At 52.2% G+C, this 54441-nt stretch overlaps 1 protein-coding gene across 3 annotated transcripts; it reads right to left on the bottom strand.

Annotated features, from left to right (window-relative positions):
- Positions 1-7185: 7185 nt before the first annotated feature.
- On the bottom strand, positions 7186-29990 carry SEMA4A (semaphorin 4A). 3 transcript variants are annotated; one of them, XM_058660424.1, is made up of 15 exons: positions 29958-29990; positions 26343-26525; positions 24631-24791; positions 23838-23900; positions 23500-23598; positions 23245-23350; positions 22335-22451; positions 21738-21862; positions 21449-21621; positions 19680-19830; positions 10516-10696; positions 9520-9638; positions 9234-9391; positions 8921-9021; positions 7186-8587 (listed from the first exon to the last, which is right to left on the bottom strand). In XM_058660424.1, exons 2-15 carry the CDS (start codon positions 26494-26496, stop codon positions 7992-7994), a joined length of 2304 nt encoding a protein of 767 aa, XP_058516407.1. In that variant the 5' UTR covers positions 26497-26525; positions 29958-29990; the 3' UTR covers positions 7186-7991. The 3 variants fall into 3 exon arrangements, with proteins under 3 accessions (XP_058516407.1, XP_058516406.1, XP_004589088.2); XM_058660423.1 differs by lacking the exon at positions 29958-29990 and adding an exon at positions 27276-27326; XM_004589031.2 differs by lacking the exon at positions 29958-29990 and adding an exon at positions 26945-27039.
- Positions 29991-54441: the final 24451 nt, after the last annotated feature.

Raw genomic sequence — 54441 nt, 5'->3', positions numbered from 1 at the left:
CACAGAGGCAAGCCCACAAGTCCCCTACAGAATCTGCCCCTATATCTGCTTCTCTTGTGTTCTGGTGGGTGCTGTGGCCCAGCCTGGCATGGCCCATCCCTACCTTGATAACTCACATGTTGGTATTGCAGCCTTATCCAGCGAGGCATGTACCCCAACCCCAGATTTAGCATGTGACAGTGGGCAGCAAGTGATGCTACTTAGCCCAGCCCAGGTCTCCCACGTGGGCAGGTGACTTATCCTGATCCAGACACATCCTCAGGTTTCGTCCCCTCTAAACCACCCCATCTCAGGGCTGTTGGCTATCTGCGAGTGCAGTGTCCTTGTCTGTGGAAGCACCCAGAAGTCATTCCTCCCCTGAGCTGAGCTGAGATGGGCTCACTCCAGTATGTCCCCAGATACCCTTCCTTGGTCAATCTGCAGTCTCCCCTGCCTGATGGGTGGGCTGGTGTGTCCTGGCCCGATCCAGTGCCCCCTACATCCCCTAAATATCTCTGAAAAAAAAAAAAAAAGAATAAGCAACTATGCTGCCACAATGGTATAGTTAACAGAGTTGGCATTAACCAGGCCCAAACAGAATGCCAGCCAGATACTGGCTGCTTTTCTTCCAGCAGCGTAGCACTTGCCCAGGTACCAGGCAACCTAGACAGTCGCCTACAGAGCCCAATCATTTCCCACCACCTCTATACCACCACCCCAGTCTCAGCTTCCATCATATCTCACCTGGAGTCTCCCAGCAGCTTTCTCACTGACCTTCCAGCTTTCCACTTTTGCTTCTTCTACTCCCAAGTCCCAAAGCAAAGTGTTATTTTATAAACTGTGAATCAGATCCTGGCCGGCTAGTGTTAGCTCCTCCAATGGGTGGCCCCCCAGGCATGTGCTCCCACCCCTGCCCCAGGGCCTCAGCATGGCTATGGTTTATATCTGGAAGCACTTTTTCCCAAGGGATCCATAAGACTGATGCTCATTTGCTTTGTTGTTTCCCTGTTCAGTTCAGATGTCCCCACAACTTTACAAGTGAGACCTGCCCCTGACCCCTATTTGAAGATTTATTTATTTTGATTGGAGAGGGAGATTTACAGGGAGGAGGAGTGAAGGAGAGAGAGAGAGAGAGAAAGATCTGCTAGCTCACTCTCCAAAATAGCCACAAGAGCCAGAGCTGAGCTGATCTGAAGTGAGGAACCTCTTCTGGGTCTCCCACATGGGTTCAGGGTCCCAAGGCTTTGAGTATTCTCGACTGCTTTCCCAGGCCACAAGCAGGGAGCTGGATGGGAAGTGGAGCAGCCAGGACATGAACCAGCATCTGTATGGGATATCTATGTTGCAAGGTGGGGGATTATCCTGTTGAGCCACTGCACTGGCTTCTAACATTTTTTTTTTTTTCCCAAAAAACAAAATGACCAGGGTCCAGCACTGTAGCATAGCAGGAAGTTGCTGCTTGTGACATTGGTATCCCATAGGGTCAAGGGTTCAAGGCCCAGCTGCCCTATTGTGAATAGTTAGATGGGCTAATTGGCAGTTAGATCAGGGCTGTGTCAGTGTTGCAAGGAATTTGATGCAAAAGATGACAAGAAACCTTGTTTCTTGTCTCACATGAAAGAAGAATTTTCATGCGGACAACTTTAGTGTGCAAAGCAAGATTTATTTAAGAGAATGAAAGAGAAGTCTCCTACCATAGCGACAGGAGGAGCCTCCAAGGGAGGGAAGATCCCAGGAAATGGTGGAAGTGGTGTTTTTTGTGCACCATCTCAGGGAGGGGGACAAAGGGTAGAGAGGAAAACAGCTCATTTGCAACAAGCAACAATGTAGCACCTAGTCCAGAACCAAAGGACATCAGAAGGGTGGGACTGGTGGCTCCTGATGGTTGTCGTGGTTACAGGAGGAGTGCAGAGCTTGCTTCGAACCTGGTATGTCACCCTGACCTCAGACTGGAACCGGAAAGGACAGCAGAAATCTGGCACGCCCCTGAGGCAGCAGCATCACTGCTGGACCACAAGCCACTCTATTCCTCACCAAATAAGGATCGTAGCGACACACGCTTCAGCTTCTGTGTCAAGAGGGGCTAAAACACCCCCTGGCACGTTTCTTTCCTCGCTTTTCTGTCCCTTTGTAGCTCCCTTTTCCACATCTGTCTTTCCGCTACACAGGGAAGAAAGGGCTGTGAACGGAGTTTCTTTGAATAAAGGCCAACCATATTCTTTTCTATACTCGGCTGATATGTTCCTTCATGGGTGGTCGGCGAATCTAACAGCTTCCTCCTCCCATTCTGATGATAAGCTGAAAGTCCAGGTACCATCTCTGACAGCAACCTAGAGATAGGATTAAAATGGGCTATGTCTCCTTGCTTTCCTTAAGACAACAATTCTAAGAGGTAAAAATTGATATGTTGTTTCTGTCATTTTTTTATTTGAAAGGCACAATTACACAGAGAGATCTTCCATCCACTGGTTTACTCCTCAAATGGCCTCAGTGGCTGGAGCTAGGCTGGTTGGAAGCCAGGAGCCAGGGGCCAGGAGCTCCCTCTGGGTCTCCCATGTGAGTGCAGTACTTGGGTTATCTTCTGTTAACGCAAGTACTATCTGTCCTGTCTGTTTGCTTACAACCTAGCTGCCTGATAATGGTCTGAGAGGGCAGCAAAAGGAGACTCAACTCCTCAAGTCTCTGCACCCACAAGGGAGAAGAGAATGCAAAGAAGCTCCTGGCTCCTGACTTTGGACCAGCCCAGCCTAGCCACTGCAGCCATTTGGAAAGTGAACCAGTAGATGGAAGATCTCTTTCTAATCTATTCTCTCTCTCTCTCTCTCTCTCTCTCTCTCTCTCTCTCTCTCTCTCTCTCTCTCTCTCTTTCAAATAGAAATAGATAAATCATAGCAATGCTTTGGCTCAACATACTAATCTTCCACCAGCAGTGCGAGTATCCCATATGAGCGTTGATTCATGCCCCAGCTGGTCCATTTCCTTCCCAGTTCCCTGCTATGGCCTGGGAAAGCAGCACAGGATGGCACAAGTCCTCGGGACTCTGCACCTGCATAGGAGACCTGGAAGATGGTCCTAGCTCTTGACTTCGGATTGGCTCAGTTTGGGCTGTTGTGGCCATTTGGGAAATTAGACAGTGGATGAAGATCTTAAGAAAAACAAAGAAACAAACCAAAAAAGCTGGGCTCAGCACTGTGGCTTAGTGGCTAAATCCTCGCCTAGCACACGCCAGGATCCTATATGGGTGACAGTTCATGTCCCATCAGCTTCACTTCCCATCTAACTCTCTGCTTGTGGCCTGAGAAAGCCGTAGAGAACAGTCCAAAGCCTTGGGGCCCTGTACTCAAATGTGAGATCTGGAGGGAAGCTCCTGGCTCCTGGTTTCAAATCAACTCACCTCCAGCCATTGCAGCCACTTTGGGGAGTGAATTCGCAAATGGAAGATCTTTCTCTCTGTCTCTCCTTTACTCATCCTCTCTGTAAATCTGCCTTTCCAATAAATATTTTAAAACTATGAAAAAAAATGAATCTTTTAAAAAATATTTATTTTTATTACAAAGTCAGATATACAGAGAGGAGGAGAGTCAGAAAGGAAGATCTTCCATCCGATGATTTACTCCCTAAGCGGCTGCAACGGATGAGCTGAGCCAACCCGAAGCCAGGATCCAGGAACTTCTTCCAGGTTTCTCACATGGGTGCAGGGTTCCAAGGGTTTGGTCCATCCTCAACTGATTCCATCTGTTGATTCATTCCCCAAGGGGCCACAATGGCCAGAACTGAGCTAATCTGAAGCCAGGAGCCTCCTCCGGGTCTCCCACACAGACGCAGGGTCCGAAGTCTGTGGGCCATCCTCTACTGCCTCCCAGGCCACGAGCAGGGAGCTGGATGGGAAGCAGGGCTGCCAGGATTAGAACCAGCGCCCACATGGGATCCTGGCATGTTCAAGGCCAGGACTTTAGCTGCTAGGCCACCGTGCCGGGCCCTAAAATTTTTTTTGAAAGGCATTTAATCCACCCAGCCTTCCACATGGTTTAGCTTAGTAGCACAGCACAGTATCAAGTAGTGGATGTGTCCTGGTGATCCTGTCTCGGGCTCATGGTCCTTACCCAGCCTCATGGCAGGAGACTGTGTTGCCAAAAGATCAAAGTAAAAGCAGAGTATCATGTCATCATAAAGTCAGAAAACCACAGCACTGTAAATGAGTGCATCCATCCTAAGTCAGGGACCTCAAGTGTCCAGGGAAAATAGCATCCTTGACCTGAAGAGATGTGTGGACACCCAAGCTCACTACAGCGTCTTTCACAGCAGCCTGGGGCGAAAGAAGTATCAGTGGATGAATGGGTACAGAAAACGTGGGCTCCAAACACAATGGAATACTTTTGTCCCTTAAATAAAAGAAGGGATATATTCTCCCAACCATATGGACCTGGAAGTCATTAATGCTGAGTGGAATAAGTGGTCACATACACACACACACACACACACACACACACACACAAATGCTGGAGGATGCCTCTTCTATGGGATGTCTAGAGTAGCCATAGTCATAGAAATGGGAAAAATAGTTGTTGCCAGGGTTCCAGGAGAGAAAGAAGGGGGAGTTGATATTTGATGGGTTTAGAGTTTACATTTGGCAAGTTGAGAAAGTTTGGGAGCTCTGTTATTCAATGATGTAAATGTAGGTAACAATACAAAACCATACACTTAACAACAATATGAATTTCAGGGCCAGTATGATGGCTAAGTTGACTAACCCTCTGTCTGCAAGCACCAGCATCCCATATAGGTGCTGATTCATGTCCCGGCTGCTCTACTTCCCATCCAGTCCCCTGCTTATGGCGTGGGAAATCAATCAAAGACAGCCCACGTGGGAGACCTAAAAGAAGCTCCTGGCTCCTGGGCTTTGGATTGGCTCAGATGTGGCTGCTTGGGAAATAAACCAGCAGATGGAAGAGTTTCCTGTCTCCTTCTCTCTGTGAATCTTCTTTCCAATTAAAATAAAAAAACATATTTAAAAAAATTACTTGAATTTCATAACATTTTTGTTTTTATAAGTAAACAAATCACAGGGGCAGCTTCAGTCACACCTGGGACACCTGCTGCCTGCATCAGAGTGTCTGGGTTTGAGTCTCAACCATGCTCTGGAGTTCATTTTACTCACACACACACACACACACACACACTCTCTCTCTCTCTCTCTCTCTCTCTCTCTCTCTCTCTCTCTCTCTCTCTCGCACTCTCTCTAGGAGGCAACAAGTGATGGAGCTGACTGGCTGGGTTCCTGCTGTGCGGTGGGAAAATCCCCCTCCTGGCTTAACGCTGACGCAGCCCCAGCTGTTCCAAGTATGAGTAGTGTACCAAAATATGAGAGATCTCTCGCTGTCCTCTCTCTGTCTCTTGGAACACCTGTATCCCTGTGCCCTGGTTTTAGTCCCAGATCCCTATGCTTCCAGTCCAGCTTCCTGCTGTACCTGCAAGGTGGTGGATGGCGGCTCAGGTTCTTGGGCCCCTGCCACCATGTAGGAGACCTAGATGGAAGTTCCTGCCTCCTGTCTCTGGCCTGGCCGAGCCCTGATGGCAGGCATTCTGGGGAATAAACCAGAGGCTGGACAAGCTTTCTCCCTCTCTTTCATTCTGTATTTCAAATAAATAAATAAATTAGTATTTTTAATTGTAAAACAGGGTTCCAGCACAGTAGCCTAGTGGCTAAAGTCCTTGCCTTGCACATGCTGGAATCCCATATATGCGCTGGTCTGTGTCCTGGCTGCTCCACTTCCCTTGCAGCTGCCTGCTTGTGACCTGGGAAGGCAGTTGAGGACGGCCCAAAGCCTTGGGACCCTGCACTCATGGGAGACCTGGAGGAAGCTCCTGGTTCTTCGCTTCAGATTGACTCAGCTCTGGCCATTGCAACTCTTTGGGGGGTGAACTGGTGGATGGAAGATCTTTCTGTCTCTCTTTATCTGTGTAAATCTGCCTAACAAAAATAAATAGATCTTCAAATAATAATAATGGGGTTGGCTGATGGCACAGTAGCCTAAGCCTCTGGCTGTATCACCAGCATTCCATATGGGCACAAGTTCAAGCTGCGGCTGCTCTACCTCTGTTCCAGCTCCCTGCTTAAGGACTGAGAAAGCAGTGAAGGATGGCTCAGGTCCTTGCGCCCCAGCACCCACACAGGAGACCCAGAAGTGGTCCCTGGCTTCATATCAGCTTAACTGTAGCCATTGCAGCCATTTGGGGGAAACTAGCAGCTGAAGCTCTTTCTCTGTAACTCTGCCTTTCAAATAGATTAAAAAAAAAGAGGACACTGAAGGCACATGGAGGTCTTGCTGATGTTTGGTGCTAGCAGGAAACAGATCCAGTGGGGGTGGCCTGGAAGGAGGAAGTTGTACATTCTTTCTTCTTTTCCTTCCATTCTCTCTTTGCTTTTTAGTTGTAACCACAGTAGCAAAGTTCACTGAGGAGCACACGACTGACAGACCAGAAACAGAGCCTTGTTTGTTTTTCCTACAAAGAACTGCCTGAGGGGCTGCTGTTGTGGCTTAGTGCGTAAAGCTGCCTCCTGCAGCACAGGCATGCCACGTAGGCACTGTTTTTGAGTCCCACTGTTTTTGAGTGGCTTCTCCACTTCCCATCCAGCTCCCTGGTTATGACCTGGGAAAGCAGCAGAGGATGGCTCAAGGCCTTGGGCCCCTGCACTCCCGTGGGAGACCTGGAAGACGCTCCTGGCTCCTGGCTTTGGACCAAGGAAGGGAGTATGTCATCACCTGATCTTGGCTGTAGGAGGGCCTCCACTCCACAGCAGCAGGGAGAGAAGGTGGTGTGGAGGTGTGCGCACAGGGAGCGCAGTGCTGTTTGTCACAACTCTGGAAGGACGTGCGGGTGGCCGTGTGGTCCTTCCATAAATTAATCCACCGGGAGTTGATGGCTGCTGTGCCAGTGAGGAAGGCGGCTGAACGGGAGTCACGAGAAGTGCGGGAAAGCCGGGGACAGCAAGTGTGGGGGTGTCAGCGACAGATGAGGTGTCAGCTGCCTGGCAGACACAGCTGAGACAGACCAGCACGGCCTCACTCGCGATGCCTGCCTGCAGCAGAGGGAGGGCTGTGTGGCTGCCTGTCAGTGGGCAGTGGGCAGGGCACAGGAGAAGCCCCAGAACCCCAGCCCTCCTTCCTACCGGCATTGGCATTCCCGGGGTGCCAGCAATCCTGGCACCCAAGCAGTTCTCATGGCACTCCCTTGTGAGCTTTTGTCTTTTTAATAAAAAATAGACTGTCTGTGACGAGCGTTTTTCTGACTCTCAAAACAAATGCAAAGGGAAGAGGAAAGAGGTTAAGGGGTCACCACAGTAAAAGCATAAACAAGGCTCAGATTACCCCCTGCCATGGCAGCCCCAGGGGTTGGGAGGTGGGAGGAAAGAATCACAACCGGCCCCAAGTGAAGCAAGAAGGAAGGTGGTCAGACTTCAGAAAATACTTCCTGGGATCAGCAGTGCATGGTTGGTGAATGTGGGGCAGGTGGGGCAGCTTCCCACAAAGCCCTGGAGACCCCTGAGGGAGGGCGGATTGGTGTGCCAATTACAGAGCAGCATGGGGGGACTCACGGTGGTGATGTTTGTCTTCTCTGGATTTTGCGACCCTGGGGTCTTTTGGGGTCTCCTGGAGCAGGATGTCTGTAGAGGGTCCCTGGAATGGCTGAGACTGAAGGATTTCCCCCAGTACCTAGTCCTCCAGGCATCATGCAGGTGCAGGTCTGGGGAACCCTCCCTTGAGAGCCCCGTGTGCTTGGTAGAAAGGAGTCCCAGTGGGGAGGCAGGCTGGGTGCACAGTCTTCCATCCCCTCCCTGCCCCTGCTGGGTGCTACTGGTGACACAGATGGCAGGGAAGCCCCTCCCATAACAGGAAGGTGCTCTTTCATGCTACCTCCCACCTTCCAAGGGGTTGATGTGCTCCAGGACCACCCCACCCTCGGCCCCGCCCCCCATGGACAGGGCCAGGCGCCTGCCCTGTGCTCAGCATTTACGCCACCTCGGGGCCCAGGTGGTTGTTATCAGCGTCCACATTACGGGCAGAGGTCCTTGCTTCCTTGTGGGGCTGCAGGTGTTGCTCCCTGCTGCTCAGTGGGTCCTTCTTCCTGGTGGGCAGTGTCTCACAACCTTGTACTTTGCCCCGTGCCCGAAGAGCCCCCAATGGGGAGGCAAGGAGGACGATGAGAGCTCCAGAAAGCACCAATGCCAGGAGGACGGTGACAGCGAGGAAATGGGGCCAGTAGGACCGTTGGTCAGCCAGCGCAGCTCCGCCATTGACCCTGGTCAGCGGGACCTTCACACGCTCCCGGGGAATGCCGGTCAGTTCAGGGTCCAGGGCCAGGGGCTGGTCCTGGCTGTCCACCCAGTAAGAGACTACAGGATAGGAGAAGCCGTTCTCAGTGGCCACACACTGGTAGAGGCCCCCAATGCCATCCCGGGGCATCAGCAAGAGGGAACCGTTGTAGACCGTGGTCGAGGTCTCCTGGATGGTTGCTGGCCTGTGACTCCAGTGGTAAGAAGCCAGCGCTGACAGGTGCGGGCAGGGCAGTTCCAGGATGGAGTTGGGGACAGCCAGAACTTCTTTGACTGCAAAGAAGGGAATGGGCCTCAGGACTGAGGGAGGAGGGCAGGAGGAAGCCAGGAGGGTGTCGCCAGCCTCCCATTGGCCCCCAGGTCTCATTTTCTGTTCCATCTCACCCCTTCTCCCACTCCAGCCTGGACCCCAGACTAGCCTCCATCCCATCTCTCCCTAACTCAGCCTTGATCCTCAAAGCCAGCTGGGCCCGCAGCTCCCTCCAGCCAAGCCCCAAATCCAGCCCAACCCTGGAGCTGCAGTTTCAGGGTCGGCAGGTGCTGGAGAAGACTCTGGCAGAGCCCTCACCTCCCACTTCCCCCACCTGCCTGGGGTCCCACACTCACTGATTTGCGGGCGGCTCTGAGGCCGGTAGCTCCTGCCCCTCGTGCCATTGGCGCAGGCCCACCCTGGGTTCCCTCGCTCCATGTCCTGCTTCCAGGAGCTCCTGAGATGGCAGGAAAGGCAAACATATTCCTTGAAACAAAGTGGGCAGAGGAAGGAAGGAGAGGAAGTACAGGGGGCAGAGGTGGAGGGTGGGGGTGACCAGGAATAGAGAAGATAGGACGGACACCCAGCACTCTATCCCCCGAGAAACCCAGCTGGGCAGAAAGGGACCTGATTGGCCCATCTTCAGCTGCCACCAGAACTGGCACTCACAGGTTGGGGGCGGACAGGAAGCGGCAGACTTGAGTCTGAGGGTCCCAGGCACAGTGTGGATCCCGGGCCAGGATACAGTCCACACAGCTCTCATAGACACTGCAGTTAGCACGAGGTATCCTCCAGACACCTGCTGAGGAACCCACAAACACTGCACCCTGGAAGACAGAAGGAGGGCATCAGGGAGCTTGAGCCATACCTCTTCAAGCTCCAGCATGCTCCCTTGACCCCTGGGTCCCCAAGCAACCTCAGCAGAAGGTCACCCGGTGGTCAGCTCCCTTCTCACCTGGGAGGCGTCCAGGTGCAGGTTGCGAACAGGCTCCTGGCCAGGCAGCAGCTGGATTTCTTCCACCAGATGTGCACCATTGTCTTCACTCACCACTGCCTTATGCAGGGCTCCCGAGGCTGCAGGAGACAGACAAAGGTTGAAGGTGTCTCCCACTGCCCTCTGGGCACACCTCCTTCCTGACCACTCCCAGCTTCCCCAGCTGGCAGCAGAACCACTCCTGGGCCTCCTGTCCCTTAAGGTAATGTGGATGCCCACCAGCTGCCTCTAGCCCCTCCCTGAGCATGGAGACTCTTGTCTGGTTCTTCCTCTGCTGAGTACCCCTGCACGCATGTCTGACACTGCGGCCAGCACCAGGGCCGCACATGATGGGGCTTCTCCCTGAAAGCTCAGGTCACCTTCTCCTGCTCCACCCCCTAGAAACTTGAGACACTGCCCACTGCCCATACCCTCTTTTTTTCAGCTTCAGCGGGCTGTTCCACCTATGCCTTGGCCCTCAGCCTCCTGCTGCCACCATGCCAAAACCTCACTTGCTCCCGTGTGTGCCCCTACTACCTGGGCCAGCTCTTCCCATCTCCCTGTAGACTGGATCCTCTCAGTCATTCTGACCTACAAAAGGGGGCCTCTGACTAGAGCCCACCCTTCCTCAGGTCTCTGCCACTTTGTCCCTCTCTTCCCCTTGCCCACTTCCAGCTGTCCCTCAACCAGTCACTCATCACCCCTCTAACACAGCTTTCTGCAATACCAGCAGTCCTTACCGAGGCCACCAGGGTCCTCCCTGTCCATCCCCCAACCAGACAAAGCTCAGAAAGGGCAGGTGCCAGGCCGTTTAGGTTTCTCCTAGGTATTTTCAGAGCCGAGCAGGGCTCCAGGAGTGCAGCTCAGTAATCAGGCATTAAGGGAAGGAATGAATGAGTTCATCATAGAGGATTCCCTCCTCCCATCTGGGAGCAGCTCTCATTTCACAGGGCTGTCCTGGGAACCTTCCTCACTCACCAGTGCCCAGGTACATGACCAGATGTTCACGCCCCTCCAGGCCCTGGGCCGTCTCCACCGCCAGCTGTGTGTATTCCACACCAGACTTTACCAGCACAGGCGTCCCCACCACCTGCTCGTCCATCAGGAAATGGTCCTTCATGAAGGTCAAGGCTTTATCAGATGGGGGGCCCATGGAGCACTGAGGAGGGAAACCAAGTTGGCAGATCAGGTGGGCTGCCCTACCTGAATCAGCCATCATCCCAGCTGAGTGACGGGTCTGCAAGCTAGGGAGTGGGCAAGTGACCAAGCCCCTCTCAGGCTTGTGACGAGGGTGAAACGCACCAGGACACATAGAAGGAGGTAAGCATGTAAAGGGCAGGGTGTCCCTTGAGGGCTTTGAACAGTAGTACACCCTCTTCCTTTGGATACCTGGCAATCGGCAGGAGACAGTGTGCGGGCAACACCCATCCTTTACCCTACAGTCACAGGCATGCACAGCCCCGGCCCTGACACACAGTGGTTGCTCTACATATGTCAGCTGAATTGATGACTCAGTAAAGGCTGTCACGGAAAAAGGAGGTGTCGCCAGGAACGCTGCACCTACACCCTTCCAGCTTTGCTGCGTGACACTGGAGGGTCCCTTCACTCCAAGCCTCCTTTTTCTCACCCACCAAGTGAGGGGGCTGCACCGGCTGTTCTTGTTTGGCCCTGCCAACCAGAGTGAACTGTGGCTCTGGGACACCCGTGGCCTTGCTCCTCGGTCCCAATACCTGGCCTCTGCAACCCCAGGAGCACTCTGGCACCTGTTGGAGCTGGGACCCGAGCAAGGTGGCTCTAGTTCTCTGGCCTTTGGCTTCCTTCTCTGGAAAGGGAGGTTCTGTGCCAAAGTGAACATGTGCACCTAATCTCACATCCTCTCCAAAGAAGAAAAAAGCAGAAAGCTACAGGGATGGGGTGACCAGGAGAGAAGGCAAACGCCAACCATGTTTTAGCGCACAGAACAGGAACAGCCTGCCCGTGTGGGCTGTATGAGGCCTGCAAAATCATTTGTCTGGCCCTGCCAAGGGAACCGCAGGCAGGATTCAAAATGCAATCCATCTGCGACAGACTCATTTTGGAGGGATCATGAAGGATGGTTTAAGCAGCCACAGGGCCCTTAACAGATGTAGGTGAATGAACAAATGGTAGAGATTTAGCAGAAACAGGGAGAGAGGCAAGAAACCTCCTGAGGCAGCCACAGATCAGCTGATTCACAAGGAAGAATTCCTAACGTTTGAATTAGTGGCTGGCGCGGCCACCCCGGAGGGAGGCTCAGTCGGAGGGGGAGGCTAAATGAGGAGCATTACTGGAAAGTCAAGGCAAGAAGGAGGCAAAACTTGGGCCCAGTGTGATGGCTCAATTGGCTAATCCTCCCCTTGCAGGTGCTAAGATCCCAGATGTTTCTTCCTCTGGACAAGGGGACACAAAAGGGCCTCTGGATGAGGTGGGATGAACATAGGAAAGCAAATGACAGGTGACACTCTCCCCACACACACCCCTTCCCTTTTGTTGCACCCAGACACTGGGAGCTGAACCAGCACCCTCCAAGCCAGGATCCAGGGGAATCCACCCCAGGAGCCCAACCTGCCAGGCTCTACTCCCAGGCCAAGAACTTCCAGTTTCCATGTCACTTACAGGAGTAGACAGTTGGACTACCAGACATGCAGATAAGGACCATGAACTTGAAAGAGAACTTAAAAAAAATACTAATTTAAAATAAGGGTGGGGAGGAGCCAAGTAGGGGGATTGGGAGGACTTTGGAATCGGGGAGAAGAAAGCTACTGTTGTCACTCAGTCCTGAGCAGATGACAGTACCTTCATGACACAGGAACAATGTGCGGGGTGAGCACGAGGCGCAGTGGCTGAGCAGCTGGGCAAGAGACCCACATCCCATGTCACAGGGCCTGGGTTCGAGTCCCAGCTCTGCTCCTGATTCCAGCTTCCTGCTAATGGGCATCTTGGAAGGCAGTGGGTGATGGATCAAGTTATTTGGGTTCCTGCCACTCATGTGGGAGCCCAAGATGGAGCTCCTGGCTTCTGGCTGCAGTCTGGTCTAGTTGTGACCATTGCAGGCATTTGTGAGCTCTGTCGATCTCTTTCTCTGTATGTCTCAAACTAAATAAAAAGGAGCGGCCAAGCCCGACGCAATAGTGTAGTGGTTACAGTCCTCGCCTTAAATGCACGCCAGGATCCCATATGGGTGCCGGTTCTAATCCTGGCAGCCCTGCTTCCCATCCAGCTCCCTGCCTGTGGCCTGGGAATGCAGTCGGGGACGGCCCAAAGCATTGGGCCCTGCACAAGCGGCCACAGAAGAAGACCAGAAGAAGCGTGGGAGACCCAGAAGAAGCTCCTGGCTCCTGGCTTTGAATCAGCGCAGCACCGGCCGTTGTGGTCACCTGGGGAGTGAACCATCGGACAGAAGATCTTCCTCTCTGTCTCTCTTCCTCTCTGTATATCTGGCTTTCCAATAAAATAAATAAATAAATAAAATCTTAAAAAAAAAAAAAGAGGGGCCCGGCAGCATGGTCTAGTGGCTAAAGTGCTCGCCTTGAATGCCCCGGTATCCCATATGGGCACCAGTTCTAATCCTGGCAGCCCCGCTTCCCATCCAGCTCCCTGCTTGTGGCCTGGGAAAGCAGTCGAGGATGGCCCAAAGCTTTGGGACTCTGCATCTGTAGGAGACCAGAAGAAGCTCCTGGCTCCTGGCTTCAGATTGGCTCAGTTCTAGCTGTTGTGGCCGCTTGTGGAGTGAATCATCGGATGGAAGATCTTCCTCTCTGTCTCTCCTCCCCTCTGTATATCTGACTTTCCAATAAGAATAAGCAAATCTTTAAAAAAAAAAAAAAAGAGGGAGAAAGAAAAGAGCACGTGACCATATTGAAGCCTACTTAGCCCCAGATTAACTCTGAATCTGATCAACTCTCAAGATCCAAACCGTGAACAATGTACAGCAAACAAGTCAGCTGCACCGCGGAAATGCAGTCATCGGCAGATGGGGAGAACTCTGTATATGGCAACTGAAAGAGATCCCAGCAGGAGGGGTGTCCAGCAGGTCAAGCTGCTGGCACCCCAGGTTCGGAGTGACAGTTTGAGTCCCAAATGCTGTTTCTGCGTGTGTGTGTGTGTGTTTCAAATGCTCTGTTTCTGATTCAGTACCTGGAAAGACAACAGAACACGGTCCAAGTACTTAGGCCTCTGCCACCCATATAGGAGGCCCAGATGAATCTCCTGGCTCCTGGCTTCAGCTTGGCCCAATGATTGAGGAAGCAAACTCACAGATGAGACAGCTCAGGAAGGAGAACAGAACAAATTGGACAACAACCCCAGTCCAAAGATGACAGCAAATATCAGGGTGAATGGAGATAATAAGGTGGACTCTGTCAGCCAAATGGACATTGAAACTGCTTTCTCATCCTTGGATCAGCGAGATCAATATTTCAAAACTATCACAACCACTTGGGCAGAATTCTAGGAGCGTATGTCACATTAAGACCTCGGTCGATACTGGGTGACCGTTTCCTGTCCCCAGGTACTGAGGCAGTTGGGAGGCTGGGTGTGGCTTCTTCGTTTGTCTTCCCCTTCCTCCAGATACAGGAAAAAGTAATGGAAAACTTGAAAGCAATGATCATACCCACTTTCCATGACTTTCTATCCTTCCCACCCTGATTAAGTATGTAAACTTCACCTAAAAAAGTTTTTTTGCTCTCTTTCTAACTGCTTTGGAAAGAAAGAGAGAGAGGAAGAAAGAAACAGAGAGAGGGAGAGAGGGAGAGAGAGAGAGAGAGAAAGAAGAAAAAAGAGACTTGAACAATTCACAATTTGTAAGACAGTATTTTGATTTTGACTCAAATACACAAACTATAGTTTTTAAAACTCTGATGATCCCACATCTGGTGTAATGGCTCAACAGGCTAATTTCCACCTTCAAGCTTCAGCATCGCATATGGATGCTGGTTCGTGCCCCAACTGCTCCACTTCCCAACCAGCTCCCTGCTTATAACCTGGGAAGACAGTCAAGGATGGCCCAAAGCCTTAGGACTTTGCACCTGCATGGGAGACCCAGAAGAGGCTCCTGGCTTCAGATCGGTGCAGCTCCACCTGTTGTGGCCACTTGGGGAATGAATCAGTGGACAGAAGATATTCCTCTCTGTCTTTCCTCCTCTCTGTATATCTGACTTTCCAATTAAAAAACAAACAAATAAATAAATAAAGCAAGCAAGCTTAAAAAAAGACAGAGTAACACAGAGGTGGGATGGGGCAGACAGGCAGATAGACTCTTCATCAGGAGTAGAGCTGGGACTTGAATTGGCACCCATGTGGGACGCTTGGTGTCACAGGCATCTGTAAAACTCACTATGTCACATGCCAGCCCTACTCCACTTCTGATCCAGCTACCTGCCAAGGCTTGGGTCCCTGCCATTCATGTGTGAGACCCAGGCCTGGTACCAGTTGTTGTGGACATGTGGGAAATAAATCAGCAGATTCAACAGATTAGAGATTCTGTCTTTCCCTCCCTCTCTCTGTCACTCTGTGTTTCAAATAACTAAATAAATAAATGCTTTTTTTAACCTAGGAAATGAATATTTTAGCAAAAAATGGAAATCTGACAGAGGGGACTAGACAATAAAATTGAGACACTTACGGAAAATAGAACAAGAATGAAAATCAAAACTTGAAAATTCGAGAAGGTTTCAGAAAGTGACATGATCAGGCCCGGCGGCGTGGCCTAGCGGCTAAAGTCTTCACCTTGAATGCCCCGGGATCCCATATGGGCGCCGGTTCTAATCCCGGCAGCTCCACTTCCCATCCAGCTCCCTGCTTGTGGCCTGGGAAAGCAGTTGAGGATGGCCCAAAGATTTGGAACCCTGTACCCGCGTGGGAGACCTGAAAGAGGTTCCTGGTTCCTGGCTTTGGATCGGCACAGCACCGGCCGTTGCGGCTCACTTGGGGAGTGAACCATTGGACTGAAGATCTTCCTCTCTGTCTCACCTCCTCTCTGTATATCTGACTTTGTAATAAAAATAAATATATCTTTTAAAAAAAAGAAAGAAAAGAAAGTGACATGATCTAGGGCCTGGCATTATAGGACAGCAGGCTAAGCTACGACTTTGCCATTCCATCTCTGAGCTGGTATCAGCCTCAGCTGCTCTGCTTCTGATCCAGCTCCTTGCTTGTGCCTGGAAAGCAGCTGAGTATAGCCCAAGTGCTTAGTCCACTGCACCTACACAGGAGACCCAAATGGAGTTCTAGTTCCTGGCTTTGGCCTGGTTCCATCTAGCCATTACAGCTGTTTTGAGAGGGAGCCAGCAAATGGCAGATCTCTTTCTCTCTGTTTCTCCCTATCTTCCTGTCACTCTATCTTTGCAAGAAATAAAACAAATATTTTAAAAGGAACGAAAAGAAAGTTAGGGCCCGGCGGCATGGCCTAGTGGCTAAAGTCCTCGCCTTGAATGCCCCGGGATCCCATATGGGCGCCAGTTCTAATCCTGGCAGCTCCACTTCCCATCCTAGCTCCCTGCTTGTGGCCTGGGAAAGCAATCGAGGACGGCCCAATGTCGTGGGACCCTGTACCCGCGTGGGAGACCTGGAAGAGGTTCCTGGTTCCCGGCTTCGGATCAGTGCGCATCGGCCCGTTGCGGCTCACTTGGGGAGTGAATCATTGGACGGAAGATCTTCCTCTCTGTCTCTTCTCCTCTCTGTATATCTGACTTTGTAATAAAATAAATAAATCTTTGAAAGAAAGAAAGAAAGAAAGAAAGAAAGAAAGAAAGAAAGAAAGAAAGAAAGAAAGAAAGAAAGAAAGAAAGAAAGAAAGTTAGTTAAAGGACCAGTGGGGGGTGGGCCTTCAGTTCTTTGGAAGTCAACTACAAGCTCCTGGAGGGAAGGAACCTAGTGTGTTCTACCATCTGTTGTGGTTCCTAGAACAGCCCAGTGAATAAGTAATGAAAAGGAAATTAGAGGGACTGGCACTGTGATGCAGTGACTTAACCTGCCACCTACAGTTCCGGCATCCCATTGGACACCAGTTCAACTCCTGACTCTTCTAATTTCGATCTATCTCCCTGATGATGGCCCAAGAAAGCAGTGGAAGATGGCCCAAGTGTGTGGGCCCCTGCACCCGCGCAGAAGAAGCTCCTGGCTTTAACCTGGCCCAGCCCCACTCACTGCAGCCATTTGGGAAGTGAACCAGTGGACAGAAGACTCCCCACCCCCACCTTTCTCTGTCTCTGTAACTCTGACTTTGAAATAAATAAATCTAAAAAAAAGAAGAAGAAGAAGAAAGAAATGAAAGCGTTCGGGAAAACATGTTAGACTGAAAGAACCAAAAAGAATAATCTTTCCATTGATAGATGCCCAGCACACTAAACGAAGAATTCCACCAAAGCACGACACCAGGAAACCTCAGAACACAAGGGCAAAGAAAGGCATGAAAAGACTTAGCATCAAAGGGTCAGGATCAAAACAGCTATGGGCCTCTCAACAGCAGTCAGAGAAACTAGAAGCTCATGGATCAAGCTCTTAAATATCGGAAGGAAAATTATTTCTGTTTTAGAAGCATCTGTAACCAGCAATCAAATGGGAAGTTTGAATAACGACCCTTTCAGAGGTTCGAGGTTTTCTGTTTTTATCTGCCCCATATTCTTCTCCAGGAATCTCTCAGGATTCCCCTCCACTAAAACAAGACAAGCTTTTAAGAAAGAGGAAGCTATGGCATAGTAAGAGACACAAGCTGTGTCACAGGGACTAGCTGGAGGGAATTCCCAGGCCGATGAGCAACAGGGATTCCAGAGGGAGGCTGAGCTCCAGAGGTGGGAGGCACCAGCCCCGACTGGAGCTGAGGCCAGAGGCAGAGCTAACGTGTCTGCCTGCAGAAGATCCTCAGAGGAATCAGGACCAATTTGAGGCTGAATTAAAGATAAGTACTTAGAAAACAAAACAAGCAAAATAATAATAATAATAATAATAAGCAACATATCTACTAACCTCAGGGAAAACAAAAATTATGCAAACAAAAAGGGAAAAGCAATCATAGTTTCATTATCTATCTCAGTTGCAAATAATAAAAGTTCTCATAAAAATTGATCCAGGGCCTGGCGTGGTAGCCTAGTGGCTAAAGTCCTCACCTTGCGTGCATTAGGATCCCATATGGATGCCAGTTCTAATCCCAGCAGCCCCACTTCCTATCCAGCTCCTTGCTTATGGCCTGGGAATGCAGTCAAGGACGACCCAAAGCCTTGGGACCCTGCACCTGCCTGGGAGACCCAGAAGAGGCTCTTGGCTCCTGGCTTCAGATTGGCTCAGCTCCAGACATTGTGGCCACTTGGGGAGTAAGTCATCTGATGGAAGATCTTTGTGTCTCCTCCTTTCTGTATATCTGCCTTTCCAATAAAAATAAATAAATCTTAAAAAAAAAAAAAAAGATTGATCTAAGGCCCACACTGTGGTATATAGTACATAAAGCTTCTGCAATGTCAGCATCCCAAATGGAGTCCCAGGAGCTCCATTTCTGATCCAACTCTCTGCTAATACAACTGAGAAGGCAACAGAGGATGGGTCAAGTGCTTGGACCCCCGCAGCCATATCAGAGACTCAGATGTTGTATTAAGCTCCTGACTTCAGCCTGGCTTTTTTTTTTTTTTAAGATTTATTTAATTTTTTTAAATTGGAAAGTCAGATATACAGAGAGAAGGAGAGACAAAGAGAAAGCTCTTCCGTCCGATGATTCACTCCTCAAGTGGCTACAATGGCTGGAGCTGAGCCAATCTAAAGCCAGGAGCCAGGAGCTTCCTCTGGGTCTCCCACGTGGGTGCTGGGTCCCAAAGCTTTGTGCCATCCTCGACTGCTTTCCCAGGCCACAAGCAGGGAGCTGGATGGGAAGCGGGGCTGCCGGGATTAGAACCAGAACCCATATGGGATCCTGGCGTGTTCAAGGCGAGGGCTTTAACCACTACGCTATTGCGCCGGGCCCCAGCCTGGCTTTTACAGCCACTTGGGGAAATGAGTCACAAGAGTACTGCGTCAAGCTTCCCTCTACCTCTCAATTAAAAATAAATAAATATGACTCAAAACTCATAGAAATGTATTGTGGGCCCGGTGTGATGGTTCAATGGCTAAATTCTCACCTTGCAAGCTCTGGGATCCCATATGGGTGCTGGTTCATGTCCCGGCAGCCTCGCTTCCCATCCAGCTCCCTGCTTGTGACCTGGGAAAGCAGTCAAGCATGGCCCATAGCCTTGGGACCCTGCACCTGTGTGGGAGACCCAGAAGCAGCTCTGGTTCCTGGCTTCAGATTGGCTCAGCTTTGGCTCTTGTGGCCATTTGGGGGGGAGTGAACCAGCAGATGGAAGATCTTTCTCTGTCTCTCCTTCTCTCTGTAAACCTGATCTGATCTGCCATTTCAATAAAAATAAATAAATCTTAAAAATATTCATATAAATGCATTATGAAGAAAGTATTCACGGATTTCATGTACCCAAATAATCTTATCTCCTTTTTGTGCTTATTTAGATTTATCTTTTTGAAAGGTACAGGAGAGAGAGAAAGCTCTTCTCTGTATCTGTCCACTCCCCCAAAGCACACAACAGCCAGGGCTGGGCCAGGCTACAGCAAGGAGCCTGGAGCTCCATCTGGGTCTCTCACAAAGGTGGTAGGGGACAAAGCATTTGAGTCCTCATCTGGTCCCTTCAAGAATGCACTGGCAGGAAGCTGGATTGGAAGCACAGGAGTCAGGACTCAAACCTGCACTCCAATAGGGGATGCAGGCATCACCGGCAGCGGCTTAACCCACTGCACTCTAAAGTCCATCTCATTTCCCAAGAACGTTCTGAAGTATCCTCATCTATCACTCTAATAAAGGTTAATATAAATACAGATGAAGCTTCAGCGCTCGGCCCATCTCCACATAACTTTAACCCCTCAGCAACAAGCACCATTACTTGGTGTGCACTGCCCCTTGTGGGGGAGGTGGTCCCGCACCTGCTCTGGGAGCCAGTACTGTTCACCTGTGAAACAGGGGCAGCTGGAACAGGTGCCTGTGTGAACAGATGATTTGGCACAGACTGTGTCGTGAGGGGCCTTGTACAAATGCCCTCCTGAGTGTGCAGCTACGTGGATGTGGGACTCAGCACGGGAGTGGTACTCACACTGCCTGGCCGGGGGGTGATGGTTGGGCCCCGGTACGTAGTCCAGCGTGAAGTTTCCTTGTTCAGCTCCTTGTACTTTCCCTTGAAGACTTGCTCAAAGTCCCTGAGCGAGAAGGCACAGACTGCGGAACTTCTGGTGCCGCCGACCTGCCTGGAGACAGTCACCAGGGTCATGGGCTGAGGGAATCCTCCTCATCCCTTCAAGTCCTGCCCTCCCCCTGCAGAAAAGCTCTGGAGAGCAGTGGCATGGAGGCTGCTTATTTTTCCCCTTGCTAGGTGCACCAAAAAAAGCCATGGTGTCCCCTGACTCCGGCCCAGGGCCTGACTCAAGACCCAGCTTGGGACCTGAAGTGTGACTGATTCTGTAATGAGAATTCACTGGGGCACAGGCCCCAGGTGTCACTCTGCCTATCCTGCCTGGCTGAGGTATCCCCACAGGAGGGGCAGTGTGCCTGTCATAAGGCTGGCTCCACTATGCTGCCATTCTCCCTGGGGTCCCCCAGGCCTCCAGAGCTCAGAGAACTCACCAATGCTACCATAGGACTGGTACACCCCAGTCCTGGTCTTACCTCTCCCTCTCTTTACCCTGATTGTGCTACACAGTGGGTGTTTAGTTCTGGGTTCTGTGGATATCTGACCCCATGTGCATCAGATACAATGGGCCCAACATGGCCAGCAAGTTCCTATCACAGCATGGGGACAGACCATGACTGTAGCCCCTTGGGCCAATCAGGTTACTCCTCTCAGACTAGCAAACCCCGATCGTATTTTCATCTTAGGACACTGATGGCATTTCCACTCCTTGCCCTGGCCGTTAGGAAGCTCGGAGTTCACCTAGTGACTGTCACACAGGAATAACAACTCTTGGGAAAAGCTCTTATCCCTGATTTCTTATATTCTCCCTTTATTCCCAATGCCTCCTCTGCCTTACGGATTTTGAAGCTGGCCTTTGAATAAAAGCTTCCCTGTTTTTTCAGAACTAGCCAGGACATAAACCAGTCAGAACCTCACAAAGCTGCATTTGTTCCAGATACATGAAGGGCGTGAGTCAACTCCTGGGAGGTTGGAACTGGTGCCATTGTATAGCAAGCTAATCCTCTGCCTGTGATACCAATCCCCTAGGATCATGTCTTGGCTACTCTACTTCTGATCCAGCTCCCTGCTTTATGGCCTGGGAAAGCAGTGGCCTAAAGCCTTAAGACCCTGTACCTGTATGGGAGACCCAGAAGAAGCCTCTAACTCGGACCCAGCATGGTAGCCTAACAGCTAAAATCCTTGCCTTGCACGTGCCAGGATCCCATATCGGTGCCAGTTCATGTTCCAGCAGCTCCGCTTCCTATCCAACTCCCTGCTTGTGGCCTGGGAAAGCAGTGGAGAACAGCCCAAACCCTGGGACCCTGCACCCACATGGGAGACCCAGAAGAAGCTCCTGGCTTCAGATCCAGTTCAGCTTCGGCCTTTGCGGCCACTTGGAGAATTAATCAGCAGACGGAAGATCTTCCTGTCTCTCCTTTCTGTATATCTGACTTTTCAATAAAAAAAAAGGAAAAAACAAACAAAAAAAACCATCTGGCTCTTGGCTAATCAGTCCAGCTCTGGTCGTTCCATCACTTGGGGAGTGAACCAACAGATGGAACAGTCTCTCTTTCTCTAATTTTCAAGTAAAATAAGTAAATCTTAAAAAAGAAAAAATCGTGGGATATGGTGACGACTCTGACAAGTCATTGCTACCCAGGCAGCAGGTCCCGGCCTCGGCCCCCACTGCTCACCACTGGGAAGTGAAGACTGCATAGACTCGGGCGACGGCAGGAGGATCAGCGGGCAGCAGGACCGCGTGGCGGATGACGTTGAAGGGCAGCTGCCCCGGCTGCGCGCAGAGCAGCTGGGCCTTGAGGAAGGTGGTCCACTTCTTCTGCAGCAGCTTTTCGCCGCCCACGTCGTCCTGCCGGAGGACGGAGAACGTGGGGGGCAGTCAGGGACAGCCCCACCCCGTGGGCAGCCACACCCCTTCTCTCTTCTGCCCTTTGGCCAGTCCACCACCCCAGTGCTTGGCCTGACCTTGCAGACCCGGGCCACCCGCGATGTGTGCAGTTTCTCGAAGAAGTCAAACTCGATGGCTGTCTCCTCAAAAAAGAAGTAGACCACCTGGGTGGACGGGATTGCAGCCACGAAGGAGGCATCATCTGCAGGCAGTGGGGGGAGAAGTTAGACAAGTGGATCCCTTGGTTGAAAATCCTGGGCTTAGATTCAGCAAAGCTCCCTCAGCCTGGGTGGGAAAGTGTTTGCTCTGAACAGAGCGGTATCCAGCCCGGATTGAAACAGAGTCAGTCCCCATCGTGTAAAAGTGAGACCCACAAACAAACAAAATAATTAAAAAAAATAAAATCATAAAAAATAAATTTAAAAAAAGAAAAAAAAAAAAAGAAAATCCTGGGCTTAGCTCTGGAGACCAAAACCCAGGCTGCCTGTGACCATGCCCCAGCTCCAGGTAGGCAGTGACGGGGTGTGAGGGTAGGAGGGAGCCTTGACTCCTTGCCTGCTGTGTTCCCCCCTACCCCACCCCAACGCCTGGTGAGGAGAGCTGAGGGAACTCCAGCAAGTTGTAGTGACCAGGTCTCCAGGACTGGAGGGGATAAAGGGCTAGATGGTGCTTACAGCGCAGCCAGCGGAGGAAGGTGTCTGTCTTGAGAACAGGCTGAGGTCCCAGTGTTCGCAGCAGGATGGGCTCGTTGCCCAGGAAGTTGTTCATGGTGCCGGAATAGAGCGTGCCATCTAGGGTGAGCAGAGGGCAGGAGGGGGCCTGAGCAGGTGCAGGGATCCTTCATGCCCTGAGGCCTGAGGTTGGCCCTGTCTATCCCTTCTGCACCTTTCCCGGGAGCCCTGAAGCCCGGGGTGCGCGCGCACACACACACACACACATACACACATACACACTGAGCACCCTGCTCAAGTTCCAAAATGCCAGTCCCACAGCAACTGTTTGGCGACCACTCCAGGCTCCTGCCTGGGACATCTACCAAGCAGAGTCACTTACTGATCCCAGAAGGTAACTGTTTCCCACTTCCATCTTGAGTCCTACCCTGCTCTTCCTGGAGTGCCATCCTGCCCACCTACCTACTTATCTTCAGGGTCCTGCTGGGGCACCTCCTGCAGGAAGCCAGAGTGAGAAGTGGGCCACGGTTTGTGTCCTGAAGGGCACAGAGCTCTGATTTCACCTCGGAGCTCCAACCATGCCCAGCCTCACACCTGGCCCTAGAGCAGGTGCTCCCGCACCTTCAACACTACCGGGCCTCTCCCCTACCTGGCATACGTTCCCAGACCTTGGTGTCCCTGTCTGTCTGCGCAGCATCCCCATCCCCCTCCCTGTGCCAGTCTCAGTAAGAGCTAGCATCAGTTGGCCTTCCGATCTTGCCCTCGGAGGCTGCTGGCCTTTCTCTCTCTGTCTCCCCTTCTCCCTGATTTTACAAGGCTTTGCCACATTCCATATCCTCCAAGAATGACTTGGAAGCTGAACAGCATGATGGTGGTGGTGGCAGCGGCACAGATTGAGACAGACCATACTCACCTACCAAAACGGCCGTGTGCTTGTGGGCAGGGTCAAAGGGACTTTGGCCTTTCCCCTCTACCACCTTGTCCTCCGAGATGGGCAGCAGGTTGGAATCTTGGAGTTCCTAGAGGGGGGCAGAGGCTGGGGGCCCAGAACGCCAGGGTCTCACCTCTGGGAAGGGAGGGGCAGGAGGGAGGAAGGGAACAGGGTGGCTCTGGGGCCAGGAAGCTCTGGGCTGGTTGCCAGAGGGCAGGCGGGGCACTTGTCACTCACAATGAAGGTGCAGGCAGGGCTGAAGGCGAAGGTGCCACAAGCGTAGAGGTGGGTGGCATTGAAAGAAACCAGGACTCGAATGAAGTTAAAACACTGTGTCTGGGAGAGAGAGAGAGAGAGTGCAGGCCTTTGGGCCACCTGCTCCAAACCCCTGGGATCCCATAGCTTCTGGGTCCTGTCCTAGAGGGAAGAAGGGCAGGGCAGAGCTGGGGCAGTCTCTTTAGGACAGGACCCCTGGGATCTTAAGACCAACAAGCAGCCCCACCCTGAGGTCCCAGTCTGGAGTCACCCAGACTTCCTGCCCATCACACCTTACTTACCTCCCCACCTCTGCTTACCTCATTGCTCCTCATCTTAAAGGCACATTCACTCTTTTTCTGGTTACTCGCTGGCCAGTGTATCTATAGTAGTGAATGGAAAAGGAAAGGAGGCATGACTTCCAGCTATAGCCTGCCAGCTCCTCCTCTGCCCTGGCCCTGGCCTTGGCTGAGATCGCCAGCAGACCTGATGGTGAATGACAAGGCTGCAGGCCAGTGGGGAACACCAGCTCATGCTCCTGAGGTCCAGCAGCAGCACACGGCTCCTGAGCAATCCCACAGACCTGGGTTCAAAGCTGGGCTCAGGCACTTGGACCCAGCACCCTTGTGGGTTTCATAGAATATGCTGGTGTACGCCAACCCCCAGGTCTGTGCAGGTGGCCAGTGGCCACAGCAGCACACACACACCCTGGAGTGGATGGGAAACTTCCAGCTCCCTCCTCCCCTGCCTTCCTCCCCTCTCCTGGTCTCTGTCATTCCGTGCTATAGTGTGCTGTAGGTCGGGTGAGGCTAAATCAGCAGTCTCAGTGATTTGTATCAGCGGGAAGATATGCCAATATTGATACCCTTTGAGTCAATGTTTATCTCCTATGTCAATGGTTGCTTATTATCATTTGGCAATTCTCCTTACTCAACCACAGAGTAGGGAGGCCACTGTGAGACTTCCTGCCTGTTCTGTTGTCAAGCCGCAGACACCAGGAAGTACTGATTGTTGTTCATTGGATACGACAGCACATGGCTGCTGCTCACATCCAGGCAGCCACGTCCCTCTTTCCCACTCCCAGCCCGTACCCCTCATTACGGTCCTCCTCACCATGTTCCTCAGCCTCAGGACTCCTGGATCCCGGATATCCAGGGCCAGGATGGCTTCCCGGGCACCCACGTAGAGAGTATCTCCATCCCCACTCAAAAGCAGGATGTCAAAATCCTGGAGGCCCTCCTGGTGGAAGAAGCTTAGTGCTCTGCGTGCATCCCCTGTCAGGAGGTGGCAAGAAAGACAGAGTGAGGAGGAGCTGGTGGGGCAGGTGGTGGATTGCTGAGCCTGAGGTGGGGATGAGGGTAGGGCACAGGCAGGGTGCCCACAGCCTCCACCATCTGCAGCTTGCCTACCCCGGCCTGCTGGCAGCCACGTTAATGTTGTGGTGTACACAGCCCATGGTAGAAGAGAGTGACCATCTGAGACGGGGCTAACAATTGAGCCTGTGGCTGGTGGAGGTGGCACAGTAAATAAAGTGGGGCAGGCACACTGGGTGCTTGGGGTGGCCCCAGAGAAAGATGGGTACTGGGGGTAGGGGGTGGCGATGTACTGGCAGACACACAGGAAGATATTGACAGCCGCAAGCAGGAAGGCTAAATGTAGAGGCAACTGTGTGTCACTCTGGCTGTGGGTTTCAGAGCCCTCTGACCACCCCAGCCCCTCCTCTGCTTCCTTCCTTTCTGCCAACACAGGAAAGCTCCATTGGCAGAGCCACTGTGAGCAGAAAGCCAGGGAAGTGAGCTGCCACATCACCGTGGCACGGAGTTGGGGTGGGAGTCCTTCCCCCTCCCCTCATCAGCATGCTGGCATGAGGGCAGCGGCCAGCTGCTAGCTGTACAGGCTCAGGGGCTTTCTTAGGTATGCAGAAGAGGAACTAGGAATAAGGTGTGGAAGGTTCTGAAAGGGCTTGTCCCCCACTTCTGACACCTGCTGCTGCTGAAGGGATCAGCCTGTGTTGGGTTGTTGGGTCCCCAGGGGCTGTGGGTGGGGGGCAGGTCTGGCCTGGAGACTTTTCCCCTGTCTGTGTTCCTGCAGCCAGCACAGAGGTGACCTCTCCATCAGTGACCGACCTGAATTTCCCCAGAGGCTGGCCGAGGCGAGTGGCCTCACTGTGCCCCGGAGACCCTGCCCTTCAACTCCCAGTCCTTCCTGCTTCTCCCCGCTGGAGGCTAGAGGGCCAAAAGCCAATAATCTCAGGAGGATGCCAGCCAAGCAGTATACACATGCACGTGCGCGCGCACACACACACACACACACACGTGCACACCAATGAGCGCACATGTACAGAAGCTGGGCTGTCCTGAGCGCGCCCACTCCTGGGGCCCACAGTACTGGCCATGCTACAACCCAGTGTAATCTGTGTTGCTGGCATAGGCCTGGCATGCCCTAGGTCCTCAGCCCCACAAATGAGCTTCCAGTATGGGCCTTGACTTTGGGGTATCTGGAAGGAAGTTATGAAAGCAGTTAGGGGTTGGAGTTGCCCAGTTGGGTGACAGTGACATTAAAGGAGACAAGGAAAAGTCACCAGCTTTGGAGGGCTGGAGGGTACCATGTGTCTGGATCCCTGGTCCCTTTCTTTAGTCTGTGGCTTGAGATGGTCTCTTCTGGGTTTGAATTTCTGCTGCTGTCCATACCTCTCTCTCTCTCTCTCTCTCTCTCTCTCTCTCTCTCTCTCTCTATCTCTCTCTCATCACACACATGTCAGCATCCATCACCTGTCTCTCTCCCCATCTTGCTCTCCCCACACCTGCTGGCCACTGGCCACTTACCTATGTGGTACTTGACCCTGGGAATGGGCTCCTGCCCACCAGTCCCTGTCATCGTCATTGTTGTTGTCGCCTCCGGTGGCAGCAGCAGGAGTAGCTGGATGAGGAGAAGGCCCAGGATGCTGCCAGGGTCCAGGCCCAGGGTTGGGAGGGCCATGTTCAGCCAGAGGCCGTCCCCAGTTGCTTCTGAGAGAATAGGCATAGAGAGACTTTGCTGAGCGCCTAGCTCTTACCACATCCCACAGAGGGACCAATTGGAGAGCTTCAAGCAGCAAAAGCCTGTGTGTTTGTGAAGGGGTGGGGAAGTGCCAGGGCAGGCGACAGTTCCCTCTCTGTAGGGGCCTGCAGAGTGCCACAGAGTGTACATGACCTTAGCTAGCCACTGGCCACTGCCTCTTGCTGCCTGCTTTTCCCCTCTGGCGCTGCCCCAACCATGATTGCTACCCTCACTATACCCACCACAGCCCTGCTCAGCCACTTCTCTCTCCTGTTCCTCCTGTGGCACAGAGCCCAAACCCTTGGGCCGGGGGCGTCCTAGCGAGCAGGCTCCTGTCCTCCCAGCAGCCCTGACTTCTGTGTCCTGTCACTCTCCCACCTGCTGTTACCCGCTGCTTCACGCTCCCCATGACCCAAGTCTGACAGGCCCTGGTGGGAAGCAGCCTTGCTCTGTTGGTCCCCTCAGCCGCTGCAGGGATGGCGGTCTTTGCTGCTCAGGCTTGCCTGTGCCGATTCCTCCGGGAAGGCCACAGGAGTGGTCCTCCCACCAGGCTGACTGCAGCATTTCCAGACTAACGCCTAGAGTGGGGGAACTAGCTGGCTCCAGCCACTGCAGCCTCCTTCGTCTCTGGCTTTGCTCCCAAGATCACTAACACCAAGCCGCCCACCCCACCTTGCCTACCCTGCGCCGGCCCCAGTGGGAAATCCCCGTGTCCAGACCTGGGGGGCAGAGATGCCATCCAAGAGCCAGATGGAGGCAGGGGTCGCAGAGGACAGAGAGCTCAGCCGGGCTGACGTGGGAGGGTGGCCCTCCAGGTGCCCATGGCGCCCGAGTCGGCACTGGGCGCTCAGGCCCGGGAAACCAGAATTTCTACTTGTGTTGTGACAGATCCTGGCTGGGCCGGAAGGGGAGGGAGGCAGGAGGAGGCTCACCTGCCTCCTGGGAGACACACCTCTCCCAAGCTCCCTCCCTCCCCGCTCAGTCTGCCAATATCGAAAAGGCCTTTGCCCTCTGTCGCTGCTGTCACACCCAGTGTCACTGTGGCTGTTGCTCAAGGCTGCAGCTGTGACATCATTCTTTCATTTTCCCCTATTTGCTTATCTGAGGTGGGGTCTCTGATTCATTCCTACCCACTGGGAAGTCCCTGCCATGGTCTACCCTTCAAGCCTTCTGCTTCCAGCAGGGCCATAATCTTAAAAAAAAAAAAAGGAAAAAAAAAAAGGAAGAAAACTAGAACAGTAGTTGCATTAGGCCCTTGCCTGTGACTTTGCACAGAAGTCCCTGCTGTCTAGTCTCCAGGATCTATGGGGTGGCCTAGGGCCAGTAACATTCCTAGGAAACGCCTCATCTGAGTGCATGCTTAATGGAACCCCACTTCTGGGGCACCCAACCCCCTCACCCCACAGCGGTGGCTCCAGCGGAGCCTCATAACGCAGGGTTAATGAGGCATCCGGGGCCCATAAAGCTGATGTTGCCGGCCCACTCAAGCCGGGTCAGCTGACTGCGGGCTGAAGCACACAAGCCTCCCAGGGCTCCCACAAGTCTGTCCCCCACACATGTGCTCTAACTGACAGGAAGTCCTTGTTGTGAGGTGACCGCCAGCCCTCCTGCTCCAGCCCCAGCCACCAAGGCCAGTGCATACCTTCCAGCAACTTCCTGGAAGCATCCTCTACCCTCTACCCTCCACTCCCATCACCCTCCTCTGCCCATTCCCCAGGGGCAAGTGCTCAGACAGACCCCTCCTGGCACCTGGGTGTGTGAGTGTGTGTGGATGCATGCATGCATGAGCATGTGCGTGCATTCATGCACATATGCATGTGTGTTGTGCATGTGTGATGTGTATGAAAACGTATGTGTACGTGTGTATGTATATGTTTCCATGCATGTGTGCCTGTGCAGATGCACATACATATGTGTGAAGACTTAAGCAGGTTGTCCCTTCCCTCCAGGAAGGCTTTGAGAATCAGGGGACCCCTCTGCTGTGACTCCCCAGCCCCCCACTCTCAGATTGGAACCAATTGACTTCTCTGGGTCACAGGAGAGGGGGCGGTTCTGGTGGGGAAAGGGAGGCATCCCAGCTCCTTCCACCCCTGCATGCTAGCCAACCTCCCTGAAGCTGAGTCAAGGCCCTGCTCCTGTTTCCTCCTGCTGCACCCCAGAATTCTCCCTGCTTCCCCCCCCCCCCCCCGCCGCTCCCAGCCTCCAGAGTCATGCTACATCTGCTCGGTGCAGCTGGAGGCGCCCACAGCCAGGGCCGGCTTCACAGGTGCGTGACCTGTCCCTCACCCAGGACCCTGCATGGGCTCAGAAGGACTTATACTCTGCCACTCTGCCGCTGTGGCCCTCTTAAGACTTCAGCCATTTCCCAACCAGGGGTCCTGCATTTTCATTTTGCATGAAAATTACATGAGCAGGGCCTGGCAGCAGCATCAGGGAAGTTCCGAGCTCACCAGGGTCCACTCCCTTGCTGGCTATACCAGTGAGGAAACCAAGACCAAGGAGGTTGGGAGGGAGTGGTGGAGGGGTCAAATGTTCAAAGAGCAGGCTACAGGGGGGACATGCCATCTGGTAGTCCTGGTCTGGGGGGTTTCCCCAAGCTACTTCCTTCCAAGCCTTGTAGCCTAGGCACTCCCCACAACAGCAGCCCTGGGTTCAACCTCCCTCTGCCAGGCTCCCCCCACACACACACGCCCCACTCCTCCTCTTCGGCTGCTTATTGCAGAAGGGCGGCCCCATGGAACAGCAGCCTTCCTACCCGCCCTGGTTTCCAGTGTAGAGCTGTGGATGTGGGGGTGGAAGTGAGAGGGCAGACCAAGCCTCCTCTAAGCCCAGAGCAGTCTCGCCCCAGCTCCTCTAGAGGAACTGGGATGCCTCGCTGTGAGGGACCGAGTGCTGGAGCAGGAGAGAGGCCACTTGGGGCTTCTCCAGTGTGACCTGGCAGCTCCTCCTCCTCTTCCTCCTTCCTCCCTCCCCTGTCCAGCCTCAGGGCAGCCCTGGGCAGAAAGCCTCTCCCACTGGCTCCTCTTCCGCAGCCCTGTCAGCCCTGCCAGCCCTGCCTCTCTTTCTAGGAGCAAGAGTGAGCCAACCAGCCAGCCGAACCCACCTGCATGCCAGGAGCGCCAGGGCTGCCCCCAGGCGTTCCACCCCGGGCAATCCCCCCACCTCTGGGAAGGGGAGGCAGCCAGCCAGCCAGCCTTCTTGCTTCTCTCCCAACTCAAGCCCTGCTCGTCCGTTACCTAGTGCCCACCCCACTCCCTTAGGTCTGACCGGTGCTAGAAGGCTGCGCTGAGTCCCCGCACACAATGGCCCGACCCCTCTGCCTGCCCCCTCCTCAGGACACAGCCACCAGACAATGGCCTGCCCCCTCCCTTCACAGCTGTCTGTCAGCTCGGTTCCCTTACCTGCAGCTGGGGGATGCCGCCGCCGCCGAAGCGCGCCGCCACCAGCCACCACCGGCGTGATTCCCTCCCCGAGTGCCTGCGTGCCCAGTCTCCCACAGCCTCCGTCCCTGCCACACCCCCACCCCCATCCCCAACCCCATCCCGCCTCACTGGTCCTTCGTCACCATGGCGACCACATCTCAAAGTGGGAGGGACTAGAATCTCCCCATATTCTTCCTCCCTTCCTCCCCGTGCCCTGCTGCGCCCCACCTTCTGTGGCTCGGGGATTCACTTGTGTGGAGGAAAGGGGCTCCAGGCTGGCGTGGGGAGGGGCACCCGGTCTCGGAGTCCTAACTGAGCTCCCCTGTGGGATGGGTCGCAGGTGCAGATGTTCCCGCAGCTGTGCTCCTGGGGCCAGCTGGGGCCAAACTGCCCTGATGGATGGCCAGCTTGCTTGCATTTCCCTCATCCCTAAAACTGCTTATATAGAGCAGACACAACTGGATACTCTCCTGGCCCCAACCAAAATGGTCCTGCAAATGAACACATCCAGCTCTGGGCAAATAACCCCAGGGGCAGGGTGTCCATCTGGAAGCCCAAGAGGCCCTTTCCTGTGGAAATCACCTTGACTTCTCCAGGTTCAAGCTCAAATTTTACTTTCTCTCTCTTCCTAAGCCGCCTGTCTCCGATGGTGGCTGCTCCAGAACCTTCTGTCACTCACACACACCCTGAGATGTACCACAGGGAAAAGCTTATGCATGCTGTAAGAGGAGGGGTGAAGGGCAGACCTCAGAAAGGACTTCCAGAAGTTCAGACTAGAAAAAGTCACAAGACAGAGCTGACTGCTTCCTTGGGCTGGGAAGAAGATATGGGCTGTTGGGGGAGGGGTGTTGGACAGAAAACCTAGGGGCTTGCCTCCGGGTTGACCCTAAGTCACCCAATGCAAGAGGCTCCTTCAGTCCTGGGGCACCAGGCAGCTCCTTCCTGTAGCATAAGGATATGGAGGAACCTCTTCTGGGCTGGCCTCTGTCAGCTCTCAGGAAATGGAGGCAGGCAGCCAGCGAAGGAGGGGTGAGGGCCTGGCTCCCTGTCTGCCTGCTATGTGGACCCAGGCTGAGTGCTAGCCCTCTCTGACTCACAAAGGTGACACGCAGCTTTTCAGGCTACCTGGGAGCAGCCGGACTTCCCTCCAAAACATAGAATTTTTAGGAAACAGGAAGTGAGCATGCTCCTCACCCTCCCAGCCCCCCAGGCAAGAGGATTTTGACTGGCCAGAGTTTTGGTTCCCTTTTAGGTCTGGGGAGTGGCCAAGAATGGCACGGCAGATGCCTAAAGTGGAAGTACACTCTGCTAACCCCCACCCTGTCCTTGCTGCCCTTGAGCCCCTGCAGTCCACGCTCCCCTCCCTCTAGGAGTGGGACACACAGTGGCAGAGGGAAGAGGGTGGGTTGGGGACATTATTTGCGATCCAGACAACAGCACTTAGAGAAAATTGGACGTGGGCTCTGCGTCCCAATCTTTGTCCCCTTAGGGGGAGGGGCCCCAGGCTCCATGGCAGAACTGGAGGAGGGTACACTCAAACCTGATTCCAGGGAGTGGAGGCACTCACAGGTCTGTCCTGGCTCTGCTCCTTTCCAAGCTCCCTCAGTGGCCTGCCCTTGGCCTTGGAAGCTGAAGTGGTGGACAGGAGTGAAATGTTCTTGTGAGAGAGAACCAGGTGGTGACTTGCTGCGGTGGCCTGGACATCCAGCCCTCTGCTCCCAGCTCTCTGAGGTGGAGCAGCAGCGTACACCCCCAGACTCCCAGCCTCAGCTGCCAGTGTCCCTGGCCTCAATTTTCCCACTTGTGGAAGAGGCAGTATCAGAGCTCTGTGTTTGTGATTGGGACGGGCTGGGAGCAACTGACGGAGTTAAGCAGACAAGGGATGTTGAGATGGGGGGAGGGTGAAGAGTGAGGTGACCCAGGCCTAGGGCACCCTGAGGATTGGCCTGTCAGATTTCTGACACTCGTCCCCCACCCCCAGTCTCAGGCTAGAGGCCATCCCTGCACCCCCCCAAACCATCCCTGTCCACTAAGCCTCCCAAGGTGGTGCGTTGTCCATGTCCTTGGTCCCAGAAATCCGGTGTCCCACCCTCCATCCCAAGCCCGGGGATCACGGTCCCCCTTCATCACCACTTCAAGCCTTACCCCCAGCCCAGCAATGGCGAGCCCCTAACCCAGGCGTCCAAAACTTCAGCCGAGTCTGTACCAGGCAGGGTGTAGAGCAGGGGAGGGCACGAGAAGGGAGGAGTAGGGGGAGCCCTGACTGCCCCCTCCAGTGCCCCAGTTCCCAGGCAGCTCTTAAAGGGACCAGGAAGAATTAGCCAGAAGCAGCTTAAGGGAGTGTGCATGGAGCACAGGAGGTGGTTGGGGGAGAGGATGGGATTTGCCAGGAGCAGGAGAACCAGAGGGGTTGGGGGTGGGCAAGGCCTCCCTTGTCCGTGGGGGAACTCTCAGGACCCTTCACCGGCCTTTCCCTAGTCCCAGGAGTCTTGAGGACTAAGTGTCAGGTCCCAAGTCCCACCTCCTTAGATTCTGGCCCCCAGCCCCCTTGGGCCCCTGCCCACTTCCTCCCCTCCCCCATCCCATGCCACCTCAGTCTCCGGTGAGAGCTGCCAGCTGGCACTCACTGGTACAGGGCACAGAGGCGTGAGGGACTGAGGCTGGCGGGAGGGGAAGCCAGTGCCACAGCCGGGCCAGGGGAGAAGAGAAGCAGAAGGTCCCTGCCCTGCCTGGGGGTGGGATCAGGATGGCTGGTGGCTCTAGGGGTGCTAAGAGACACAGGCTCCTGGTTCCTCACCCACTTTTTACTCCCTGACGGGCTGTCGCAGTGCTAGCACGGAAAGTGAAGACAGCACAGGGCATTCCTGGCCAAGGGGCAGGGACTGGTCAGATGACAGGAACAGAGGAAGGAGCAAAGACATGGAAACAGAAAGAGGAGACAGACCCCCACACAGCAGTCCAACTCTCACAGCTCACTCCTTGGCTCCACCTCCTGCCTGGCTCCCCTGGCCCACGGACTTCGCTTGGAGCTCCACGCGGCTCCTGTGGGCCCCTCCCATTCCTTCAGTACCAGATGTTCCACTCCAGCCTCCAGGACCCAGCCTCTCTCCAAGTTTCTGTTCATCCTTCAGCTCCCAGTTGCACTCAGCTTTTTTATTGTTTCTATATGACAAAGTTCCTTCTATGTGCAGGCTGGGAGTGCCTTCCTCCAGGAAGTCCTCACTCCAGGGTCCGCCATCTGCATTGCCACAGTATTCTAGAAGTCAGATGCGGTAGGTGACTTGGGGTCAACCCGGCTTTTACCATTTGAAACTGGAGATCAGAGTAGCCTGCCCCCTAGTGGTAATAAAAGTATGTAAGGGGCCACCTTTTAGGAGTTCATCTATGCGGGTGTTGGGTTCCACAAAAGTGCCCACATTTCTCCTTTTCCTCCTCCTTCTCTTCTTCTTCCTTTTTTTTAAAAAAAAAAATCTGTTTTTTTTTATTGGAAAGGCGGGTATATACAGAGAGGAGGAGAGACAGAGAAAGATCTTCCGTACGATGTTTCACTCCCCAAGTGAGCACAATGGCCGGAGCTGAGCAAATCAGGAGCCAGAATCCAGGAGTTTCTTCTGGGTCTCCCACATGGGTGCAGGGTCCCAAGGCATTGGGCCGTCCTCGACTACTTTTCCAGGCCACAGGCAGGAAGCTGGATGGAAAGTGGAGCTGCCAGGATTAGAACCAGTGCCCATATGGGATCCTGGTGTGTGCAAGGCGAGGACTTTAGCTCTAGGCTATGATGCCGGGCCCTCTCCTTTGCTTCTTCTCCTCTTTCTCCTTCTTCATATTTATTTATTTATTTATTTATTTGAAAGCAAGGTGGTGTAGAGAGAAGGAGAGAGAGATCTTCATCCACTGGTTCACTCCTCCAGATGGCCACAACAGCCAGGACTGGACCAGACCAGAGACAAGAATCAATAACTCCAATTCAGGTTCCTCATATTGGAGGTCAGGATGCCATTCACGGTGCCACAGCTCTCACTTCTGGCAAGCCCATTTCCAAGCCTGTACCTTCACTGTGCCGAAACTACCAGATACTGCACTGGGCACTGAGGATTTAGCAAGAACAAAGCAGACAAACATACTTGCCCTCAGATGTACAAGAGTAGTTCAAAACGTTTGTAGGAAAATGGAAGTAGGAGATGAGTTTTGGCGCTGGTGCTGTGGCACATCAGGTTAAGCTACCTTCTGCAATGCCAGCATCCCATACGGACATTGGCTCCAGTCCAAACTGTTTCGTTTTTTTTCTATTTTTAAAAAGTATTTATTTTTACTGGAAAGTCAAGTCAGATCTATGGAGAGAGAAAAAAATCTTTCTGTTTTAAATTTATTTGTATTTTATTGGAAAGTCGGATTTACAGAGAGAAGGAGAGACAAAGATTTCCTGTTCACTGGGCCACAATGACCAGAGTTGAGCTGATCTGAAGTCAGGAGCCAGGAGCTTCTTCCGGGTCTCCCACACGGGTACAGGGTCCCAAAGCTTTGGGCCATCCTCGACTGCTTTCCCAGGCCACAAGCAGGGAGCTGGATGGAAAGTAAAACAGCCAGAATATGAACTGGCACCCATATAGGATCCTGGCACATGCAAGGTGAGGACTTTAGCCTCTAGGCTACCACTTCTGACCCAGGTTTCTGCTAATGTGGGAAAACAGAAGAATTGCATCATTGCTTGGGCTGCCACACCCACTTGAAAGACCTGGATAAAAATTGCAGATTCCTAACTTTGGACTGGCTAGGCCCCGACTGCTGTTGTGTTCTTCTGGGGAATGAACCAGCAAATGAACTCTCTCTCTCTCTCAGCATTTGCCTTTCAAGTAAATAAGTCAGTCTTTATTAAAAGAGAGAGAGATGAGCTTAGAGATGGGCATTGGATGTAGAGGCTGAGGCACAGGTTAGACGCACATGCTGGATCACTACTGAAATGAGTGCAATAGGCAGGACTAGGCTTTGCTGAAGCCAGGAGCCAGGCGCTCCATCCAGGTCTCCCACACAGGTGGCATGGTTAGCTCAAGCACTTGAGCCATCTTCTGCAGCCTTCCCAGGCACGTTAGCAGGGAGCTGGGTGGGTAGCAGAGCAATTAAGGCTGCAACTGGTGCTCCGATTTGACATGGGCATTGCAGGTACTGTTTGACCTCCTTGTCACAATTCCCCATCCTAGAATTCTCTTTAAAAAATAAAAATAGGGCCCAGCGCGGTGGCCTAGTGGCCAAAGTCCTCGCCTTGAACACACCAGAATCCCATATGGGCACCGGTTCTAATCCTGGCAGCCCTGCTTCCCATCCCAGCTCCCTGCTTGTGGCCTGGGAAAGCAGTCGAGGAGGGCCCAATGCCTTGGGACCCTGCACCCACATGGGAGACCTGGAGGAAGTTCCTGGCTCCTGGCTTTGCATTGGCACAGCACCGGCCATTGCGCTCACTTGGGGAGTAAATCATTGGACGGAAGATCTTCCTCTCTATCTCTCCTCCTCTCTGTATATCTGACTTTCCAGTGAAAATAAATAAATCTTTAAAATAAAAATAAAAGCAATTATGTATTGTATTTATTGGAAAGGCAGAGTTACAGGAAGAGAGGGAGAGATTTTCTATTTGCTCGTTCACTTCCCGGATGGCCCTAATGGCCAGGGCAAGGTCAGATGAAAACCAGCTCCATTCAGATCTCCCACGTGAATGGCAGGGGCTCAAAACGTGGGTCACCTTCTACTGCCTTCCCAGGTGCGTTAGCATTGAGCTGAGTCGGAAGTAGAGAAGATGGGTCTTGAATCAGTGCCCTACGGAATGCCAAAATTACAGCCAATGACCCAAACCACTGTGCCCCAACACCAGCCCCTGTTATTTATTTGACAGGCTGGAAAAACAGAAAGAGACCAACAGAGACAGAAAGCTTTCCCTCTGCTTGTTCACTCCTTAGGTGCCTGCAACAGAGCTGGACCAGACTAAAACTGGGAGCTGGTAACTCAGTGCGGGTCTCCTGTGCGGATGATGAGGACTTAGGGACTTGAACTGTTCCCTGCCGCCTCTGAAGGGGTGCGTTAGAGTAAAGTATGGAGCCTGGGTTTTCTGCCATGGGATTATGAGCAGTTTCATTATACTCACATTTTCACAAACTAATTTTTAAAGTTTTTTTTTTTTTATTAGAAAGGCTGATTTATAGAAAGAAGGAGAAACAGAAAAAGATCATCCATCTGTTGATTGACTTCCCAAATGACTGCAACAGCCGGAGCTGAGCCAACCCGAAGCCAGGAGCTTCTTCCAGGCCTCCCACACGGGTGCAGAGTCCCAAAGCTTTGGGCCGTCCTCAACTGCTTTTCCAGGCCACAAGCAGGGAGCTGGATGGGAAGTGGAGCTGCCGGGATTAGAACCGGCGCCCATATGGGATCCCGGGGCGTTCAAGGCTAGGACTTTAACCACTACAGTATCATGCCGGGCCCATTGCCTAAAAATTTTTTAATACCATGCGCATGAAGGGCGGCCCGTGTGATGATTCAACTGGCTATTCCTCCACTTCCAAACAGGGGGATCTGTGATTTCCTCAGGTTGCGTCAAGGTTTTGGATCATCATCAACTCCTTTCCCAGGCCTCAAACAGCTAAATGGGAAATGAGGCTGCCAGGACATGAACTGGCACCCGTAATGGATCCCAGCGCACGTATGGTGAGGACTTCAGCTACTAGGCCACAGCACCAGGCCCTGTTAGTTTCATTTTCCACGATGATTTGCAGATTCCCTTGTGATTTGCAGATTCAGATGGAAGAGAAAACGAACATGTGAATAAATAAAAACTAAATGTCCTGGAGAAAAACATGGCAGGGAGGATGGCTTAGAGGTGATAAGACCAGGGACCAGGAGGATGTTGCTGCTAGTTTATTTAATTTGTCCAGGAAAAGCTTCAGTGGGCTTTAAGGACATTTGAATACAAACATTTGACTGCAAACCTGCAGCAAGCAAGAGAGCGAGACTTGAAACATTTCCTGGGAAAAGTGCATTGGGAATCCCTTGGCAGGCCCTGCGGCTCAAGTGCAAGGGGAAGGAGGCTGTGTATGGACAAGAGCAGTGACAGTCTGGAGCCACCCATGACTGGCTTCCCACACCACTGTAAGGGCTTTGGGTTTGTGCTGGTAGCTCGGGGAAGCCAATTCAACTTCAGAACAGAAAGTGACCAAACTGTTGCAGGATAGGCAGCCTCTTTTTCCATCAAATGCCTTCTGGATATTTATAGCCTCAATCACGGGTGTACAAGGTTATCACTTTAAAAATTAGTTTACTGGAGGGTTTGGGCTGTGGGGTTGGGCCAAAAGCAGCTCCCTGCAGTGTGGCGGCTGTGGGGGGTGTCCCAGCCAGGCTGGACCCAATGCTGAGGACTCAGGCCAAAGTCACTGCCAAAAGGCAGTGACCAGTCCTAGGATTTGGGTGGCCTGCGTACCCTGCGCTGAGCTCTGTTTTTTTTTTTTTTTTTTAATGTATTTATTTTTATTACAAAGTCAGACATACAGAGAGGAGGAGAGACAGAGATGAAGATCTTCCATCCGATGAGTCATTCCCCAAGTGAGCACAACAGCCGGTGCTGCACCAATCCAAAGCCAGGAACCTGGAACCTCTTCCGGGTCTCCCACGCGGGTGCAGGATCCCAAAGCCTTGGGCCGTCCTCAACTGCTTTCCCAGGCCACAAGCAGGGAGCTAGGATGGGAAGTGGAGCTGTCGGGATTAGAACCAGAGCCCATATGGGATCCTGGCACGTTCAAGGCGAGGACTTTGGCCGCTAGGCCACACCGCCGGGCCCAAGCTCTGGGGTTTTTAGAATATGCAATTGCTGCCTAGGGACATCCATGAATAAGGCCAGTGTGAGTGTAGGTGAGGAATGAATTCTGGGTGATTCCTAGCAATGGGGTCACAGAACTTTCTGGCAAGCATGGAGACTGAGACCTGGTGGTTTGGTGGGGAGAGTCCATAAGATGTACTTTGGCCGAACCGAACACCAGCCTAAATGGGAATCCTGAGATGGGTTGTTAGCATAGAGCATCACTGACTGCCACACACCAGTCCACACAAAAGCTATGGATAGGGGCCTGTCTGACAAGCTAGGTACCAATACCTGACTAGGTTGTGGAACAGTGGACGGATTACATTTGGCAGGGTCAAGACAATAACCAGCACGAACCAAGTCTGGGTCCTGGGGGGAGTATGGGCCCAACCCTGTGGAAATATAAGTCCCGCAGCTTAGCTCGCGAGAAGGGTGGCGATAGGCTGAGCTAGGGGTGACCATGGAATCTGCCATCACTTACAGGTAAAGGAACCACCAACAATCTGGGCAGGTCAAGGCAGCAGCACCCAAAAGTGCATCTTAAAACAGGATGTGGGGTGGGCTGAGCTGCAACTGGAAAGGGGTGGACTGGGCAGGACCAAGCAAACCTCAACCCACAAGGAAGAACAGAAATCAGGATGGATCACAGGTCATGCTGAGCTAGGCTCTTACACTGACTGATCTACATGAGCCAGGGATACTAGGCCACAGCATCAAAGGCAAAGGCTTAGATAGGTGAGGGGCTAAACTAACTGGGTCAAAACAACCACTGGCATGCACATAATCTAGGGCTGGGAATAGGGTCGGTTGGGGAGCTGTGAGAGTACACCCTTGCTGGGTTGGGGTTCCCACAGTGAGTGTGGGGGGCTGGAGGCGGGGCTGCATTCTGGTCTGGATATGGCTGCAATCTCCCTTGACACAAGTGTGAACTGGGGCTGGGCACACTTAACCAGGCTAGACTCCAGCACCATCTGGAGCTCTGGAGAACCTGGGTAGATGTAGGACGGACTAGGCTAGGTCTCTGCCCCTATTGCGCCATGTATGAGCAGTGTCTGGATATGGACAAGCCTTGGCTGGGCTGAAATATCCAACAGTAAGAACCAGAATGGGGGTTTGGGCCTTGGGTTTGGGGGCAAGTGCCGCTCCTCACAGTGTGGCGGCTGTTGGGGGTGCCCCTGCCGGTTCGGACTCAATGCTGGGGGCTCACGCCAAAGACACTGCCGCAAGGCAGTGAACGAGTCCTCGGCCTCCCCCAGGGCAGCCAGTGCACCATGCGGTGCCAGGCTTTGCCTGCTGGCCTCCCGGCGTCAAACTCTGGGGTTTTTTAAGATATGTTTGCTGCCTGGGGACACCCATGATTAAGTCCAATTTTAGTGAAGGTGAGTAATGAATCTTGGGTGATTCCCAGTGACAGGGTCATGGAAGTTTTAGTCTGGTGTGGGGACTGAGACCTGGTGGTTTGGAGGGAAGTACCCAGGAGACAATTACAGTTAGTTAGATACACCAACCCAATTCGGAATACAGAAATGGCCTGTTTGCCTAGGACATCACTGATCGTCACACACTAGCCCACACCAATGCTATGGATGGGGGCCTCTTTGGCAGTGATGGGTACCATTACCCAACTGTTTGGTGGAGTGGTGGAGTGGTCACATCTGGCAGGGTCAAGACTCTATCCAGCACACGAGAGAACTTGGTCTGGGGGTAGACTCTATGGGGTTGTGTGGGCCCAACCCTGTGGAAATACAAGTTCCCCCTGGTTAGCTCGCAAGCTGGGGTTGGGATGGACTAAGCTAGATGTGACCATGCCACCTGCCATCACACACGGGTGCAGGAACCCAAAACAGTCAGCGCAGGTCAAGGCAGCAGCACCTGAAAGTGCATCCTTTAACAGGATGTGGGGTGGGCCGTGCTGCCACTGGAAGGGGACAGAATGGGCAGGGCTGAACAAACCTTAACTCACAAGAAACAACAGAAATCAGGTTGGAGCACAGGTCATGCCAAGTAGGTCCTTGCACCTACTGATCTGCTAAAGACAGGGATGCTAAGCCACAGCATCTAAGGGAACAGGACAAGAGAGGGGCTCTACCAAGTTGAATCAGAGCAACCACTGGCCTTCACAAGATCCAAGGCTGGGAATAGGCCCAGTTGGGCAGCTAAGGGGATACTCTAGCTGGGTTGAGTTTCCCACCAATGAGCGCATGGGTTGTAAATGGGGCTGGGAATGGGTGTGGACTGGGAATGGAAGCACCAAGCCAGGCCAGACTCCAACACCATCTGGTGCTCTGCAGGACCAGGGGAAATGTATGACAGACTAGGCTAGGTCTCAGCCCTTACTGAACCATGTGTAAGCCATATGGGGGTATGGAAGAGCCATGGCTGGGTTGAAACACCCAACAATAAGAACCAGATTGGGTTGAAGAACAGTCAGGAAACACCACTGTTCCTGCTAGGACAGGAGGTGAACTGAACAGGGCTGGCTCATGGACCCACTGGTATGCGCGAAACCTGGCACTGGGAGAGTTTCTGATGGAGGAGCCTGGGCAACTCCTCTGGCAGGACACAGTCCCTGCAGGTAAGTGCAAGAAGCACAATAGGAAACAGCCCAGAACAGGCTATGGAAATTATCCCACTGGTATACACATGGCATGGATTGGGGGCAGACCAGGCTGAACCTGTTCACATCACCCCCTGGTGAGTCCGAGCGCCAGAACAGAGTGTGGGTCGAGCCAGGTTCGGTTGCAACATATACTAGTACACAATAAGGAATGCCAAGGTGAGATGAGCCCTACCAGATGTGGTTGCAGCGCCCAAACAGCACATGTGATAATCAGGGGGAGGAGGCAAAGCTGACAGGGGAATGTGGGCTCCCCTGCTGGACAACTACTTCAATTGGAAAGCCTGAGTCGGGATGGGGGCAGATCAGAATAGGCAGGGCTGTTACACCTGTGGGCCTCATGTGGGCTAGATCAGGGAAGGGCCACGGTGGGCTAACTGTTCCGACTGGTGCAAGCAAAAGCCAGAGTGGGTGAGGGTTGGTTGGGCTAGCTGCAGTACTAGCTGGCAGAGGCTGGCACTTGGAGCGAATTCTGTCAAGTCAAATGCCAGAACTACCTGGAGAGTGCATAATCTGGGAGTGAGTGTGGCCTAGAAGGGAAATAGTGGGCACCTCCTTCGGGACTACCACTCTCAATGGACAGCACGAACACCAGGACAGGGGCAGGGGTGGCTGTACAGAAGGACACCTGCCAGTAGGTGTGTGGGCTGGATAATAGGTTGGTTGGGTTGAGCTGGGCTTCAATACCCATCGACACGTGCGAGAGCTAAACAGGATGTGGGACAGACTTGACAAGCCTGCAGTGCATACTGGCAACCATGGGAACCAGGGTAGGGGGCAGAACTGGTGGGGGTTATGGGGAGTCGCCCCAACCAGGCTGCAGCCCCAACCGGTTTGCTTGAGGACCGAGTATGAAGCGGGCAGGATCGAACTGGACTACAACACCCCTTGGTTCACGAGGAAGACAGGACTAGAAACAAAACGAACCCAGCAATCCCAACGACCAGCATGAGCATAAGCTGATTCGTGTGACGGACGGTGTCGGACTCTGTACTAGCAAACTCGCGCAAGAATCAGGCCTGGGATCATCTCAGATGAAGTTTCTTTGGAGATCCCTCCAACTGAACTGCTGATGTTAGAACCCCAACCATGAAGAGACTGTCAGCCAGTGGATTCTGCATAGGATTCATTGCAATTGGAACTGAGAGATTGGCAGCAATCCAGAACTGATGAACTATCAAAACTGTATGAGCAGGACCCTCAGAGCGTGCCTCCCATTGGGGATCTGGGATGGGTGGGAGGTTGGGTGGGGCTTTTCCCTTTGTTTTTTTCCCTGACCCCAGATACAGGGTAAAATATTGATGTGGAAACAATGGTATTACCCACTTTACCTGTAACCCTTGACACTTTGTTCCCTAATCAACTAAGTAAGATTATTAAAAAATAATAATTAAAAAAAACTAATTCGTGAAAAAAAAAAAAAAAAAAAAAAGAACCAGAATGGGTTGAAGGCCAGCATTGAGGGCTGGCCCATGGACCACCAGTATGTGCAAAATCTGACATAGGGAGAGGTTCTGATCGAGGAGCCTGGAAAACTACTCTGTCAGGACACAGTCCCTGCAGGTGAGTGCAAGAACCATGATAGGGAGCAACCCAGACCAAGCCAGAGAAAGACACCCACCGGCATACATTTGGTAGAGGTTGGGGGCAGACCAAAATGAAACAGTTTACATCTCCAGCTGGTGAATCCAAGCACCAGAAAAGAGTGTGGTTCAGGCCAGGTTTGGTTGCGACACAAACCAGTACACATTGTGGAATGCCAAGATGAGGTGAGCCGTACCAGATATGGTCTCAGCGCCCAACCAGCACACGTGAGAACCAGAGAAGGGGGGGGCAAAGCCAACAGGGGGAATGCGGGCTCCCCTGCTGGACAATCACTCCCACTGAGCTGGGATGGGTGGAGACCAGACCAGACCAGGCAGGGCTACAACACCTGTGGGCCTCATGTGAGCTAGATTAGGGAAGGGTCAAGTTGGGCTGACTGTTCCGACCGGTGCAAGCAAAAATCAGAGTGGGTGAGGGTTGGTTGGGCTTTGCCACAGCATCAGCTGGCAGAGGCTGGCACTGGGGGGCTATATCTGTCAAGTTAAACTCCAAAACCACCTGGAGAGTGCATAATCCGGGAGTGGGAGTGGCCTAGTAGCGAAATAGTTTGCACCTCCCTCTTGGGTTACCACTCACCCTGAAGAGCACAAAAACCAGGACAGGGGCAGGGGTAGCTAGACAGAAAGGCACCCGCCAGTATGTGTTGGCTGGACAGTAGGGTTGGTTAAGTTGAACTAGGCCCCAATGCCCATTGACATGTATGAGAGCTAAATGGGATGTGGGACAGACTGAACAAGCCTGCAATACATATTGGCATGCATGGGAACCAGGGCAGGGGGCAGGCCTGGTGGGGATTATGGAGAGTCGCCCCAACTAGGCTGCATCTCCCTTTGGTTTGCGGGAGGACCGAGTATGAAGTGGGCAAGATCGGGCTGGATTGTAACACCCATCGGTTTGTGTGGAAGACAGGTCTGGAAATAGAACTGACCCAGCAATTGCAATGACTAGCATGTGTATAAGCTGATTGGGGTGATTGACTGTGCCGGACCTTGTACTGGGAAGCACATACAAGAATCAGGTCTGGGATCACCTCAGAAGAAGTTTCTTTGGAGATCCCTCCAACTGAACTGTTGATCTCAGAACCCCAACCGTGAAGAAACTATGTCAGACAGTGGATTCTGAATAGATTTCATTGCAATTGGAATGGTGAGATGGGCAGCAATTTAGAACTGTTGAACTATCAAAACTGCTTGAGGGCCCGGCAACGTGGCCTAGCAGCTAAAGTCCTCGCCTTGAAAACCCCGGGGTCCCATATGGGCGCCGGTTCTAATCCCGGCGGCTCCACTTCCCATCCAGCTCCCTGCTTGTGGCCTGGGAAAGCAGTCGAGGACGACCCAAAGCTTTGGGACCCCGGACCCGCATGGGAGACCCAGAAGAGGTTCCTGGTTCCCGGCTTCAGATCGGCGCGCACTAGCCCATTGCAGCTCACTTGGGGAGTGAATCATCGGATGGAGGATCTTCCTCTCTGTCTCTCCTCCTCTGTGTATATCTGACTTTGTAATAAAATGAATAAATCTTTAAAAAAAAAAAAAACTGCTTGAGCAGGACCCTCGGAGCGTGCCTCACTTCGGGGACCTGGGATGAGTGAGAGGCTGGGTGGGGCTTCTCCCTTTGTTTCTCCCCTGACCCCAGATACAGGGGGAAAAAGATCATATTAGTGTGGAAACAATGGTCTTACCCACTTTTCTGAAGCCCTTGTACCCTAATCAACTAAGTAGGATTATAAAAAAATAATAATAATAAAGAAAATTAGCTTTCTGTGGCCCAGTGTGGCAGCCTAATGGTTCCGACTATTTCGCTACTAGGCCACTCCCATCCTGGATTATGCACTCTCCAGGTGGTTTTGGAGTTTAACTTGACAGATATAGCCCCCCAGTGCCAGCCTCTGCTAGCTGATGCTGCAGCAAAGCCCAACCAACCCTCACCCATTCTGATTTTTGCTTGCACCGGTCAGAACAGTCAGCCCAACTTGACTCTTCCCTGATCTAGCTCACATGAGGCCCAAAGGTGTTGTAGCCCTTGCGTGTGTCGGGATCCCAATGAGTGCTGGTCCATGTGGCGGCTGCTCCACTTCCCATCCAGCTCCCTGCTTCTGGCCTGGGAAATCAAAGATGGACCACAGCCTTGGGACCCTGTATCCGTGTGGGAGACCCAGAAGAAGCTTCTGACTTCTAGCTTCAGATCAGCTCAGCTCTGGCCATTGTGGCCTCTTGGGGAGTGAACCAGCAATGGAAGATCTTTTTCTCTGTCTCTCCTTCTCTTTATGTATCTGCCTTTCCAATAAATCTTTAAAAAACATAAAAAAATAAGAAAGCTTGCTAGGACCAATGTTGTTGTGTCTTGGTTAAGCCACTGCCTGTGATCCTAGCATCTTTATAAAGGTGCTGGTTCATGACCTGGCTGCTTCACATTCAATCCTGCTCTGTGCTAATGGCCTGGGAACACAGTAGAGGGTGGCCCAAGGACTTGGACCCCTGAACTCTCTTGGAGACACAGGCGAAGTTTCTGGCTCTGACTTCAGCCTGACCCAGGCCTGGCCAAGGAAGCCATCTGGTGAGTGAAACAGCAGGTGGAAGATTTCTCTCTGTGTCTCTCAGTAACTCTTTCAAATAAATAAGTAAATATTTTTTTAAATTGGCCTGCTATAGATTTATTGAATTCTGAGTCGTGCCTGCAGCTACCCTGACAGGGCCAGACAGAATGACAGCACCTAGGCCACATAGCCTGTAATCTGGTAAGAGGCACCTTTCAGCAGCTGTGTTCCTGTCCTAATCCAGACAAGAACAACCGGGGGTGAAATGGAGTAGATGGTTGGGTCCGGCACCGTACTAGCGACTAAGGTCCTCGCCTTGAAGAGCCAGGATCCCATATGGGCGCCGGTTCTGATCTTGGTGGCCTCTAGCTTCTCATCCAGCTCCCTGCTTGTGGCCTGGGAGGCAACAGAGGATGGCCCAACGACTTCGGACCCTACACCCGCATGGGAGACCCGGAGGAGGCTCCTGGCTTCAGATAAGCTCAGTTCTGGCCATTGTGGCCCCTTGGGAAATGAATCAACAGATGGAAGATCTTCCTCTCTGTATATCTGACTTTCCAATAAAAAATAAATGTTTAAAAAATGGAGTAGATTCCAGGCAATTTTCTAAATTTAATTTTTAATAGTGTTTACATGTTTGAGAAAGATGCATACCCATGTGGGCCTCTGATTGAGGCGGGGAGGGCCAACTATGGAGGAAGGGGAATGGGACAAGTGTTTCAGTTTTTTTTTTTTTAAAGATTTATTTTTTTATTACAAAGCCAGATCTACAAAGATCAGGAGAGACCGAGAGGAAGATATTCCGTCCGATGATTCACTCCCCAAGTGAGCCGCAATGGCCAGTGCTGTCCCAATCCAAAACTGGGAACCAGGAACTTCTTCCGGGTCTCCCACGTGGGTGCAGGGTCCCAGGGCTTGAGCCGTCCTCAACTGCTTTCCCAGGCCACAAGCAGGGAGCTGGATGGGAAGTGGAGCTGCCGGGATTAGAACCGGCGCCCATATGGGATCCTGGCACATTCAAGGCTAGGACTTTAGCCGCTAGGCCATGCCGCCGGGCCCCAGTTTTTTGTTTTTTGTTTTTTTTTTTTTAATTGGAGTGGTATATTTGACAAAGAGAAGGAGAGACAAAGAGAAAGATCTTCTATCCACTGGGTCATTCCCAAGTAGCCACAACAGCTGCATCTGGGTCGATCCAAAGCCAGGAGCTTTCTCCAGGTCTCTGATTTAAATGCAGGGTCCCAAGGCTTTGGGCTGTCCTCTGCTACTTTCCCAGGCTGTAAGTAGGAAGCTGGATGGGAAGTGGAGCACCCAAGACACGAACCAGCACCCATACGGGGTCCTAGCACCTGTAAGGTATGAATTTAGCCATTGAACCAACACCCTGGGCCCATCAGTTTTTGTTTTGTTTTGTTTTGTTTTGTTTTGTTTTGTTTTGTTTATTTCCTTATGTGTCTTCAGGGAAGGAAGAGGAGGGGGCTGCTCGTTGCTGTCAAACTACTCAACATCTGGGGATGTGGGACAGTCATTTGATGACACCTTAGAGACCCTGATGTGGAAAAGAGTGTTCAGAGGGTGTGACCTGAGTGGTTTTGATAATTCTGAGACACTGTCAGCTTCATTACACCAGGGTTGAGAAAATCTTTCCAAGGTGTACTGGCTACCAAGTGCACTTCAGTGTGCATCCATAGATCCTGCTGCAAAGCTTGGCCAAGAAAGTGGTCCAAACTGTTGCTTTCCATTCTCTGATGTGGCACTCCTTGTCCTCTGTTGGCTTAGGTGAGCAGGCTGTCATGTCACCCATTAGCATCTGGACATGCTGTCCACTGCACAGGCATCAGCAGCTGAGGAGCCCAGTCCTAATACACGCACTAGAGCACATATCTTGTGGTTTTTCCTGGGTTTGAGTCAAACAATCTTGCTGGGGAGTCCCCCAATAAACTTCACCTAGTGGTGACTTCAGACTTGGCTCTTACGTGCACCACCTAGGGAGAGTCAGATTTGGTCCATTACCTTGCACCAGCCAATGCACATACCAATGGATACAGTTGTCTATTTCAGGCAAATTTTAAAGATGGAGCTAATGAGGCCAGCACTCTGGTATTGTAAGTGAAGCTGCTGCCTGTGGCATCGGCAATTCATATGAGCACTAGTTCAAGGCCTGGCTGCTCCTCTTTTGATCCAGCTCCCTGATAATGTGCCAGGGAAAGCAGTGAAGGGTGGACCAAGTACTTGGGACCCTGCACCCATGTGGGAGACTTGGAAGAAGCACTGGCTTTGGACTGGCTCAGTTCTGGCCATTGCACCCATTTGGAGAGTGAACCAGCAGATGGAAGATTTCTACATTTCTCTCTCTCTCTCTCTCTCTCTCTCTCTCTCTGTGTGTGTGTGTGTGTGTGTGTGTGTGTGTGTGTGTGTAATTCTGCCTTTCAAAAAAATAAGATAGCTTTTAAAAGATTGATTTATTTTTATTGGAAAGGTAGATTTACAGAGAGAAGGAGAGACAGAGAAGATCTTCCATCTGTTGGTTCACTCCCGAAGAGGCCACAACTGCCGGAGCTGAGCCAATCCAAAGACATGAGTCAGGGAATCTTCTGGATCTCCCATGTGGGTGCAGGGTCCCAAGGTTTTGAGCCACGCTCTACTGCCAGGCCATATGCAGGAAGCCGGATGGGAACTGCAGCACCTGGGGCATGGACCGGCATACATACAGGATCCCAGTGCATGCAGGCAAGAATTTAGTCACTGGGCCATTGCGCTGAGTCCCAGAGAGAGCTTTTCTATCCACTGATTCATTCCCCCAAATGGCTGTAACAAAAATTAACAGCCAGGAACTCTATCCTGGTCTCAACTACCCTGAATGGCAGGGTGCCTAAACTTGAACTATCTTTTTCTGCTTTCCTTGGCACAGTAGCATGAAGCTAGTTTGGGGCAGCCAGGACTGTTACACATTCATAAGGAATGTTGGAGTCCCAGGAGGCAGCTTGACCTACACCTAGCATGACCTCGAGTTCCCTTAGAGAAAACATTAACCTTCAGGTGGGGGATTCAAGGCTAAAGTGCAGGCCAAAGGAGAGGCTGAAGGCATAAACCCAAGAGTCTCCAAAACATGCTGCATATTGAAGGCCCTGAGCCTAGGGGGAGGCTCTTGTGACCTACTGGTAGGCAAAGAAGACAAGAATTGGTCATCTTGGGCTTATGGTCAATCAGAACTCCAGCCAGTTCCAGGCTCCACCCGCTGACTTCTTGGATGCGTTCTGGGGTTTTAGGGGTGTGGAATTACTGCCTAGGGAAATCCATGGATAAGGCCGCCGTACATGTAGGTGAGGAGTGAATCTTGAGGGACTTTAACTATAGGGTCACTGTACTTGCAGGTAAGCAAGGGAACGGAGACCCGGTGGTTTAAAGGGGAGAGATGGGAAGATCTGTATGGGTCAGACTGATACACCAGCCCACACTAGAGTCCTGAGTAGGGCTTGTTAGCATGGAACATAGCTGACCATAACTCACCAGTCCACGTGAGAGCTAGGGCTGGGAGTCTGTCTAGCAGGGTTAGATCCTAGTACCTGGTGCTTGTGAGAACCAGTGGCTAAGATAGCTCTTTGTCCCTGATGAGCCAGGTGTGAGCTGTGTCTGGGTGTGGACCAGGCTTGGCTGGGCTGTAACACCCAACAATAAAAACCAAAATGGGTTGAAGGTCGATCAAGAAAGGCCACTGTTCCTGCTAGGACAGGAGGTGGACTAAGTAGGTCTGGCCCATGGACCCATCAGTGGGTGTAAAATCTGGCATTGGGAGAGGTTCTGATGGAAGAGCTTGGGAAACTCCTCTGTCAGGACACAGTCCCTGCAGGTGTACACCAGAACCACGGTAAGGAGCAACACAGACCATGCCATGAAATGGTACCCACTAGCATACATTTGGCACAAGCAAAGGGTGAACCAGGCAGGGCCAGTTCGCATCACTTAAAGGTGAATCCAAGCACCAGAACTGAGTGTGGGTTCAGGCCGGGTTCGGTAGCAACACAAGCCAGTTCACATGAGGGCCAGGACTGGGGGCCAGATGTGTTGGGCTAGGCTGTAACGCCTCCACCAGTGTGAACTGGAATTGGGGATGGGCCAGACCTGGCCAGGCTATAGGCACACTGTCAAATGCCGAGGTGAGGTGGGTCATGCCAGACCAGGCCACAGGATCCAACCAGCACACGTGGGACCCAGAGGAGGAGGGGGCGAAACCAGTAAAGGGGGGCTGCGTGGGGTTACCCTGCTGGATCACCACTCTGACTGGAGAGTATGAACTGGATCAGGGAAATGCCAGGCTGGGTTGACTGTTCCTCCTGGTGTATGCAAAAGCCAGAGTGGATGTGGGTTGGTTGGGGTTTGCTGCAGCATCAGCTGGCAAATGTTGGCACTTGGGGGCTAATTTTGTCAAGTTAACCTGCAGAACCACCTGGAGAGTGCATAATTTGGGAGCGGGCGTAGGCCCATTAGGGAAATAGTAGGCATCTCCCTCTTGGGTTGCCACTCGCATTGGTAAGCATGAAACCCAGGACTGGGGCAGGAAAGGCTAGACAGAGAGTGGCATCCACCAGCATGTGTGTGGGCTGGATAGTGGGGCTGGTTGTGTTGAACTAGGCTTCAATGCCCATTGACACGTATGAGAGCTGAATGGGATGTGGGACAGACAAGACCAGTCTACTATTGTACATACTGACGGGCACTGGAACCAGGACAGGAGGTGGGCCTGGTGGAGGTAATAGTGGGCCACTCCGACTAGGCTGCAGCTCCCACTGATTTGTGTGAGGGCAGAGTGTGTGGTGGGCAGGATCTGGCTGGGCTCCAACGCTCATTGGTCTGTGTAGAAGACCAGGCTGGAGGCAGAATTGACCCAGTAATTGCAACTACTAGCATATGCTTAAGCTGATTTGGGCAACTGTCTGTGCCGGACCCTGTATTGACAAGCCACATAGGAATCATCTCTGGGATCACCTCAGATGAAGTTTTTTGGAGATCCCCCCAACTGAATTGCTGGACTCAGAAACCAATTATAAAGAGAATTGCAGGTTCCATGATCTGACCATGGAGTGCATATGTCAAAGCTGAGCCTCCTCAGTGGCTTAGTCGGAGCAGTGGACAGCATATCCAGATGCACATGGAGGATATGGTAGTACATTGGAGCCTGCTGAGGACACCTGGTACCAAGACAGAGGGTAAAACAAGTTGATCAACTACCCCAGCCAAATGCTGGCAGTGAATATCTGGGCAAATGGAGACTCTGGGGTGGACTATGTCAGCCAGTGGATTCTGGAGTGATTTCATCGTGTTTGGAGTGGCGAGAGTGGCAGTAATTCAGAACTGTTGAACTATCAAAACCTCTTGAGCAAGACCCTCAGAGCATGCCCCACATTGGGGACCCTGGGGTGGTGTTGGGTGGCTGTCCTCCATCCCAGGATGCAGAGGCATTTGGGAGGCTGGGTGTGGCTTGTGTCTCTCTTCCCCCAGATACAGGAAGGAAAAAAAAAAGAGAATGTGGAAATGGTGATCTCACCCACCTTCCTGTGGCCTTTGACCCTTATCACCCTAAACAACTAGCATCAAAAATAAATATAATAGATAGATAAATAAATCAATCTTAGGGAAAAATAAATTTAAAATTATGAGTGATTGAAAAAGTGAAATTATAAACACATCTTGTTACTTCTCAAAATAAAATCCAGAGCATCAGATACCATGGCTATATATATGTATGTATCAGTAAAGGTAATTAGTAATTAATAATTTTATCCACTTAAAAATGTAAATAGTTGTGCTATCAAAAAATATATGGGCCAGCATTGTATCATGGGAGGCCCAACCAGTGCCTCTCTCTCCCTCCTCTTCCTTCTGTAACTCTTTCCAAAAATTTATTTATTTATTTTTAATGGGAAGTGCTGAAAGGCTACCACCATTGGATTAGTAGTGATACTTCAGAGGTTTTGTTTTGTTTTATCTCTCTCTGGGCCACAGCAGGTGATAGCTGATGTCACTGGGTCTCTGCCATCCCCGTGGGAAACCTGGATGGGATTCCAAGCTCCTGGCTTCAGCCCGGCCCAATTCTAGCTGTTGTAGGCATTTAATGAATGAACCAGTCAAGAGGACCTCTCTGCCTCCCTGCCTCTTGAATAATCTTACATTAGAGCTGTCGTTTAACAAATGTGTACAAACTTTGAAATAACATCAAAAAGTGCTTATGTATGCATGTTAATTGACAAAAACACAATGGAAATTTCAATCACAGGGAAATGTGACCTGTATAAAGTATATGATGATCAGCTTAGAAGTTCATGGGTGGGGCCCAGCAGTGTGGTTTAATGGCTAAAGTCCTCGCCTTGAACTCCCCGGGGATCCCATATGGGCGCAGGTTCTAATCCCAGCAGCTCCACTTCCCATCCTAGCTCTCTGCTTGTGGCCTGGGAAAGCAGTTGAGGATGGCCCAATGCTTTGGGATTCTGCACCTGTGTGCGAGACCTGGAGGAAGTTTCTGGCTCCTGACTTCAGATCGGCACAGTACCAGCCGTTGCGCTCCCTTGGAGAGTGAATCATCGGACGGAAGATCTTCCTCTCTATCTCTCCTCCTCTCTGTACATCTGACTTTGTAATAAAAATAAATAAATCTTTAATAAAAAAAAGAAAAAGAAGTTCATGGGTGGGCCTGGCCCTGTAGCCTAATGGCTAAAAGTCCTTGCCTTGAACACCCCGGGATCCCATATGGGTGCCAGTTCTAGTCCCGGCTGCTCCACTTCCCATTCATCTCCCTGCTTGTGGCCTGAGACAGCAGTTGAGGACGGCACAAAGCCTTGGGACCCTGTACCCACGTGGGAGACCTGGAGGAAGTTCCTGGCTCCTGGCTTCGGACCAGCTCAGCTGTGGACTTTGCGGCCACTTTGGGGAGTGAATCAGTGGATGGAAGATCTTCCTCTCTGCCTCTCCTCATTTCTGTATCTCTGGCTTTCCAATAAAAATAAATCTTAAAAAAAAAAAAGTTCATGGGTAAATGGAATTAAAGAATGAATTGGGTCTAATACCAAGCCATTATAGGCTGATCTTCCACGTGCTGTGCTACTACCCGATGTGGACACTGGTTCCAGTCTTGGCTGCTCTTTTTCCAACCCGGCTCCCTGCGTGTAGTCTGAAAGCAGCTGAGACCCCTGCACCTACATGAAAGACCCAGAAGAAGTTCCTGGTTCCTGGCTTCAGATTGGCTCAATGCTGTCACTACAGTCATTGGAGGAATCAACCAGCAGATGGTTGATTTAATAATCTCTCTGCCCCTCTTTGTCTCTGTAAATCTGCCTTTAAAATAAAAATAAAATAAATCATCCCCTCAAAATGAGTTTATTTTGGTGCAAACAAACCCCAAAACCCATGCATTGTTTCTAAACAGGCATTTACCATGAGCATTTTCAAGAGCCCATGAAATGAAATGCATGGATTTATCTTTCTGGTTTATTTATGAGAAGCCAGAAAGGCAGAGCGGGGGCGGGGGGTGGATTGAGATCTACTGGCAGGTACCACTCACCCTACCGCGCAGACCGTGCGTTAATGGAACTCGAGTCAGGAGCCTGAGATTCATGGTTTTTTTTGTTTGTTTTTGTTTTTTAATTTATTTATTTTTATTGGAAAGGAAGATCAGATTTACGGAGAGACATATCTTCCATCTGCTGGTTCACTCCCCAAGTGGCTGCAACAGCCAGAGCTAAGCTGCTCCGATGCCAGGAATATCTTCCAAGTCTCCCAGCAGGTGCAGGGTCCCAAGGCTTTGGGACATCCTCAAACTGCTTTCCCAGGCCACAAGCAGGGAGCTGGGTGGGAAGTGGAACAGCCGAGGCACGACTATGGGATCCCTGCGCATGCAGGGCGGGGACTTTAATCACTAGAATTCCACGAGATTCCATAGAATTCCTGAGATTCGCCTTATAATTCTGCCTTCCGCGAACCGCTTGAAATGCCCGGGCAGGCTCTGAAAAGAAACCCTTGAGCGCTGCCTGTGGGTAACCCACCAGCAACGACCGTTTCCTTGCCTGTGTGCACATCCCCGTTTCCAATTTCAGTGTCTTGTAAGCATGCCATCTAACACTCACAGGTGGCGTGCCGAGCTGCGACCTGTGTGGGGACCTGTGTGTGGACGCGCCCACCGCAGGGAGCCGCGATCCCGAGCCCCGCCGGCTCCTCAGCCCGCCTGCTTCCCCTCCCTCAGTCCTGAGCCCTGACCGGCCTGCGCCATCTGCTAGAGTGGGCTCTGGCGCCCCCGGGTGTCCGGCTTGGGAAGCGCCCGCGGACGTCCTCCCCTGATCGCCCATGTCTCTGGCCCCAGGGGCTTGGGAGAACATGAGGGTTGAGAGAACATGGGTTTCCTTCTTCCAAGCTGCCCAGGACAAACAGGGACACTTTCTTCCTCTTAACAGCTTTACCCTAGAGGCACCATGGGGTCTCCTGTATGACTTCAGAGGCCTTTCTTTCCTCATACATTTTTTTTTAAAAGATTTTATTATTATTGGAAAGCCGGATATACAGAGAGGAGGAGAGACAGAGAGGAAGATCTTCCATCCGATGTTTCACTCCCCAAGTGAGCCGCAACGGGCCGGTACGCGCCGATCCGATGCCGGGAGCCAGGAACCTCTTCCAGGTCTCCCACGCGGGTGCAGGGTCCCAAGGCTTTGGGCTGTCCTCCACTGCTTTCCCAGGCCACAAGCAGGGAGCTGGATGGGAAGTGGAGCTGCCGGGATTAGAACAGGCGCCCATATGGGATATTGGCGCGTCCAAGGTGAGGACTTTAGCCGCCAGGCCATGCCGCCGGGCCGAATAAATACATTTTTAAAAATATTTATTTATTTTTATTGAAAGGCAGATGTACAAAGAGGAGGAGAGACAGGAAGATCTTCCATCCACTCATTCGCTCCCCAAGTGGCCACAATGGCTGGTGCTGAGTCAGTCCAAAGACAGGAGCCTGGAGCTTCATCCGGGTCTCCCACGTGGGTGCAGGATACCAAGCCAACCTCAATTGCTTTCCAGGCTGTAAGCAATGAGTTGGATGGGAAGTGGGGCTGCCAGGATACAAACCAGCGCCCATATGGGACCCCGGCACATGCAAGGCCAGGACTTTAGCCACTAGGCTACTGCTCCAGGCCCCCCTCATACATTTTTTTAAAAGATTTGTATTATTGAGCCACACAATGACTCAACAGGCCAACCCTCCGCCTTCAAGTGCCAGAATCCGATATGGGTACCGGTTTGTACCCTGGCTGCTCCACTTCCCATCCAACTTCCTCCTTATGGCCTGGGAAAGCAGTGGAGGATGACCCAAAGCCTTGGGACCCTGCACCCACTTGGGAGACCTGAAAGAAGCTCCTGGCTCTTGATTTTGGATTGGCTCAGTTGTAACTGTGTGGCCACTTAGGGAGTGAACCAGCAGATGGAAGATCTGTGTCTCTCCTGTCTGTAAGTCTGCCTTTCCAGTAAAAATAATTTTTTAAGCAATAATTTTATTTGAAAGGCAGACTGACAGAGTGAGAGCAATCTTCCACCTGCTAGCTCAGTTGCCACATGGCTGCAGGACCCAGGTCTGGGCCAGGATGACGCTGGCAGTCAGGAGCCACATCCTTGGTCTTCTGTGTGGGTGGTTGAGGCCCCAGCACCTCGGCCATCTTGGGGTGCCCTCCCAGACACTGTACCAGAGTGAGCGTCCAGGGATCTGAACCGATATCATGATACGGAACTACAGTGTCACAAGCAGCCGCTTAACTCACGGCCACAACACTGGCCCTGGATTTTGTTTTTAAGACTTATTTTCATTTTTTTTAAGACCTATTTATTTTTATTGAAAAGTCAGATTTACAGA

The sequence above is a fragment of the Ochotona princeps genome, chromosome 2, assembly GCF_030435755.1.
Source record: "Ochotona princeps isolate mOchPri1 chromosome 2, mOchPri1.hap1, whole genome shotgun sequence".
NCBI classification, from domain to species: domain Eukaryota; kingdom Metazoa; phylum Chordata; class Mammalia; order Lagomorpha; family Ochotonidae; genus Ochotona; species Ochotona princeps.
Note: the sequence above shows the minus strand (reverse complement) of the source record. Positions and strands in the feature narration are given on the sequence as shown.

What these genes read in the sequence shown, in the direction of transcription:
- SEMA4A (XM_058660424.1), bottom strand. Translation starts at nt 26,496, where the DNA reads ATGGCCCTCCCAACCCTGGGCCTGGACCCTGGCAGCATCCTGGGCCTT. An exon ending in GCACACGGCCGTTTTGGTAG is followed by an intron (nt 22,452 to 23,244) that starts GTGAGTATGGTC and finishes TGCTCACCCTAG; the next exon opens with ATGGCACGCTCTATTCCGGC. An exon ending in GGGTGGCCCGGGTCTGCAAG is followed by an intron (nt 21,622 to 21,737) that starts GTCAGGCCAAGC and finishes GTCCTCCGGCAG; the next exon opens with GACGACGTGGGCGGCGAAAA.